This window comes from Zalophus californianus, chromosome 16 (assembly GCF_009762305.2).
Source record: "Zalophus californianus isolate mZalCal1 chromosome 16, mZalCal1.pri.v2, whole genome shotgun sequence".
Taxonomy (NCBI): domain Eukaryota; kingdom Metazoa; phylum Chordata; class Mammalia; order Carnivora; family Otariidae; genus Zalophus; species Zalophus californianus.
This window is the reverse complement of record NC_045610.1, coordinates 6167773-6228789: the sequence shown is the minus strand read 5'-3', so window position 1 is coordinate 6228789 and position 61017 is coordinate 6167773. Positions and strand designations below refer to the sequence as shown.

Genomic DNA, 61017 nt, shown 5'->3' with positions numbered 1-61017 from the left:
TACTGGCAGAGTCGCCAAGGTGTGGGGCTGACGCAGGGTCTGCGACAGACAAGGGGATTATCTTGGTGGACCGTCGCAGCGCTTGGCCCAGTGCCTGGCCCAGCGGAGGGGCTCACTAACAGACCGCTTGGTGACAAGCGAAGGAGCAAATGCACCAATCTGGAATGAATGACCCAAGCTTCCGCTGCGGGCGACCGGGAGCAGCCTCAACGCCTGGAGGACGCGGGAGGGGCGGGGCGACGCGGGCGGCCAATGGGAGCCCGCGCCTCAGCTCCGGCCCCGCCCCCAGCCCGCCGCGCCGACGCCGGCGCGCGCAGTCGCCCGCCTCGAGGAAGTGTGCCCGGAGTCGGCGTCGCGGGCCGAGGTGAGCGCGCGCGGGCTGGGCGGGCCCGGCTGCGGCCGCCCGGGATGGGGCGTGACGCCGCCAGTCTCCGCGCGGGGGCTCGGCTGGGCCCCCGGGAGCAGCGGCGGGGCCGGCGGACGCGCGCCCGACGGTTTCGGAGGGAGCGGGGACGCGGCGGGTGCGGGGGAGGGGTGGCGGGCCGAGGGGGCTCTGGTGCAGCGGAGACGCCGCTGCCGGGAGCTGGCTCTGCGCCCCTGAGCCTGTGGACCCTGGACCGGCACCGAAACCGGGCCGCTTTCTCTGCCTTACCCCGGAGGCTGGAAGAGAGCCTCTCTCCCCGGGGTGCTGTGGGCGTTGGGGAGCGAGAGTGGAGGATCCCTGGGTGGGTGCCCCGGCCTCCGGGACCCAAAATGCCGGTAGTCCCCCAACCTCACGGCGTTTGTGACAGCCCCTAAACCCTCCTCCCCCGAGCCCCCCAACGTTGGCAGCTCTCCTCCCCAAAACACAGGCCTTGCTTGGAGCCTCGTGGGTTCCAATTCGGCCGCCCCTTTTGAGCCTCCGAGGTTCCTAATCAGTCAACTCTGATACTTGTCTTGCAGGGGGATTGTGAGGATTAGAAATGGCATGAACAGGGCCTAATATGGAGCTGCTACGTAGTGTTGGAGAAAAAATTACTCATATGCTCGTTAAAGACGGTAAGGCAGAGTTTATTCAGGGGCGCTACTACAACGCGGTTTTGCAGGAGCAGAGAGCAATTGGGCCACACTCTGCAACGGGGAGGGGTGGAAAATTGTAGCCGAGGAGCCTGGTGGGGAGGTGGGAGGGCTCAGTGGATGGAAAATGACTAAGAGGCAACGTCCGGGGTAAAGGGAACTCTGGCTAAATCGACTTGACTGGAGTTTTGCTGAAGACAGGCCTGGGTGATACGGAATTTGATCAGATATCAGGGCTGGTCAGATACCAGGGTTGATGTAGAATTTGAGCAACTATCAAAGATGAGGGACTTTCCCTAAACCGGACTCAGCAAGAATCTTGCTAAAACGGGACTAAAAGGGTCAAGGACAGACCTGAAAGACCAGGCCTAGTTGAAAAGACTGCGGAGCTTGACTAAAGTTTGCTTAAGGAGAGAGTGTATGTCAATAGTAGGTACACAGCAAAGGGCTCCTATGCATAGGTATAGTAAGTATGCTTACCTAAGTTGTACATTTGAAGTTCACTCTCCTTTGTTACAGTTTTAATAACACCTACACATTTGGGATTACTTGAAATGTTTTTTCATAACAGGAGCAGATACTCATGAAGTCACTGGAATATAAACTACACCCTCTATAAAGTAATTTAATTTGGAATAATTGAGGCATTTTTCTTAGCATTTTTGTTAGGATATAATTACTAAAATCAGATTTAAGTATTTTGTAAGTTTTCTAGTTTTCCCTAAATGTCATTTTCCCTAAATGGTATCTAAACAGCCATGTTCATTCAGGAAGCAAATAAATTTGAATAAATCTACCCGTTAGTCTCTTGCTATCGGAAGTCTTTCTACTTGTTATTTGAAACTCAGGAGCCAGATAGATTTAGATAATGAAGGATGCTTTTATATTTATTCAACATTTATTTAATATTTATTTATAAGATTTTTATTTATCTTAGAGATGAGTGGCAGGGGCAGAGGGAGAGAGAACCCCAAAGGGACCCCGCGCTGAGTGCTTGGAGCCAGAAGCAGGGCCGGATCCCAGGACCCCAAGATCATGACCTGAGCCGAAACCAAGAGTCAGCTGCCCAACCAAGTTCACCACCCAGGCACCCCATTTGTTTATTTAAGTAGATTCCATGCCCAGTGATGTGGGGCTTGAACTCAAAACCCAGAGATCAAAAGTAGGACACTTGACTGACTGAGCCACCCAGGTGTCCCTTATTTAATATTTTAACATATGTATTCAAAACTGTACATTTTTTCTCTGGAACTTTAGTGGTTACCTCTAAATTTTGATACTGTGTTTTCACTATCATTCAATATGAAAACATTTTGATTTCCAGGGCACCTGGGTGGCTCAGTCAGTTAAGTGTCTGCCTTCTGCTCAGGTCGTGATCCCGGGGTCCTGGGATGGAGCTCCAAGTCCGGCTTCTTGCTGGGGGTGGGGAGTGGGGGGGGGCAGCCTGCTTCTCCCCCTCCCCCTGCTGCTCCCCTTGTTTATGCTCTCTCTCTCTGTCAAATAAATAAAATCTTAGAAAAAAAGGAAAAGAAAACATTTTAATGTCCATTGTGATTTTTTCTTTGGCTATAGGTTGTATTAGTTATTCAGTAATTTCCATATATAGGCATTTTCTAGATATCTTTTTGTTACTGGTTTCTAATTTCATTGCACTGTGGTCAGAGGATATATATTTTGAGATTCCAGTCTTTTGAAACTTATTTATGGATATGGTCTGCTTTGGTGAATGTTTCATATGAACTTGAAATGAATATGTATTCTGCAATTGCTGAGTCTGAATGTCCATTAGAATGAGTTTGTTTATAGTGTTCAGATTTTCTGTAGCCTTACCGATTTTTTTTTTTGGTCTTGTTCTATCACCTATGAGGATTTGTCCCTTTAGACCTGATAGTAGGTGCATATACGTTTAGGGTTTTGTGTTCTAAATGATTGGACCCATTTATTATAATGAAATGTTCCTCTTTTTTTTCTTGAAGTCTCTTGGTCAGATACTAATATAGCCATACCAGCTTTTGTATGCTTGCTGTCTGCATAGGATGTCTTTTCCCCATTGTTTTGTTTCCAAACTTTTGTGTCTTTATGTATTAAATATCTCTTGTAGACACCCTGTGATTGGGTCTTACTTTTCCAAATCTGGCAGTCTTATAATTCGAATGTTTAGCCCCTTTACATTTAATGTGATTACTTATGTGGTTGGGTGTTAGCGTACCATATTGTCTTTTTTTTCATTTGATCTTTCTGGTTTTTATTCTCTTACTGCATTCTTGGGATAGTGAGTGTTTTTTAGGATCCTTTATTGGTGTTTTTTAGCTGTACTTCTTTGTATAATATTTTTACAGCTACCAGTATGTATCTTTAAATTATCAGAGTTTACTTTAACTTATTAGAGTCTACTTTAATATTTGTACCACTTTGTACTAAACAATTTACATTTCTCATTCCTGCCTCTCATTTAACACCTTTACACTTCCAATTTGTCACCCGACATGTAGCACCACTCACTTCCCACTTCCTGTTCCTCATTTAGCAATTCATAAATGTAATAACCTAACAACCTATTAATTCCATTTACCCAGTCCTTTGTGCTGTTTTTATATCTTTTACTTTTACTTATCTCTTTACACACTGTGGTTATTTTTGCTTTTAATAGTTGCCTTTTAAGGAAGTTAGGAGAAGTAAAAGCATAGTATTTCTGTATTTATTCGCCATATATTTACTATTTTTGGAGATCTTCATTTCTTTCTGTAGATCTGAGTTTCCCTTCAACTGGAAAGGTGTCCTTTAGCATTTCTTATAGTACAAGTCACTGTTGAGAGGCTCTTGGGTGGCTCAGTCAGTTAAACATCTGCCTTTGGCTCAGGTTGTTCCATGGTTTTGGGATCGAGCCCTGTGTCAGGCTCCCTGCTCAGTGGGGGACCTGCTGCTTCTCTCCCCATGTCCCCCACCCCCTCATGCTCTCTCTCACTATCTCTCTCCGTTTTTCAAATGAATAAATAAAATAAAAAAAAAATCACTGGTGAAAAATTCTCCTAGCTTATTTATCTGAAAAATGTCTTTACTTTTTTATTAAAATGTAATTAACATACAATGTTATATTAGTTTCAGGTTTACAACATACTGATTCAACAGTGCTATACATTACTTGGTGCTTATCACAATAACTGTAGTCACCATGCAACATTATTATAATATTATTGACTATATTCTCTATGCTTTTGATCTCTGTGATTTGTTTGATTATACTGTATAACTTGTGATAACTGGAAGTTTTTTATCTCTTTAATCTCCTTTATTTATTTTGCTCATAACCCCCACCTCCCTCCCCTTTGACAAACATCAGTTCTTTGTATTTAAGAGTCTGGTTTGTTGTTTATTCATTTGTTTGCTTTCTTTTCATATTCTACAAATATGTGAAATCACAAGGTATTTTTCTCTCCCTGTCAGACTTATTTCACTTAGCATAGTGTCCTCTAGGCCCATCCATGTTGTCACAAATGGTAAGATTTCATTCTTTTTTATGCCTAAGTAATACCCCATTGTATGTATGCACCGTATCTTTATCCATTCATCTAGCAATGGACACTTGGTTTGCTTGCGTATCTTGGCTATTGCAAATGCTGCAGTAAACATAGTGGTGCATTTATTTTTTCAAATTAGTGTTTTTGTTTTTTTGTATAAATATCAGTAGTGGAATTACTGGATCATATCGTATTTCTACTACTTTAAAAAATTTTTTTTAAATTTTAATTTTTTAAAAAAGATTTATTCATTTGAGAGAGAGTGAATGAGAGAGAGAGAGAGAGCACAAGAGAACACAAGCCAGGGGGAGGGGTAGAGGGAGAAGCATACTCCCCGCTGGGCAGGGAGCCTGACATGAGGCTCGATCCCAGGACCCCGGGATCGTGCCCCGAGCCAGAGGCCGACTGAACCGACTGAACCACCCAGGTGCCCTGGTATTTCTACTTCTCAATTTTTTTCTGTTTTCCACAATGGCTGCACCAGTTTACATTCCCACCAACAGTGCATGAGAGTTCCCTTTTCTCTCCATCCTTGCCAACACTTGTTACTTCTTATATTTTTGATATTAACCATTCTGAGGTATCATTGTGGTTTTCTTTTGCATTTTCCTGATGATTAATGATGTTGAGCATCTCTTCCTGTGTCTCTTGGCCATCTGTAGGTCTTTGGAAAATTTTCTGTTCAGGTTTTCTGACCATTTTTTAATTGGATTGTTTGTTTTTTTGGTGTTGAGTTGTCGAAGTTCTTTGTATAGTTTGGATATTAACCCCTTATTAGTTATATCATTTGTGCATTTCTTTTTCCATTCACTAAGTTGCCTTTTTGTTTTGTTGTTGGTTTCCTTTGCTGTGCAAAAGCTTTTTATTTTGGTGTAGTCCCAGTGGCTTATTTTTGCTTTTGTTTCCCTTGCCTGAGAAGACCTATCTATAAATATGCTCCTAAGGGCGATGTCCAAGAGATTACTGCCTGTGTTTTCCTTTAGGAGATTTATGGTTTCCGGTCTCACATTTAGGTCTTTAATCTATTTTAAGGTAAATTTTGTGTATGGTGTAAGAAAGTGGTCCAGTTTCATTCTTTTGCACGTAGCTGTCCAGTTTTCCCAGCACCACTTATTGAAAAGACTGTCTTTTCCTTATTGTATATTCTTGCTTCTTGCGTTGTAAATTAATTTGACCATATGGATGTGGGTTTATTCCTAGGCTCTCTCTCATGTTCCATTGATCCGTGTGTCTGTTTTTATGCCAGTACCGTACTGTCCCAATTGTTTTGTAGTCTATCTTGAAATCCTGGAACAGAGACACCTCTAGCTTTGTTGTTTCTCAAGATTGTTTCGCTCTTTGTTGTCTTTTGTGGTTTCATGCAGATTTTAGGATTATTTTAGTTCTGTGGAAAATACTGTTGGCATTTTGATAGGGATTGCATTGAATCTGTAGACTGTTTTGGGTAGTATGGGCTTTTTAAACATATAATTCTTTCAGTCCATGAGCGTGGTATATCTTTCCATTTCTTTGTGTTGTCTTTAGTTTCTTTGAACAATGTCTTACAGTTTTCTGAGTAAGGTCTTTCACCTCCTTGGTGAAATTTATTCCTAGGTGTTTTTTTTTTTAATTTTTTTATTATGTTAATCACCATACATTACATCATTAGTTCTTGATGTAGTGTTCCATGATTCATTGTTTGTGCATAACACCCAGTGCTCCACGCAGAACGTGCCCTCCTCAATACCCATCACCAGGCTAATCCATCCCCCCAAACTCCTCCCCTCTAAAACCCTCAGTTTGTTTTTCAGAGTCCATCGTCTCTCATGGTTCGTCTCCCCCTCTGACTTACTCCCCTTCATTCTTCCCCTCCTGCTATCTTCTTCTTTTTCTTTTTTCTTAGCATATGTTGCATTATTTGTTTCAGAAGTACAGATCTGTGATTCAACAGTCTTGCACAATTCACAGCGCTCACCATAGCACATACCCTCCCCAATGTCTATCACCCAGCCACCCCATCCCTCCCACCCCCCACCACTCCAGCAACCCTAGTTTGTTTCCTGAGATTAAGAATTCCTCATATCAGTGAGGTCATAGGATACATATCTTTCTCTGATTGACTTATTTCACTCAGCATAACACCCTCCAGTTCCATCCACGTCGTTGCAAATGGCAAGATCTCATTCCTTTTGATGGCTGCATAATATTCCATTGTGTATATATACCACAACTTCTTTATCCATTCATCTGTCGATGGACATCTTGGCTCATTCCACAGTTTGGCTATTGTGGATATTGCTGCTATAAACATTGGGGTGCACGTACCCCTTCGGATCCCTACATTTGTATCTTTGGGGTAAATACCCAGTAGTGCAATTGCTGGATCATAGGGTAGCTCTATTTTCAACTGTTTGAGGAACCTCCGTACTGTTTTCCAGAGTAGCTACACCAGCTTGCATTCCCACCAACAGTGTAGGAGGGTTCCCCTTTCTCCACATCCCCGCCAACATCTGTCGTTTCCTGACTTGTTAATTTTAGCCATTCTGACTGGTGTGAGGTGGTATCTCATTGAGGTTTTCATTTGGATTTCCCGGATGCCGAGCGATGTGGAGCACTTTTTCATGTGCCTGTTGGCCATTTGGGTGTCTTCTTTGGAAAAATGTCTGTTCATGTCTTCTGCCCATTTCTTGATTGGATTATTTGTTCTTTGGGTGTTGAGTTTGATAAGTTCTTTATAGATTTTGGATACTAGCCCTTTATCTGATATGTCATTTGCAAATATTTTCTCCCATTTTGTCGGTTGTCTTTTGGTTTTGTGGACTGTTTCTTTTGCTGTGCAGAAGCTTTTTATCTTGATGAAATCCCAATAGTTCATTTTTGCCCTGGCTTCCCGTGCCTTTGGCGATGTTTCTAGGAAGAAGTTGCTGCGGCTAAGGTCGAAAAGGTTGCTACCTGTGTTCTCCTTTAGGATTTGGATGGACTCCTGTCTCACGTTTAGGTCTTTCAACCATTTGGAGTCTATTTTTGTGTGTGGTGTAAGGAAATGGTCCAGTTTCATTCTTCTGCATGTGGCTGTCCAATTTTCCCAACACCATTTGTTGAAGAGACTGTCTTTTTGCCATTGGACATTCTTTCCTGCTTTGTCAAAAATAAGTTGACCATAGAGTTGAGGGTCCATTTCTGGGCTCTCAATTCTGTTCCATTGATCTATGTGTCTGTTTTTGTGCCAGTACCATACTGTCTTCATGATGACAGCTTTGTAATAGAGCTGGAAGTCCGGAATTGTGATGCCACCAGCTTTGCTTTTCTTTTTCAGTATTCCTCTGGCTATTCTGGGTCTCTTCTGGTTCCATACAAATTTTAGGATTATTTGTTCCATTTCTTTGAAAAAAGTGGATGGTATTTTGATGGGGATTGCATTGAATGTGTAGATTGCTCTAGGTAGCATTGACATCTTCACAATGTTGATTCTCCCAATCCATGAGCATGGAACGTTTTTCCATTTCTTTGTGTCTTCTTCAATTTCTTTCCTGAATATTTTATAGTTTTCTGAGTACAGATCCTTTGCCTCTTTGGTTAGATTTATTCTTAGGTATCTAATGGTTTTGGGTGCAATTGTAAATGGGATAGACTCCTTGATTTGTCTCTCTTCTGTCTTGTTGTTGGTGTATAGGAATGCCACTGATTTCTGTGCATTGATTTTATATCCTGCTACTTTACTGAATTCCTGTATGAGTTCTAGCAGTTTTGGGGTGGAGTCTTTTGGGTTTTCCACATACAGTATCATATCATCTGCAAAGAGTGAGAGTTTGACTTCCTCTTTGCCGTTTTGGATGCCTTTGATTTCTTTTTGTTGTCTGATTGCTGTGGCTAGGACTTGTAATACTATGTTGAATAGCAGTGGTGAGAGTGGACATCCCTGCCGCGTTCCTGACCTTAGGGGAAAAGCTCTCAGCCTTTCCCCATTGAGAATGATATTCGCTGTAGGTTTTTCGTAGATGGCTTTTATGATATTGAGGTATGTACCCTCTATCCCTATACTCTGAAGAGTTTTGATGAAGAAAGGATGTTGTACTTTGTCAAATGCTTTTTCTGCATCTATTGAGAGGATCATATGATTCTTGTTCTTTCTTTTGTTAATGTATTGTATCACGTTGATTGATTTGCGGATGTTGAACCAGCCTTGCAGCCCAGGGATAAATCCCACTTGGTCGTGGTGAATAATCCTTTTAATGTACTGTTGGATCCTATTGGCTAGTATTTTGGTGAGAATTTTTGCATCCATGTTCATCAAGGATATTGGTCTGTAATTCTCTTTTTTGATGGGGTCTTTGTCTGGTTTTGGGATCAAGGTAATGCTGGCCTCATAAAATGAGTTTGGAAGTTTCCCTTCCATTTCTATTTTTTGGAACAGTTTCAGGAGAATAGGTGTTAATTCTTCTTGAAATGTCTGATAGAATTCCCCTGGGAAGCCATCTGGCCCTGGGCTTTTGTTTCTTGGGAGATTTTTGATGACTGTTTCAATTTCCTTAGTGGTTATAGGTCTGTTCAGGTTTTCTATTTCTTCCTGGTTCAATTTTGGTAGTTGATACATCTCTAGGAATGCACCCATTTCTTCCAGGTTATCTAATTTGCTGGCATAGAGTTGCTCATAATATGTTCTTATAATTGTTTGTATTTCTTTGGTGTTGGTTGTGATCTCTCCTCTTTCGTTCATGATTTTGTTGATTTGGGTCATTTCTCTTTTCTTTTTGATCAGTCTGGCCAGGGGTTTATCAATCTTGTTAATTCTTTCAAAGAACCAGCTCCTAGTTTCGTTGATCTGTTCTACTGTTCTTTTGGTTTCTAGTTCATTGATTTCTGCTCTGATCTTTATGATTTCTCTTCTCCTGCTGGGTTTAGGCTTTCTTTGCTGTTCTTTCTCCAGCTCCTTTAGGTGTAGGGTTAGGTTGTGTATTTGAGACCTTTCTTGTTTCTTGAGAAAGGCTTGTATTGCTATATACTTTCCTCTCAGGACTGCCTTTGCTGTATCCCAAAGATTTTGAGCAGTTGTGTTTTCATTTTCATTGGTTTCCATGAATTTTTTTAATTCTTCTTTAATTTCTTGGTTGACCCATTCATTCTTCAGTAGGATGCTCTTTAGCCTCCATGTATTTGAGTTCTTTCTGACTTTCCTCTTGTGGTTGAGTTCTAGTTTCAAAGCATTGTGGTCTGAAAATATGCAGGGAATGATCCCAATCTTTTGGTACCGATTGAGACCTGATTTGTGACCTAGGATGTGATCAATTCTGGAGAATGTTCCATGGGCACTAGAGAAGAATGTGTATTCCGTTGCTTTGGGATGGAATGTTCTGAATATGTCTGTGAAGTCCATTTGGTCCAGTGTGTCATTTGAAGTCTTTATTTCCTTGTTGATCTTTTGCTTAGATGATCTGTCCATTTCAATGAGGGGAGTGTTAAAGTCCCCCACTATTATTGTATTGCTGTCAATGTGTTTCTTCGCTTTTGTTATTAATTGCCTTATATAATTGGCCGCTCCCACGTTAGGGGCATAGATATTCATAATTGTTAGATTTTCTTGTTGGATAGCCTCTTTAAGTAGGATATAGTGTCCTTTCTCATCTCTTATTACTGTCTTTGTTTTAAAATCTAATTTGTCTGATATAAGGATTGCCACCCCAGCTTTCTTTTGGTGTCCATTAGCATGCTAAATGGTTTTCCACCCCCTCACTTTCAATCTGGGGGTGTCTTTGGGTCTAAAATGAGTCTCTTGCAGACAGCATATCGATGAGTCTTGTTTTTTAATCCAATCTGATAGCCTGTGTCTTTTGATTGGGGCATTTAGCCCATTTACATTCAGGATAACTATTGAAAGGTATGAATTTAGTGCCATTGTATTTCCTGTAAGGTGAGTGTTACTGTATATTGTGTGTGTTCCTTTCTGATCTGTGCTGCTTTTAGGCTCTCTCTTTGCTTAGAGGACCCCTTTCAATATTTCTTGGAGGGCTGGTTTCGTGTTTGCAAATTCCTTTAGTTTTTGTTTGTCCTGGAAGCTTTCTATCTCTCCTTCAATTTTCAATGAGAGCCTAGCTGGATATAGTATTCTTGGCTGCATATTTTTCTCCTTTAGTGCTCTGAAGATATCATGCCAGTCCTTTCTGGCCTGCCAGGTCTCTGTGGATAGGTGTATGGCCAATCTAATATTTCTACCATTATAGGTTACATATCTCTTCTCCCGAGCTGCTTTCAGGATTTTCTCTTTGTCTCTGAGACTCGTAAATTTTACTATTAGATGTCAGGGTGTTGACCTATTTTTACTGATTTTGAGAGGGTTCTCTGTGCCTCCTGGATTTTGATGCCTGTTTCTTTCCTCACATTAGGGAAGTTCTCTGCCATTATTTGACCCAATATACCTTCTGCCCCCCCCCCCCCTTTCTTCTTCTCGGATCCCAATTATTCTAATGTTGTTTCGTCTTATCGTATCGCTTATCTCTCGAATTCTGCCCTCGTGATCCTGTAGTTGTTTATCTCTCTTTCTCAGCCTTTTTATTTTCCATCATTTGGTCTTCTATATCGCTGATTCTCTCTTCTGCCTCATTTATTCTAGCAGGTAGTGCCCCCATTTTTGATTGCACCTCATGAATAGCCTTTTTGATTTCGACTTGGTTAGATTTTAGTTCTTTTATTTCTCCAGAAAGGGTTTCTCTAATAACTTCCACGGTTTTTTCAAGCCCAGCTAGTATCTTTAAAGTCATAATTCTGAACTCTAGGTCCGACATTGTACTAATGTCCGTATTGAGTAGGTCCCTGGCTGACGGTACTATCTCTTGTTCTTTTTGCTGAGGTGATTTTTTTTCATCTTGTCATTTTGTCCAGAGGAGAATACATGAATGAGAGAACAAAATGCCAACAGGTTAACAACGTCCCCCAGCAAATATACTCTATACAAATCAGAAAAGATCTGAAACCAGGGGAAAAGAAAGGGAAAGAAAGAAAAAAGAGAAAAGAAAGAAAAAAAAAAAGAAAAAGATAAAAACAAAAACAGAACAATACAAAAAAATAAAAAACCAAATAGATCACATATGATCAGTCTAGTGCAAAGATCAGTGCCACACACTAGATTTTGGGTGTGTTTTAGTCTTTTAGAAAAAAGTGCCTGCTAAAATTTTAAAGGAAGAAAGACATATATGTACAAAATAAGGGTTGATACAATGAAGGGATGGAAGATGAGTGTAAAGATGAAAGTTATAAAAGATTTTATAAAAGGAATTGATACGATAAGAAGTTGTTTGAAAAAAGAAAGAAGATTTTAAAAAAATAAAAAGGGAGAGAATGTTATCAGGCAGGAGACTAGAGCAAAGCCATACACTAGTGATTTAGGGTATATTTTGATCTGTTAGAAGAAACTGTATCTCAAAATTTTAAAGAGAGAACAACTTATATATATATGCCAAAAATAAGGGTAACTATTCTGAAGGGGTAAAATATGACTCTAAAAATGAAAAATAAAAAATGTTTTTTTAAAAAAAGGGATTGATAAGATGTTGTTTGAAAAAGGGAAAAAGAAAAATTAAAAAAAAAAACAGTTAAAAAAATTGACTCATGGTAAAAAAAGCCATGAATTCTCTGTGCAGTATTCCCCTAGCGCTGGAGTTCTCCGGTTCTCCTTGATCGGTAAACTTGGTCTTGGCTTGCAGGCTGTTCCTGCTGATCTTCTGGGGGGGGGCCTGTTGCCGTGGTTCCCAAATGTCTTTGCCGGAGGCGGAATTGCCCCGCCCTTGTCGGTCGGGGCTAAGCAAGCTGCTCGGGTTTGCTCTCAGGAGCTTTTGTTCCCTGCAGGCTCTCGGTGCAGCTTTGGAGGACCAGGGTGAAAATGGCGGCCTCCCAATCTCCGCTCGGAGGAGTCGAGAACTCGGGGCCCCGCTCCTCAGTGCGCCCCCAGAGAAAAGCAGTCAGTCACCCCCGGTCTCCGGCCGCACTCCGTGCTCACCCGGCCTGTGACCGAGCATTTCTATCTCTGGCACCCGACCCCGTGTGGAGTCTCCAAACCCAGCAGATCTCTGCGGTGCGCTCCCACGCTGCTCCTCCCGGGGGAGGAAGGGGAGTCTCCCCGGCTCTGCCGCTTGTTGGGTCCCTGCTGGAGGAGCAGTGGCCCGACTGGGCCGCGGATCACAGTTTATGGCAACCCCAAGCTGAGAGCCCGCGCCTCGGCTCCGTCTCTGCAGCCGGCTTCCCCACTCTGATACCTGGGAGCTCTGCCGCCCTCAGGCACCCCCGGTCTTCCTGTGACCCCGAGGGTCCTGAGACCACACTGTCCCGGGAGGGGTGGACCCCCCGCTTAGCCACTGGAGCGACGTCCCTCCGCGGAGCCGACTTCTAAAAGTTCCGATTTTGTGCTTGCAGCTCTAGCACTTGCCAGAAGTGGCCGCTGGAGGCCCCTCCCCCGCCGTCTATCCTCCTGAATATTGCCTCGGATTCACTTCTCCGCACGTCCTACCTTCAGAAAGTGGTTGCTTCTCTGTTCAGAGAGTTGTTGCTACTCTCCTCTTCGATCTCCTGTTGCGTTCATAGGTGTTCAGAATGGTTGGATCCCCATTCAGCTGAATTCCTGAGACCAGATGAAATCCAGGTGTCCTACTCCTCTGCCATCTTGCTCCGCCACCCTGTTCCTAGGTGTTTTATTCTTTTACATGCAGTTATAAATGGGATTGTTTTCTTAATTTCTCTTTCTGCTATTTCATGATTAGTGTATAGAAACACAGCAGTTTTCTGTGTGTTAATTTTGTGTCCTGCAACTTTACTGAATTCATTTATCAGTTCTAATAGTTTTTTTGATGGAGTCTTTAGGTTTTCTATGTATACTCATGTCATCTGCAAATAGTGACAGTTTTACTTCTTCCTTACCAGTTTGAATGCTTTTTATTCCTTTTTCTTGTCTGATTGGTACAGCTAAGATTTATAGTACAATGTTGAATAAAAGGAGTGAGTATTAAGGAGGGCACGTACTGCATGGAGCACTGGGTGTTACATGCAAACAACGAATCATGCAACACTACATCAAAAACTAATGATGTAGGGCCGCCTGGGTGGCTCAGTCGTTAAGCGTCTGCCTTCTGCTGAGGTCATGATCCCAGGGTCCTGGGATCAAGCCCCGCATTGCATTGGGCTGCCTGCTCAGCGGGAGGCCTGCTTCTCCCTCTCCCACTCCCCTTGCTTGTGTTCCCTCTCTTGCTGTCTCTCTCTCCGTCAAATAAGTAAATAAAATCTTAAAAAAAATAAACATCTTTTTTAAAATTAAAAAAATAAAAAGGGTGAATGGACATTCTTGTCTTGTTCCTGACCTTAGAGGAAAAGCTTTCAGTTTTTCTCCACTGAATGTGATGTTAGATGCAGGCTTTTTGTATGTGGCCTTTTTTTTTTTTTTAAGGTATGTTCCCTCTAAGTCCACTTTGTTGAGAGTTTTTATCATAAATGGATGTATTTTGTCAAATGCTTTTTCTACATCTATTGAGATGATAATGTGGGTTTTTTTTCTCTTGTTAATAAATGTGATGTGTTACATTCTTTTATGAATATTGAACTGCTTGATTGAGGTGAATGATCTTTTTAATGTATTGTTGAATTTGGTTTGCGAATATTTTGTTGAGGATTTTTGCATCTGTGTTCATGAGAGATACTGGCCTATAGTTTTCTTTTTTTGTAGTGTGTCTGATTTTCTATTAGGATAATGCTGGCCCTGTAGAATGAATTTGGAAGTTTTCCTTCCTCTTTCATGTTTTGGAATAGTTTGAGAAGAATATTTATCAACTCTTTTTTAAATGTTTGCTAGAATTTACCTGTGAAGCCATTTGGTGCTGGACTTTTGTTTATTGGGAGTGTTTTGATTACTCATTCAATTTCATGCCTAGTTCTTGGTTCATTATAATTTTCTATTTCTGAATCAGTTTTGGAAGGGTGTAGGTTTCTAGGAATCCATTTTTTTCTAGGTTGTCAAGTTTGTTGGTATATACTTTTTCATAATACTCTTTTGTAATCTTTTGTGTTTCTGTGACTTGAGTTATTTTTCTTCTTTCATTTCTGATTTTACTTAACTTGAGTCCTCCCTCTCTTTCTCTCTTGTTTATGAATCTGGCTGAAGGGTTTATCAATTTTTTTTTAAAGATTTTATTTATTTTACAGAGAGATAGAGCACAAATAGGCAGAGCAGCAGGCAGAGGGGGAGGGAGAAGCAGGCTCTCTGCTGAGCAGGGAGCCTGATGCAGGGCTCGATCCCAGGACCCCAGGATCATGACCCGAGCTGAAGGCAGCCACTTAACCGACTGAGCCACCCAGGTGCCCCAAGGTTTATCAATTTTTAAAAAAGATTTATTTAATTCAGAGAGAGTATGCACAAGCGTGAGTTGGGGGGAGGGACAGAGGGAGAGAATCTCCAGTAAACCTCCCGCTGAGTGTGGAGCTCAACACAGGGCTTGATCTCAGGAGCCATGAGTTCATGACCTGAGCCAAAACCAAGAATCAGACATGTAACTCACTGAGCCACCCAGGTACCCCAAGGTTTATCAATTTTGTTGATTTTTTCAAAGCACCAGCTCCTGATTTCATTGATGTGTACTATTGTGTGTTTGTTTGTTTTTAGTTTCTGTTTTGCTTATTTCTGCTCTAATCTTTATTATTTCCTTTCTTCTACTGGTTTTGGGTTTTGTTTGTTCTTTTTCTAACTTCTTTAGATGTAAGGTAGGTTGTTTATTTGAGATTTTTCTTCTTATAGTAGGACTGTATTGCTATAACTTCCTTCTTAAGAACTGCTTTTGCTACATCCCAAAGATTTTGGTCCATTGTGTTCTCATTTTCATTTGTCTCCATGTTTTTTTGGATTTCCTCTTTGATTTCTTGGTTGACCTGTTGGTTGTTTAATATGTTGTTTAGCCTCCATGTGTTTGTGTTCTCTTTGGATATTTTATTGTAATTGATTTCTAGTTTCATACTGTTGTGGTTGGAGAAGATGCAGGATATGATTTCAGTCTTCTTAAATTTATTGAGGCTTGTTTTGTGGCCTAACATGTGATATGTCCTGGAGAATGAATTGAAAAGACTGTATCCTGCTGTTTTTGAAAGGAATGTTCTGTATATATCTCTTAGTTCCATCTGGCCTAGTATGTTGTTCAAAGCCAGTTTCTTTGTTGATTTTCTTTCTGGATGATCTATCCATCAATGTAAATAGAGTGTTAAAGTCCCCTATTATTGTGGTATGACTGTCACTTTCTTCCTTCATATCTGTTAATATTTGCTTTATGTATTGAGGTGCTCCTATGTTGGGTGCATAAATATTTACAATTGTTACATCCTCTTATTGTATTGGTCCCTTTATCATTATATAGTGCCCTTCTTTGTCTCTTGTTACAGTCTTTGTTTTAAAGTCTGTTGTCCAATATAATTACTGCTACCCTGTTTTTTGTTTTTGTTTTTTTTAAAGATTTTATTTGAGAGAGAGTGAGAGAGCACGATCAGCAGGAGGGGCAGAGGGAGAGGGAGAAGCTTAACCGACTGAGCCACCCAGGCACCCTAACCTGGCTTTTTTTTTCTTCAGTTCTATTTGCATGGTATATGTTCTTTCATCCCTTCACTTTCAGTCTATATGTGTCTTTAGTTCTGAAGTGAATCTCTTACAGCAACATATAGATGAGCCTTTTGTTCCCCTATGTCTTTTGATTGGAGCGTTTAGACCATTTAGAGGAATTGTTGATAGTTAATGTATTTGTTGCTATTTTGTTAATTGTTTTTTTGTTATTTTGTAGTTCTCCTCTGTTCCTGTCTTCTCTTGCTCTCTTTCCTTGTGGTTTGATAGCTTTCTTTAGTGTTGTGCTTGGATTCCTGTCTCTTTTTTTGTGTGTGTAACTATTACAGGTTTTTGATTTGTGGTAACTACTAGTTTCATATATAATGTGTATAGCAGTCTCTATTTAGTTGATGGCTGCTTCAGTTTGAACACTTTTTTTTTTTTAAGATTTTATTTATTTGACAGAGACATAATGAGAGAGGGAACACAGCAGGGGGAGTGGAGAGGGAGAAGCAGACCTCCTGCTGAGCAGGGAGCCCGATGCGGGACTGGATCCCAGGACCCTGGGATCATGACCTGAGCGGAAGGCAGATGCTTAACGACTGAGCCACCCAGGCGCACCCCCCCCCCCTTTTAAAGTAGACTCTGCACCCAGCGTGGAACCCAGCACAGGGCTTGAGCTCACAACCCTGAGATCAAGACCTGACCTGAGATCAAGAGTCTGATGCTTAACTGACTGAGCCACCCAGGTGCCTCAATTTTGAACACATTCTAAAAGCAGATGTCTTTATTTTAATTCTGATTTTTGAAAGATGTTTTTACTGGATGTGGAAATCCGGGTTGATGGTTCTTTTTCTAGAATTTGCATTTGGTTCTTTTTATAATTTCTGTTTCTCTGTAGAAAGTCCCTATTTCTTCTCTCATTATGACTATATTTTTCTTGCAGTCCTTGGACCATCTTTGGGTTGGTTTCTCTTGAATGGTTTTTCCATGACTTTAAGTCATATTTTCATGTTTTTAAATTAAATAGTTTGGGGTTACATCTTAGATATTGTGGATGGCACATTGTAGATGCTAAGGATTCTGTTATCTTCCTCTGAAGAGTATTGAGTTTTGTTCTAGCAGGCAGTTGAGTTACTCACTGATCACCTTTGACTTGAATTAGCTTTATTTTTTTATTTTTTAAAGATTTTATTTATTTATTTGACAGAGAGAGACACAGCAAGAGAGGGAACACAAGCAGGGGGAGTGGGAGAGGGAGAAGCAGGCTTCCCGCCGAGCGGGAAGCCCAATGTAGGGCTCGATCCCAGGACCCTGGGATCATTACCTGAGCCAAAGGCAGATGCTTAACGACTGAGCCACCCAGGCGTCCAGCTTTTTTTTTTTTTTTTAAGATTTTATTTATTTGACAGAGAACAAGAGTGCGCAAGGGGGGGAGCAGCAGGCTCCCCACTGAGCAAGGAGCCGGATGTGGGCCCCGATCCCAAGACCCCAGGATCATGACCTGAGCTGAAGGCAGATGCCCAACTGACTGAGCCGCCCAGGCTCCCCGAATTAGCTTGGTTTTATACCTTGTTAGGACAGATCTCTGGAAAGCCCACAGTGGATCCTGAAGCCTTCTAACTTGATCAGACTAGACTAGTAGACTGGGTTTCCTCTGCGGATCTCATTGAGGCTTGTCTTTAGGCTCTTTTAGGGCAGGTTTAGAGTATGTCTTATTCTAGGATATGGTCTTTACTCCCAACATGCAGCCTTTCTGGTATCTCAAGATGCTTTGGGTATTAGTGAGGTCTCTCCATTGTCAGTGGTCAAAAACTCCACTATCTCTCATCACTGACTGGCATTTGTATTTCTTTTGCTCCTAACCTGGTTGCAACTGCTCTCTGTTAAACCTTGCATAGTTTCACCCTGCTCATGTGCAGTCCAACCCTTGGCTCACAGGGAAACCCCACATGGAGTTCTGCCTGACCCCCCCCCCCCACCCCCCCGCCCGGTCACAGCTCCATTCTCTCCACTACGCTGTTCTTGAGAATCCAGATACAAAAGCAGCTCCAAGTTCTGATCTCTACCTCCTCGGTTTGGTGAGACCACTGAACTCTCTGTGAGCTGCAGCTTCCTGCACTGTTGTTGGGGAAATTGTCCCCATGCAGAAAGCCAGGATGATCGTGGGTCTCACCTCATGAGTTTTTCTTCCCTTGGGGATTTCATTCTTGTCTGCCTGTTGTCTAGTGCTTGAAAACAGTTGTTTTATAAGTTTTCTCCAGTTCTGTAGTTGTTTACAGTGGGTGGGCCAGTGTGTACTGCCCGTTACTCTGCCATGGCCAAAAACCGAATTCCCCAAACATGTATTTACTGAGCACATAATATTGTAACACCCTGGTTTCTTATGAATATATGAATGAAACACATGGGTTTCTTTATGAAGAAAAAATACATGCACGGAGGTCTGCATGAGAAACATGTAACATTGGGGCGCCTGGGTGGCTCAGTTGGTTAAGCGACTGCCTTCGGCTCAGGTCATGATCCTAGAGTCCCGGGATTGAGTCCTGCATTGGGCTCCCTGCTCAGCAGGGAGTCTGCTTCTCCCTCTGACCCTCTGCCCTCTCGTGCTATCTCTCATTCTCTCTCTCTCAAATAAATAAATAAATTCTTTAAAAAAAAAAGAGAAACATGTAACATTGGCTTAATCCCTCTTACCTCGCTCTTTCTTTTTTTGCTTGAAACATTTTCTTTTCTTTTTAGTTTTTAAGTGATCTGATATGGGATACATTGTTTGAAGTGCTAGGGATGAAGACATTCCTTATTATACCTCAAGGAAAAAGCAGCTTTTATTTATTTATTTATTTATTTATTTATTTATTTATTTATTTATTTATTTACCATGTATTTATTTATTGTAGAGAGAGAGTATGGGAGCCAGTGGGCTGGGGAGGGGTAGAGGGAGAGAGAATCCTAAACAGATTCCATGCTGAGCACAGAGCCTGACGTGGGGCTCGATCTTATGACCCTGAGATCATGACTTCAGCTGAAACCAAGAGTTGGATGGTTAACCAGTGACCTACCAAGGTACCCTGGAAAAAGCAGTTTTTATTTTTTCTTTGTATTTTTTTTAATTTAAATTCAATTAATTAACATATAGTGTGTTATTAGTTTCAGAGGTAGAGTTCAGTGATTCATCAGGTGTATGTGACTTCCAGTGCTCATTACATCACGTGCTCTCCTTAATACTTGTCACCCAGTCAAACCATGAGAGACGATGGACTCTGAAAAACAAACTGAGGGTTCTAGAGGGGAGGAGGGAGGGGGGGGTTGGGTTAGCATGGTGACGGGTATTAAAGAGGGCACAGTCTACGTGGAGCACTGGGTGTTATGCACAAACAATGAATCATGGAACACTACATCAAGAACTAATGATGTATGGTGATTAACATAACAATAAAAAAATAAAAAAACATACTTGTCACCCAGTTACCCCATCTCCCCACCAACCCCCCCCCCCAAAGCAACTTTTAAAAGCTGGAGTGTTACACTGATCTCTGATTAAGCCAGACAGATTTAGTGATTAGGTGTGTTTGTTTGTTTTGTTTTTATTGTCGCAGTTAGTGTTACAGGGAAATGATGACCTGTAGCTCTTTAATAACATTCAAGGATTGACCTAATGATCCAATATTAGAATCTTATGCAAGAAAGTGAACTCGAAATAGTACATGATTCTTTAAACATTTCTAAATACTAACTTTGTCATTTAATATTTCTCTTTTCACTGTCTTAGTTACTATCTTCTAAATTTTTATACCAGTTGCCATAAAACAGTGCTCACTTAGTTCAAGGCCATAGGAATGTTTTTGAGGTAGTTATTATTTGTTCTAAGTCTTCTTTAAGCCCGGGGTTGAAAATTTCAGTTCCGACAGGTTTTCCTAAGTTCCCAAATAGTCCAGTTTTCCATGTGGCACTCAAAAGAGATCACCTAGAAATTTCATTGCATCTTTTGGGGAAAAATCAATTTGTTCTCTTCAACCTCCTATTTATTACAGAAGCATCAGATTATTTCAACATTAGCCTTTATTTCTAGGGCATTGATGTCTTCATTCAGCTTTACTTTTTGGTCTGCAGACGTACAGATGCAGATAGGAAGTGTCCAGAAGAGCCGTTTGCTAGGAAACCAGTAGTGAAAATGCTTCACGTGGTGCATTTCATTTTTCTATTTGGCTTGCACATTTGGAGACAGAGGGAATGTTGTAAAAAGCTCAGGGTGATGATGCCAGTTTAGATACAATATTAGCGATTTGCTTGGTCAAGGTTATAATCTTTCTCATGTGGGGGGTGTGCATTCGTTCTCACCGATCATGTGTCCCTCTTCTCTGCACAGCCCTGGCTCTCATTCCCTCTCTAGGGCCCCTGTGAGAGCCTCCGTGAAGCCTTGGTCTTCCCCAGCGACAGGTCCACCCCAGAAACACTTCACCTAAAAAAGGACTTGCCAAGCCAGAGGATGCCTGTCGAGCTGGGGCAGGCCCTGGTCCTGCCACCACGGCTGGCGAAGGCCGAGGATGCCCCATTCTCCGAACCAGATGCTGCCCCTCGAGGGGAGCTCTCTAACCCCGAGGCTGCACGCCAGCTTTTCAGGCAGTTTCGTTACCAGGTGATGTCTGGGCCCCAGGAGACGCTGAGACAACTGCGGAAGCTCTGTTTCCAGTGGCTGCGGCCAGAGGTTCACACGAAGGAGCAGATCCTAGAGATTCTCATGTTGGAACAGTTCCTGACCATCCTGCCTGGGGAGATCCAGATGTGGGTGCGGAAACAGTGCCCCGGCAGCGGGGAAGAGGCCGTGACCCTTGTGGAGAGCTTGAAGGGAGACCCCCAGAGACTGTGGCAGTGGGTAAGCAGAGGGTTGAAGGTGGCAGTGGGTAAGCAGAAGGTCGAAGCTGCCAGTGACTCACAGGGCTCCTCTAGGGTCTTTACCAGGTGTGTTTGTCTTTTTCCTGACCCTCAGTGTGTGTGGTTTTCCATACTAACAACCCGTTCTCCAATTCGCTGATACCAGCGAGGTGTCTTACAGTTCAGTTCAAATCTGACACTAATATTCTCGGGTTGGCAGACCCAGTGGGATAAGGGTCAGTCTCATCAGCCTGCTCCCATTTCAGACACCAAGCACAAATCACCTGTGTACATTTGGAGGGTCCCACAACCCCCTCCTCGGGTTAGTTAGTTTACTAGAATGACTCCTAGGAGGAGACTTCCCTGGCGTCTCTGGGCGTGCCATCCTCCCAGCACTTCTTTGTGGCCACCAGCTCAGGAGCTCCCTGAACCCCATTGTTTAGTGGATTTTAGGGAGGTTTCGTTACTTAGGCGCGATAATCATTGGCCATTGGTGACTGAACATCTCCAGCCCATCTCCCTTCCTCAGGGGTTGAGGGTTGGGGCTGCGAGTTCAGTCCTCTGGTCACCTGGTTGGTTCCTGTGGTGACCAGCCTCCATCCTGAAGCTACCTGGGGGCCCACCGAGCGTCACTTTCTTAGCATAAACTCAGATATGGTTGAAAGGAGCTCATGATGGCATATGCTCCTCACTCCTGTCATTTAGGCAGTTCCAAGGGTTTTAGGGACTCTGCCAGGAACCTGGGACAAAGACAAATACATATTTCTTACTATACTACATCAGTATATCCCCATATCTCCCTTAATTCTAAGGCTCTCTGACTCAACACTTTCTCGTCATTACAAATAGAAGATAAAGTCTCTTGTCCCATTCCATCTTTCTACTAAAGTCTTTGAGAAGTTATTCAAAAGATACCTGAGTTTTAATTGGTGGAGACTGTCCGGTAGAAACACATTATTAATGGCGTGTTCAGGGTCTCCCAGGCTTGATTTAGGCCTCAGCTTTTGGCCCCTCTCAGGATGTTTTCCTCACAGGTTCCTGCTGGTCTAGATAGAGAAGCTGGTTTTCCCTACTCCATGTCCCTAAGGACTGACTTATTATCTGTTATAGAGCGTTACCTTTGTGTCTTTCAGAACCCCTCAGTCTGGATCTTTCGGTAATTAGTAATATGTGGTCTCTAGATCAGCATCCAGGTTCTAGGACAGGAAATCTTGTCAGAGAAGATGGAATCTGCAAGTTGCCAAGTGGGGGAAGTAGAACGCCATATTGAAGTGGGGCCTCAGGAACTGGGACTTCAGGACTCACCCTGCGGGCTGCTGGAGCCTCCGAGCCATCCAGTGAAAGAGGAGTCTGACATGGAGCAAGAATTAGGTGAGGGGCAGTTACTTGTGGTGTGTGGTGCTTTCTTGGGGAGTTTTGGGGATTGTGGTTAGAAGGCCTCAGAGTGAGTTGAAAATGATATGCTGCTCAGGTGAGGGTATCTCCAGAAAGTTTGGAAACAGGGTAGACCTACTGAATCCCTCTGATGTGGAGATTCAGTCTGTGAATCTCCTTTATCACTGGGCCAGACCATTTGAATGTTGGTTCTGAGGAAGGGGGAGGGAAGGAGGGGGAAAATACGGGGGAGGCTGTTTGGAAGGTTGTGGGGAGTTGGAGTTTGTTAGGGAGGTAAACATGAGTCTTGACATCATGGACAGTGGGACAGGCATCGGTTCTCATTTGGGACAGTTTTCATCCGTACCCTCCGGGGAGTGGTTTGCGACGACATCTAGAGTCTTCAGACTTTCTGTTCCTCCCTTCAGTGGTGGCTGCTACCCCGCCTCCTGGCCCACCAGAGGAAAGGCTCATCAGAGACCAGGACTTCGGAGCCTCCTTTCTCCAAGCAGCACCTCTGGTGAGCTGGCTTCCCTGCCTCTCTCACCCCAGAGCGGGGCTCGAGGGTGTCAGCTGGCAGTCAGGAGGATGGAAAGGGGACGCGTTCTCAGAAGCGGAGGAGAGAGGACCGCCTAGCAAGGACAACAAGAACAATACACATGGAATGAAACCTGAGTCTCGGCATTTCCCTCGAGGCTGAACGTTTAGTGGATAATGGAATCTGGGTCCTGGAAGAAGTGGCCCTCTTGTTTCTCCCTTTCCTGTTCCTTGGGCTATGCTGAGAAAAGGCTCTGTTTCATTTCCTGGTCTAGGCCTCGCCCGATAGGAGTCAGTCTGAGATTTTGAATGCTTCTAGCTAATGTGGGTCAGGTGGCCTCCCCCAACTTTACAGAGGCATAATGGACAAACAGCGAACTGACCATATTTCGAGTGTACAGTTTGGTAAGTTTTTGATACATACACACGTGTGTGAAACCATGACCACAATCAGGATGATAAACATACTTGTTACGCCCAAGGGTTTCCTTTTGCCCTTTTGTGATCCCTCCCTCCTGCCCCCTGTGCTCCCCCGATCCTGAGATCACGAGGCCCCCACTGAGCTGCCTTCTGTCACCATACGTTAGTTTGCATTTTCTAGAATTGTATATAAAATGGAATCCTGCTATCTGTACTCTTCCCTTTGTTTTTCTGCATGTAATATTGTTTTCTTGCTTCTTTGAATATTTTCTCAGTGGTTTTTAACCGTTGGACTATGATGGACCTGGGAGTCATTTTCTTCATGTTTTTGTGCTTGGGATTCTTTGGGATTCTTGGATCTGTGGGTTTATAGTTTCCAACAAATTCGGAAGAATTTTGGTCAGTATTTCTTCAACTGTTTTCTATCTCCCTTCTTTCTCCACTTCTTTGCAGACTTTGAGAATAAGACCCCCATGGGCTGTATACGATGATAATGTGCGGACATATGTTAGATCTCTTGAGGTTGTCCCAGAGATTATTGATGCTCTTCTCTCTCTTTTTTTAAAAAAAGTCTGTTTCATTTTGGATGGTTTCTGTTTATGTGTCTTCAGGTTCACTGATCTTCTCTTCCACAGTGTCTAATCCACGCTTAATCCCACCCAGTATAGTTTTCATCTCTAGAAATTTGAACTGGGGCTTTGTTATATTTTTCATGTCTACACTTAACATATTGGGTCTTTCCTACACTTTCTTGAACGTACAGGATGTGGCCGTACCATCTGTGTTAATGTCCTTGTCTACTAATCTATCACCTCTGTCATTTCTGAGTCAGTTTGGATGGATCGATCTCATTTCGAGGTGTTTTCCTGCTACTTTGTGTGCCCAGCAACCTTTGTTTGATTGGACGTTGTGAATTTTACCTCAATGTTGGGTGCTGGGTATTTTGACATTCCTCTAAATGTTGTTGAGCTTTGCTCTGGCATGTGGTTGAGCTACTTGGACGTAGTTTGTGTTACGGCACCAGAGAAGTCTTTAGTCTGGGCTTGCTTTTCCCACTACTGAGGCACTACCCTTCCGTGTATTCCACCTGATGCTGCCTGATGTACAAGGTTTCTACTCTGGCTGGTGGAAAATAACTATTTCCAACACCATGTCAGCTCTGTTTCCTCCGCTTCTTTTGGGGGATCTCTCCCAGACTTCGGGGGAACCCCTGTACGTCTCTGGAGCTCTCTCTGTTCGGCTCCCTACTCTGGTCTTCTGCCCTGCTAACTATAACTGCCTTCACCACCCCAAACTCTGAGCTCTTTCTGCCCGCACCTGGGGTGCTCTCTCCCGGGCCAGTGCAGGGCTCACCTAATTTGTTTCCTCACTTTCAGGGATCGCTGCTCTGCTCTGCCTAGCAGGTGATGTCTGTGAACCATTGTGTCATATATTTTGTTCTCTTTTTCAGTTGTTTCAGGTGGGAAGGTAAATCTGGTCTCTGTTACTCCATCTTGGCTGTGAACAAGTTTGGGAACAGGTTTATTTTGAATACGTAGTTAAATTAACAACTCAGAAAAGTTGTGCTTGGCTAAAAATAAAGTTTTTCTGGAACCTGTACGCCTTGATCAAAGCATTGTTTCAGACCTTTGGGGAACCCTTCTTGGGACTTGCCTCCCGAGGTACTTGGAGTGAAGGTCAAGGTAGGGAAGCCAGTAGGTGGTGCTTCCAGGTATGAGCCTCAGCTTCCCAGGCTCAGAGACGGAGAAACCAGAATGCCTCTGTAGTAAGGAAAAGTATCCGTATGAAAGATCTGTACAATTTCTGAACATATTTTAACCAATAGAATTAAGCATTAACTATACATAACATAACAACATTATTCATGACTTGTTTTGGATAGCTCAAAAGACTAAAAATGTTCAGCACCACTGTGTGTGTGTGTGTGTGTTTCCTTATACTGAGCAGGCAACTGATTAATAGCCACTCAGTCCAAACAAAAGTCACTCTTATCCAACCCCAGTATCCCTGCTCCAAACCCTGACAAAAACTATTTGCATCAGAAGGACCTTGATATTTAATGGATGCTTTGTGAAGTGAAGGAGATATTAAAAAAGATGGAATCACTCCCTCTGATCTCTTTTATAGGTTAGGAGCTTCGTGAATAATGCCAGAATAATGAAGTAGCATCCCTACACAGTGGTCCTTCATTGTTAGGAACTGTGACTGAGTTAGAGCCTCACGTAGATAGACTTGGGGATGCGTTTACTCACATTCCTGTTCGCAGCCTTCAGGAAAGGAACAGTGCGAAGCACTCTGCAAGTCAGCTGTGCAGTGTCTCATGGACCCACAAGGTGGTGCTGTCTCCATACAAAATCAAGATTACTTTTTTTTTTTTTTTGGTGTGAAATGACTCATTTATTTCAGTGAATTATTAACCCAGAAGCCTAGCCACAATTATTCTAATCAGACTGTTCAAGCAACTCTGACCATTGAGGAAAGACCTAATCAATGAATTAAAATCACAAAACATGCTGCCCAGTGTCACCTTTATCACAGAATAATAAAACGTTGGGATCAGAAGGGCCTTCAGAAACAAATCACGAGAGACTCATAACTATAGAGCACAAACTGAGGGTTGGTAGAGGGAGTTGGGTGGGGGATGGGCCACGTGGGGGATGAGCACCAAGGAGGGCACTTGTTAGGAAGAGCGCTGGGTGCTGTGCACAAACGACGAACCACTGAACTCTACTCCTGAAACCGACATTGAACTGTATGTCAACTAACTAGAATTTTTTTTAATTTTTTTATTGTTGTTAATCACCATACATCATTAGTTTTTGATGTAGTGTTCCATGATTCACCGTCTGCGCACAACACCCAGTGCTCCACGCAGAACGTGCCCTCCTTAATACCCATCACCAGGCTAACCCATCCCCCCAACCCCCTCCCCTCTAGAAAGCTCAGTTTGTTTTTCAGAGTCCATCATCTCTCAGGGTTCGTCTCCCCCTCCGACTTAACTCCCCTTCATTCTTCCCCTCCTGCTATCTTCTTTTTTTTTCTTAACATAGATTGCATTATTTGTTTCAGAGATACTGATCTGTGATTCAACAGTCTTGCACAATTCACAGCGCTCACCATAGCACATACCCTCCCCAATGTCTGTCACCCAGCCACCCCATCCCTCCCACCCCCCACCACTCCAGCAACCCTCAGCTTGTTTCCTGAGATTAAGAATTCCTCCTATCAGTGAGGTCATATGATACATGTCTTTCTCTGATTGACTTATTTCACTCAGCATAACACCCTCCAGTTCCATCCACGTCGTTGCACATGGCAAGATCTCATTCCTTTTGATGGCTGCATAATATTCCATCGTGTATATATACCGCATCTTCTTTATCCATTCATCTGTTGATGGACATCTTGGCTCTTTCCACAGTTTGGCTATTGTGGACATTGCTGCTATAAACATCGGGGTGCACGTACCCCTTCGGATCCCTCCATTTGTATCTTTGGGGTAAATACCCAGTAGTGCAATTGCTGGATCGTAGGGTAGCTCTATTTTCAACTGTTTGAGGAACCTCCATACCGTTTTCCAGAGTGGTTGCACCAGCTTGCATTCCCACCAACAGTGTAGGAGGGTTCCCCTTTCTCCGCATCCCCGCCAACATCTGTCGTTTCCTGACTTGTTAATTCTAGCCATTCTGACGGGTGTGAGGTGGTATCTCATTGAGGTTTTCATTTGGATTTCCCGGATGCCGAGCGATGTGGAGCACTTTTTCATGTGTCTGTTGGCCATTTGGATGTCTTCCTTGGAAAAATGTCTGTTCATGTCTTCTGCCCATTTCTTGATTGGATTATTTGTTCTTTGGGTGTTGAGTTTGGTAAGTGCTTTATAGATTTTGGATACTAGCCCTTTATCTGATATGTCATTTGCAAATATTTTCTCCCATTCTGTCGGTTGTGTTTTGGTTTTGTGGACTGTTTCTTTTGCTGTGCAAAAGCTTTTTATGTTGATGAAATCCCAATAGTTCATTTTTGCCCTTGCTTCCCTTGCCTTTGGCGATGTTTCTCGGAAGAAGTTGTTGCGGCTGAGGTCGAAGACGTTGCTACCTGTGTTCTCCTTTAGGATTTTGAAGGACTCCTGTCTCACGTTTAGCTCTTTGAACCATTTGCAGTCTATTTCTGTGTGTGGTGTAAGGAAATGGTCCAGTTTCATTCTTCTGCATGTGGCTGTCCAATTTTGCCAACACCATTTGTGGAAGAGACTGTCTTTATTCCATTGGACATTCTTTCCTGCTTTGTCGAAGATGAGTAGACCATAGAGTTGAGGGTCCATTTCTGGGCTCTCGATTCTGTTCCATTGATCTATGTGTCTGTTTTTGTGCCAGTACCATACTGTCTTGATGATGACAGCTTTGTAATAGAGCTGGAAGTCTGGAATTGTGATGCCGCCAGCTTTGCTTTTCTTTTTCAATATTCCTCTGGCTATTCGGGGTCTCTTCTGGTTCCATACAAATTTTAGGATTATTTGTTCCATTTCTTTGAAAAAAGTGGATGGTATTTTGATGGGGATTGCATTGAATGTGTAGATTGCTCTAGGTAGCATTGACATCTTCACAATATTGGTTCTCCAATCCATGAGCATGGAACGTTTTTCCATTTCTTTGTGTCTTCTTCAATTTCTTTCCTGAGTATTTTATAGTTTTCTGAGTACAGATCCTTTGCCTCCTTGGTTAAATTTATTCCTAGGTATCTTATGGTTTTGGGTGCAGTTGTAAATGGGATCGACTCCTTGATTTTTCTCTCTTCTGTCTTGTTGTTGGTGTATAGGAATGCCACTGATTTCTGTGCATTGATTTTATATCCTGCTACTTGCCTGAATTCCTGTATGAGTTCTCGCAGTTTTGGGGTGGAGTCTTTTGGGTTTTCCACATACAGTATCCTATCATCTGCAAAGAGTGAGAGTTTGACTTCCTCTCTGCCGATTTGGATGCCTTTGATTTCTTTTTGTTGTCTGATTGCTGTGGCTAGGACTTCTAATACTGTGTTGAATAGCAGTGGTGAGAGTGGACATCCCTGCCGCGTTCCTGACCTTAGGGGGAAAGCTCTCAGCTTTTCCCCATTGAGAATGATATTCGCTGTAGGTTTTTCATAGATGGCTTTTATGATATTGAGATATGTACCCTCTATCCCTATACTCTGAAGAGTTTTGATCAAGAAAAGATGCTGTACTTTGTCAAATGCTTTTTCTGCATCTATTGAGAGGATCATATGATTCTTGTTCTTTCTTTTGTTAATGTATCACGTTGATTGATTTGCGGATGTTGAACCAGCCTTGCAGCCCAGGGTTAAATCCCACTTGATCATGGTGAATAATCCTTTTAATGTACTGTTGGACCCTATTGGCTAGTATTTTGGTGAGAATTTTTGCATCCATGTTCATCAAGGATATTGGTCTGTAATTCTCCTTTTTGATGGGGTCTTTGGTTTTGGGATCAAGGTAATGGTGACCTCATAAAATGAGTTTGGAAGTTTCCCTTCCATTTCTATTTTTTGGAACAGTTTCAGGGTAATAGGTATTAATTCTTCTTTAAATGTTTGATAGAATTCCCCTGGGAAGCCATCTGGCCCTGGGCTTTTGTTTGTTGGGAGATTTTTGATGACTGCTTCAATTTCCTTAGTGGTTATAGGTCTGTTCAGGTTTTCTGTTTCTTCCTGGTTCAATTTTGGTAGTTGATACATCTCTAGGAATGCCCCCATTTCTTCCAGGTTATCTAATTTGCTGGCATAGAGTTGCTCATAATATGTTCTTATAATTGTTTGTATTTCTTTGGTGTTGGTTGTGATCTCTCCTCTTTCATTCATGATTTTGTTGATTTGGGTCATTTCTCTTTTCTTTTTGATCAGTCTGGCCAGGGGTTTATCAATCTTGTTAATTCTTTCAAAGAACCAGCTCCTAGTTTCGTTGATCTGTTCTACTGTTCTTTTGGTTTCTAGTTCATTGATTTCTGCTCTGATCTTTATGATTTCTCTTCTCCTGCTGGGTTTAGGCTTTATTTGCTGTTCTTTCTCTAGCTCCTTTAGGTGTAGGGTTAGGTTGTGTATTTGAGACCTCTCTTGTTTCTTGAGGAAGGCTTGTATTGCTATATACATTCCTCTCAGGACTGCCTTTGCTGTATCCCAAAGATTTTGAACAGTTGTGTTTTCATTTTCATTGGTTTCCATGAATTTTTTAATTCTTCTTTAATTTCCTGGTTGACCCATTCATTCCTTAGTAGGGTGATCTTTAGCCTCCATGTATTTGAGTTCTTTCCGACCTTCCTCTTGTGATTGAGTTCTAGTTTCAAAGCACTGTGGTCTGAAAATATGCAAGGAATAATCCCAATCTTTTGGTATCGGTTGAGACCTGATTTGTGACCTAGGATGTGATCAATTCTGGAGAATGTTCCATGGGCACTAGAGAAGAATATGTATTCCGTTCAAGTTTACTTTTTTATCAGAGTCCGTAGTTCTGTCCTTCTGGAATAGGAATTGAGATTTTTTTTCTCCTCTTATAAAAATGAGGAGAAGGCAAGATGGGTGCAGTTGTGTCTTGCCTGTAGAGTGAGGGCTTTATTCACATATCCCTAGCTTCTTGGCAGTTCCCTGATTGAGTGTGTGGCTTCATGTGGAGGTATGCTGTTTAGAGCCCTCCTGAAGCGTCTTTTCTGAGTTTAGAATGAGCTGATTATGGACCTTGGGGATTTTGGTGGCCACACTCTCTGTTGACTTATACTGTCTTTTGGCGCTTCCTTTCTGGTGCCCATGGAACCGGCTGTGTGTCCAGCAGGCCGGGCAGCCGAGCAGTCATTCCTGTGCTCGACATGCCCATTACTCTCTCTGGGACTGCTGGAGCAAGGGTTGTGTCTTCTGATTGAAAAGACTGAGGGGTCCCGTATTCAGCAAACTGGTTATTTGCTCAAACTGGTTATTTTCAGGAGGTTGTTAAGGTAGCTTCACTCACAGATTAACAAAATAAGCTTATAACTCTGAATTCCTTTAACAATCAAAAATTCTAAATTAAAATTCAAATTAAAAATATGGTTATAGAAATGCCTGGATGGCTCCGTCGGTTAAGCATCTGCCTTTGGCTCAGGTCATGATCTCGGGGTCTTGGGATCGAGTCCCATGTCGGGCTCCTTGCTGAATGTGGAGCCTGCATCTCCTTCTGCCTGCCGCTCCCCCTGCTTGTGCTTTCTCTCTCTGACAAGTAAATAAAAATCTTTAAAAAATGTCATATTTAATACTTAAGTATATGGTAAAATATATTTAAGTCACTTTTCGCTTTTTTTAAAAGATTTTATTTATTTTAGAGTGGGGGAGCTAGAGCCTGAGCAGGGGGAGGAGAAGAAAGGGAAAGACTCTCAAGCAGAGCCCCACACAGGGCCGATCTGGGACGCTGAGATCATGACCTGAGCTGAAATCAGGTGTCGGACACTTAACTGAGTCACCCAGACACCCCCACTTTTCACATTTTTTCCTAAAAAGAAATCCAGACCGTCTTCTGCTTTTTAAAATTTTTGCTTAGTATCTGCTCGTTGCAGACTTTTGGTGTCTTCATTCTTTTTCAGGTCTTCCGCTTCCCTTTGGTGTGCTGTGGGGCACACTTGATTTAGGACCGAGAATGCCTTCCCTGGGTGTACCTGTGTTGTAGGACAGTCTCGTTTTCTTATTCGTCCTCCTTAGTTTTGCTCCCCGTAGCGAGCTATTCATGATAATAATGGATGGCTCTCGGCTTTGAGGTTCCGGAAGGTGTACAGAACGCCTTAATTCTCTCTGCAAACCCTTGGTGGGGAGTCTGGGAGGCCGAGCATCCCGTAGACCACTTGTAAGATAATAACAGTAATAAATGTATCCCTTCCTGAGGAGTTATTTGCCGAGGGCTTTGTTTCTGCTGGACCGCATATATCGAATGCCTGCTCTGTCCTGGGCATCGTTGTGGGGACTGAGAACGTACAGTGGAGAGTCCTTTTCTCATGTAGCTCACATGCTAGTAGGGGCAGCTCTTAGAGACTTGTGCGTATGTGTGTGTGTACACACGTACGTACACGTAAATGTTTGATAAACTGATGAATGCTATGAATGAAGACTACAACATGCTGTGAAAACAAGTGACGCATTATTTGTTAGCTTTTGAGTTTCGTACTCTAATCAAGTGAGGACAGAGACTCACAGCTTATATAACTTAAGATCACACAGGTAGCAGTGGCAGATCTGGGACTCGAAACCTGTGTGTCGGTCTCCAAGGGCTGTGATATTTATGAGTCGTGCCATTGTACAGACTGAGTCTCTAACAGTCAGCTCCTTGGTGGGAAGATTGGAATTTGAATTCACAGGAGACTCCAGTTAGGTAGCGTTCCCAGTTTTGAGTCTTTAGTCTCCAGTTTCCTAGGAAAAGAAGGGCTTGTTTTGGGGGATAATTGAGGCGCACCTGGCTCCAGAGAATCCATCGATTTTCCACTAAGTGGGAGGAAAACTGGTCTAATGTTAGACCTTAAACTCAGAACTGTTGGGGGCTTTCCAAGTGTGCACGGAAGCAGCCTGTGTCTCTGCTCTGAATCCACTGATCCGTGTCAGGGAGACAACGCAGTTGACTTCCTCTTGGGCTCTTGCCACCTTTTTGCTGATTTGTGCTTGTGTTTCCAACTCCTTCCCTTTTAATTTCTTTTCCCTCTTGAATTTCCAGATTTTAATGAAATATTGGGACTATCAGGCTCCTACCGTTCAAAGACCTCTATTATAAGCACTGAGTTAAAAAAAGAAAAACAGTAATGGACAGTGTAGAAAAGGCCTCTGCCTTCTCTCTGTGTCCTTCACTCTTAAATATGTGCAGCTGGAAAAAAAAAATCCAGAACTTTAAAACCTGAATGTTTTTTAACCAGGGCAGGAGATAGTGAAGTGGAGACTGTGGTTTTCCCCTTTGGCCTCTTCTGGTGAGCCACCTCTCGTGATTCCTTAGATCTTTGGGTGGCCAGGCCGCTAGGGCACGTTCCTGTTTTCCTCTAGGTGGGGAAGGCTGGTTCACAGACCCGCAGTGGTGTCATGGCATTGTGTTTTCCAGGAGCAGTGGAGGCACCTGGATTCCACTCAGAAGGAGCAGTACTGGGATCTCATGCTGGAGACCTACGGGAAAATGGTCTCAGGAGGTGAGGGTGTGCGCTAGTCTGACGGGAGGAGGCATTAAACATTTCCCGTGTCCTGTTAGAGACAGCTGCTCCACATGACGTCCCCTGGGTCAGGGAGGGCATGAGGGGCACGGCTGGGGACTGGAGATAGCATTTTAGTGAGAGCTTCCTTGTACTGGAAGGATTCCGTGTGCCCGGAACTGTCATGGCTGCATTCCATGTAGTCACTCCCTAAATCTACGGGATAGGTGAGGGTCTTCCCGTGTTGGAGATGACCAAGGTGAGTGTCAAATCCAGCCATGTGCTCACTGTTACGTAGGTCGTAAGTGCTGAGTTAGGATAGAACTCAGTGTGGCTGACTGAGTCCACGCTCCGTGTCACTAAACCACAGTGTCCCAACCAGCCGTTGGTGGGCCCCAATCATGAGCTTTGCACCTGCCAGGTGGTATGGAAGCTCCCTTCTGGTCACCCGTCCAGACTCTTCTTTTTTGTGACCTTCACTATGTATCTTAGTCATCTTGTGAGTTACCACGGTCTTGGAAGCTCCCAATAGCCTAAGATAAGTTGCCTTTTTTTTTTTGTTAAAGATTTTATTTATTTATTTGAGAGGGGGAGAGAGAGAGCACACGAGCAAGGGGAGAAGCAGACTCCCCGTTGAGCAGGGAGCCCCATGCGGGGCTGGATCCCAGAACCCCGAGATCGTGACCTGAGCTGAAGCAGACACTTAACTGACTGAGCCGCCCAGGCGCCCCAGATCCTTCATAGTTCCCTTTTACAGTCAGATTGTACCTTTGAAGGACACAGCTTGGTCCCCAGTTCTCCCCATTCATCTAGGCTTCCTGTTATCTCTCTGCGTGCCAGGTATTTCCAGTTCCAAGTCTGATCTGACTAATTCAACAGAATATGGGGAAGAGCTGGTGGGACTGCACCTTCCTGTCGGCGAGAAGATCCCAAGACCCACCTGCATAGGTGAGTGATCTTTCACTGGGCCTGAGCCATTTCTGACCTCCTGTCATTAAATTGGAAGTGGTGGGGGAGGTACTAGGACCTGCTGTCTATGACCTTGTCTGTGAGGGGCCATGATCTGGTCGGTCCAGTGGGAGCGCTGACATGGGGTCTCCCCATCTCTGGTACGGGGCTGTCGATACATACATATGTCCTCAGGGAACAGAGACCACACATTGGACCTGCTGCCTTCAGTCTTGTCTGCTGTGACAGCTTGCTTTCTCAGAGAGAGTGAAGATTAGGGCAGATGGACACCAATACAGATATGAGTCGAATTCCACTACAGAAAGGTGACATAACCGCAATTACTGCCCTTCCTGACTCTTTCGTTTTTCTTCTTTCTTTCTTTATTCTGGTCTAGCGAAATGAGAACTAATTAAGACAAAGAAACGGAAAAACATGTTCGATCTCTGAGCCACCTTTCACTAAACAGCAACGACAAACACTTCCTATAAGTCATGTATTTTAAGGCTGGAGAGGAGGAGCTATGTGACCTTGTTCTGTTGTAATGTAGCAGTCACCCTTTGTTCGCTGCACTCTGTTGAAAACATTGCAGTCACGTAACACCTACCTGTCATGCTTACCTCCACAGCCCCCCCTTCTCTGTAGACAAAAGACCCCAGAGCTGTGAAGGAAGAAAAGGGCCAGGGATGACAGTTGCATGACAAGTCATTCTTTCTCCCCAGTGGGATCGAATGAATTATTTTCCTTTGCTAATATAGTACAGAGACCACAAGCATCGAATGAAACATAGGGTTTTAATTCCAACCGATACATTTATCATAAGACTATTTCACAAGGATTCCTTTGGAGCAGTATTTTTCAAACTGGGTTGCATGACGAGTCAGTGTATTGTGAAATCATCTTCTAGGTTGCAGCCAGCATTTAAAAAATTGCAGTGATAAGACCGAATAGAGAATACCAGAATGCAGGTAGAAAATCTCAAATGTCAGGGTAGGTAGCATTTCAGGAAATTTTTGTTATAAATATGTGTGTGTGTTCTGTATTTCAGTATGAACATACTTCTTACTGTAGGTGGCAGACAAAGAAAAGTTTGAAAACGCTGCTTTACAGGTTGTTGGAGTAGGGTTTTTGTTTTAATAGCTTCAGGTTCCCAGCAAAGTTGAGTGGAAGGGACAGAGATTTCCCATATGCTCCCTGGCAGAGGGATTTTATATGTGATATATATCACATATAAAATGGGATTTTATATGTGACATATATGATGCTAGATTTGTGATACATAGCTCATGTATCCCCACTCATTCTTTTTTTTTTCCTTCTCTCCCTCCTCCTTCAACCCACCTGCTGACATGGTCCCCTTAGATCTTAACCTTGAAAGAGACTGCTGAGCATCTATAAAGCTAGCCTGCCTTAACTGGGCAAAGAAATGCCATTGTCGGTTCCTGAAAGAGAGGCTCTGTAGGAAGAGAGGCCAGGGAGGTAGACATGTGCAGGGTGGACTGGAAGGTATGCTGGAGGAACCCTGTGGAAAGTCGATGCCAGAGCCAGGGGTGCAGGGACGGGCACAGACTAGTGTGGGAACAAGTAATAGGACCAGAAAGGGCTGGTCCCGTCTCAAAGATGCAGCAGTTAGCCAGTCTGCCATGTCTGGACTCACACCAATGGGGCAGAAGTCTCGGAAGAGAGCATGTATGCTGTTTGACCATATGGAAGAATCGTTCCTAGTTAAAGCAGGCCAGCAGGGGAGTAAACCTCAGGAAGCCATGTACTCGCCTCTGATCAAAATCCCAAGGGATTTGCCCCCCCACCCCCCCCAAAAATAAGGAAAATGAATCTTCAGTAGTTATCTGGGAGAATACTGCAAGAATATGAAAGAGTCTTGGAAGAAGAATGTTTCATCAACATTAGATCTATAAATATTAAGAGTCTGTCATTTTAGTCTGGCTGGTTCAGTCAGTGGTGCTTGTGACCCAGTCTTGGGGTCATGAGTTCAAGCCCCACGTTGGGCGTGGAGCCTACTTAAAAAAAAAAAAAAAAAAAGGAATCTGTCATTTTAGAAAGGTGAAGTCATGATGGGATACTGATATAAAAATAGCCTCACAGACTGATGGAACAGAAAAGGGAGCGTCAGAAGAGACACTGGTCTGTATGAGGATTTAGCGTGTGGCGGGGGAAGAGGGAGTGCAGATCCATGGGAGCAGGGGTTCTTCATGAATTGGCTTAAATTTGATGAAAAAGATATAAATATGAAAATAATAAGGAAAGATGTGGGTGAATATTTGACTCACGTCTGGGGTGGGGAAGATTTTATCAGTATAAAAGCTACGGAAGAAAACTGTTAAAGGAAAAGATTGGTAGAGTTGAGTATATTTAAAAATAATAGACCCCCACAACTTACACATATACATAAATAACTCCAAACATGAAGAACCGCAAACAACATTGAGGTAACTAAATTGGTGAAAAACATTGTTCATTAACCTGACAGATTAATGATTATTTTTCTTAATATGGAGAGTTAATGCAGGTTAATAAGAAAAAATGACTTTTCCAATAAAAACATGGACAGCAGTCTTAGGAAAAATAGCTCATAAATGTGAAAAAAGTCATCCTTTATTAACTAAGGAATTAAAATTTATAATAATGAAAAACATTTCACCGCTCTCAGTGGCCAATATTTTAGAAATATTCAGTATTTAAGTATCGAACACTCCCCTTCGCTTAGCCCAGCTAAGCAGGAGGGCGTAGTCTTTCTGGAGATGGATTTGCCAGTCAGTGTCAGGAGCCTCAGAAAGAGCGTCATGTCTGTTGACAGGGTAGTAACACTTCAAGGAACCTAAAGTAGTCAGAAATGTGGGCAAAAATGGAGGAAGAAAAATCGCAGCATTATTTACAGCAGCCAAACTACAACAAACAACTTCGATTTCCACAGTGGAGAATTCAGTAAGTCATGTGCTTAGTATTATGTGATTATGGTGACGTCTCCATGATGGACTATTATTCAGCTTTTAAAATGATATTTATAAAGGCTTCTTTAAAGACAAGAGAAAAGTACCTTTGTCATTTGAGAGGAATATGTTCTAAGACTCTGTGGATTAACGAGTCAGGTCTAAGTTGTTAGCAGATTCCTGGGTCTCTAACAGATAATTTGAAGACACTAATACAGGAAAGAGAAAGGATCTAACCCTAACCCGAATTTATAAAAGTTGGACACAAATTCTGCCACCAAAATAAAAGCTTTTACTCTATGTATCATTTAGTGGTAATAACCAAAAACTTAGGAGAAAAACAAAATCTTTTCAAAGATTTTTATTTATTTGAGAGAGAGAGCGAGAGCATAGAGGGAGAGGGAGAGGGAGAAGCAGACTCCCAGCTGAGCAAAGAGCCCCTTGTGGAGTTCAAACCCAGAACCCCGAAACGCTTACCGACTGAGCCACCCAGGCGCCCGGAGAAAAACAAAATTTTAACTGTTAATCCGAGTTAGTAAAACACAGGGAATGCTGCATTCAGGCACAGACTGAGGGATCCACTTCTGTGCCACAGCTTCACTGTGCATTAAAGCCACGCAGTAAAGTGACACATTAATGCATTTCATGAAGTTTTAGGTGACTCGTGAATGGGAGCATCCATGTAAAATTGGTAAATACCGCCATTTACAATTTAAGTGCCACAAAGCCAGGTATGGAACTGTGTATGCAATATGATATCAATTATGTAAAAAAAGAAAGAAAAGCATGCACATACATACATAACTATATATGTAAACTATGCATATGTCTAGGTTAAACAAACACCGGAAGGAAATGTATAATCATGGTTGCTACCTCTGGGTAGTATGACTGAGGTTGGTTTGGTTTTCTTCTGTTTTTCTCTCCAAATTGTTTTTAATGATCAGACTTATGTTTTATGTAGAACCAGATAAAAACGAATCCTTTTTCAAAGTAACACCCTTATATAATACCCTTGTTTTTCCCGGGCCTTAGGAAATGCATGCTGCTCGGGCGCCTGAGTGGCTCAGTTGGTTAAGCGACTGCCTTCGGCTCAGGTCATGATCCTGGAGTCCTGGGATTGAGTCCCGCATCGGGCTCCCTGCTCAGTGGGGAGTCTGCTTCTCCCTCTGACCCTCTCCCCTCTCATGCTCTCTCTCTATCTCATTCTCTCTCTCAAATAAATAAATAAAATCTTTAAAAAAAAAAAAAAGAAATGCATGCTGCTCGTGGTAGCCTGGCTGGCTCGGTCGGTGGAGTGTGCGACTCTTGATCTCGGAGTTTTAGGTTCAAGTCCCATGTCGGGTGTGGAGATGACTTAAAAATAAAGTCTTAAAAAAAGGAAATGAACGCGGCTCATTTACGGGGGCAGGGGCAGTCGGCAGGGCCCTCTGCGCGCTCCCTCTGCTGTGAGACGTTCTCCTCGGCCCCAGAGCTGGATCACTTAGCCTGGACCCCGGCCGTGAGTGCCAGGCGCTTAGGCTGGATGATATTATCCTTCCTCACTCACTGATGCTCCCTTGACAAGAAGAATTAATGTTTCATGATGACCCTTTTTTCTTCATACCAGTTAGAAAACAGGGCATCCCATTGATTGATTTCAAATCTTTTTCTTCTTCCAGGAGACAGGCAGGAGAATGACAAAGAGAACGTGAATTTGGAAAATTGTAGAGGCCAGGAAGCTTCTGATGTCTCCTGTCAAGCATCAGGTGAGGCTCCTTCTCAGGCTTCCTTGGGTGGCCTCGTCTGTGAGGATGAACCAAGATGCTTTGGAGAAGGGGACAGTCTCCCCGAGGCTCTGGAAAACCTTCAGGGTGAGGGGCCAGCGAGCCAGCTTTCGCCCCACGGAAGGAATTCTGGGAAACAGCACTTGGCTAATCCCCATCCGGAAGAACTGTCCCTGCTGTGGCTGGAGGAGAAGAGAGAGGCCTCTCCAAAAGGGCAGCCGAGAGCCCCCATGGCCCAGAAGCTCCCCACCTGCAGGGAGTGTGGGAAAACCTTTTATAGGAATTCTCAGCTGGTTTTCCACCAAAGAACTCACACCGGAGAGACGTACTTTCAGTGCCCCACCTGCAAAAAAGCCTTTCTACGGAGTTCAGACTTTGTGAAGCATCAGAGGATCCACACGGGAGAGAAGCCTTGTAAATGTGATTACTGTGGGAAAGGCTTTAGCGACTTCTCAGGATTGCGTCACCATGAGAAGATCCACACGGGAGAGAAACCCTATAAATGTCCCATCTGTGAGAAAAGTTTTATTCAGAGATCCAACTTTAATCGACATCAGAGAGTTCACACAGGAGAGAAACCTTACAAGTGTTCCCGCTGCGGGAAGAGTTTCAGCTGGAGCTCGAGCCTTGATAAACATCAAAGATCCCATTTAGGAAAGAAGCCCTTTCAGTAGTCAGGCTCTCTTAGCCCAGTTCTGGCTCTGGTCCTTTTAAAAATACTTCGTTCCATCTGGAGAAACTGCAGCTCTTAAAGACCAGCCCTGTTCTCTCTTCTTTTATCATCATGGATGAGAGAGGAGAGTTACCTGAACACGGCTTTGGACTGGGAGGACATGGTGGCCTCTGGGTTGGATTTTGCCTTGGTTTATTTTCTTGCTTCTGTGTCAGGAGAAGGAATAGTCTTCATCTTTCAGCTCATTTCTTGTTTTGGAGATCCTGTTTTATAAGTGCTGTCTGGGGAGAGTTTAACTGGATGAGCCGCAGTTGCTGCTCGTGGGAAGAACCTCAGGTCAGCTCTTTAGGTTGGGGGTCCTAGAGCAGATCTCCTGTTACAGAAGGGGCAGCGGAGAGGGCCAGGGAGCTCCCGTGTGTTCTCTGTCACACAGGTACAAAAAATTAACTTCAGGTGTCCCTCGTTTTAAATAAACTTCTTAACGTCACTCTCTGCCTTGTGTCTCTAGTGTCGACTGTGTTTTAACTGTAACTCAAAGTGCGTTTTCTCATAGAAGACCCTAAATGGTGGTTGAGCTCCTGATCATCCCGTACAAACTTACCAAGTTTATCAGTCAGCTGAAGAGTAATAGGAAATCACTAACCTGGTGTCCAGGTGTGAGAACTCGGTTAGTGCTGGGCATTCTTTCTCTCAGGTAAGTGTGTCATCCCTGGTGTCCTTCTGAGCTCACCTCCCACTTGCTCAGCTGCCGCAACCTGCCCCTCTTTCTCCTGGCTGTCAGTTTTCCAAAATGTTGTGTGCTTAAAAATGATTTTTTTTCTTTTTTCTTTAAGTGGGCTCCATGCCCAGCGTGGAGCACAGCGTGGGGCTTGAACTCACGGCCCTGAGATCGAGACCTAGGCTGAGATCAAGAGTCGGACGCTTAACCGACTGAGCCACCCAGGCGCCCCTAAAATGATCTTCATTATCTCATTTGGTCAGTAGGTATTAGGAAGAAGTCAGTAGTAGTGATCTACTTTGAGTTCTGTCTGGAGGTGTGACACAAATATCTAACCAGCACACTTGTCCTTTCTTCCAAATCACATGCCCCAAAGTGTCCTGCTCTCAGAGAGTGAGACTTCCGTCTTCCTTCCGTGTTGGTCCTCCTCTTACCTGCTCTTGTTTTATTGTTGCTGAGGACCAGGAAGGATGAGGCTCCTGAGGAGGGCAGAGCTGTCCCTCTGCAAACAGATTAATCTGGAGGCACAAAACTAGGTTGTTGGCAAACCATGGCAACTATGTTACAGGTTGATGAAGAGAGACAAAACTCCAGTTGGAATTCCTGGATTCCAGAGGAATTTATTAACTCCCTTATGGCATGGAGGTGAGGAGTAAGGCCCCTCATTAGGGGGTGCAGGAACCACAGGGCAGAAAGCAGGAAAATCATGGAGGAAGTAGCATTTGGTTTTGTATTCGGTACAGCAGAGATTTGTAGGGTGTTGGGATTTTATTTATTTATTTATTTATTTGACAGAGCACAAGCAGGGGGTGGTGGCAGAGGGAGAGGGAGAAGCAGACTCCCTGCTGAGCAGGGAGCCGGACTTGGGGCTCCATCCCAGGACCCCGGGATCACAACCTGAGCCGATGGCAGACACTTAACTGACTGAGCCACCCAGGCGTCCCGGGATTTTATGTTTTAGATCAGCAGTTCTGCAGGTGTGTTCCCTGGACTGGCAACGTTGGAAGTCTGTTAGATTTACTGAATCATAAATTCTGAAGGGTGGGGCCCAGCAGTCTTTGTTTTAGCCAACCCCCCAGGGGGACTCTGATGCCTGCTCAAGTTTTAGGGCCACTGCTCTAAATCATAATTCATTAAGGGTATGTAGGATTAAGGGTTCTAGAAGGAATACTGGGCCCTCCTGGACTCTTCTTAGCATACAGGCCTCCCTATAAGAGCTCTTTAGAATTCTGGAACTCTTTGGGCTTCCAGTGAAAATCTGTTCCGCAGAGAAAAACCTAGAAAACTGTTAGGTTCAAAAGCTTTAGGTGAAGAGTTTCTCCATAGGTCCCTCTGAAATGATCTGAAGGATGAGAGAGATACAAGGAAACAACCTACCTCATTCACAGTTGTGTTCTCAGCGGACCGAAGGTATTGGACAAATTGAAGGCATGTGTGAATTAACGAAGGATAAATATCATATGTATACTTCCCTTATCCTCTAGAGCAGTGATCAGCAAAATATGGCCCACCATCTGTTTTTGCAAATACAGTTTTATTGGAGCCCAGCCACACCCAGTTACGTATGTGCTGTGGCCACTTTGGGTCACTGCAACAGAGACAAATGCCCTGCAAAGCCTAAACTGTTTACTGTCTGGCCCTTGACAGAAAAAGTTGGGTGATCCCTAATCTAGAGTACTGTTTCTCAAACTGTGATGTGTGTACGTATCACTTGGGGAGCTTGTCAAAATGCAGCCTCGGGGGTGAAGCTGAAGTGTCTAGTCCACAGAGTAGCCGGGAGCTAGAGCACTGATTTCAGTGCCGCACACCAACATCGGGGCTCAAGGCTCTGTGGTTCGTTTCTCTTGGTCACTTCAGGATCATGTATGACTCTGCCGCTCTCAAAGCTGGGGCCAGACACACTTAAAGAATCAATCACTTTATTAGGAAAGGTGCAGTGTTTTGAAATGCTTCTCCCCTAGTTCCTGGGTCTGGACTCCTCCGGCTCGGCCTTCTCTCCAGGTTCCCTACAAGAATTCTACAGAATTGTGAGTACGTGTGATTCCTTATCTCTACGTCTCCGTCTCCCCTCACCCACTTGTCTGGGCAGCCTCCAGCCCCGCCTTGTTTTCTTAGTGGTTGTGCAGGCAGCTAAGTCTGGAGAAGCAAAGCGACTCCAGCTAGAACCCACTTAGATGGCTTCTCCTTAGTCTTCAGGTTGAAAGTCCACACGTAGGTGGGTCCCCGCTGACGAGTCCTGTACACGGGACAAGGACAGATGCTGTGGCGGTCCTGCTTATCTGCAGGAATGGCCCTGATGAACATCACAGGCATGGGGGGTGTCAGATCCTTCAGCGTTGCCTCTGTGATGATCCCAGCCTGAGGACAAGAACAGGAAAAGAGCCAGCTTAGATGAGATCCAGAGCCTGGCCAGCCAGCCTTCTGTCCACAGACCCAGTAGCCGAGAGCCTGGGAAGGCCTGCCTTTCAGGTTCACTCAGCAACCCACGTTGGAATGCATCTGAGATGTGGAAAACATTATTTCTACTGTTTTCCAGCCTAAATCACTTTTTGAAGGAGAGTTCTAGAAGTTGTTACGTGCCATATACAAATTAATCCCTTTGAAACTTGAGTCTCTTTGTATTTTTTCACGCATTCATTTCATAAGCATGTCAGAGGCAACTGTTTGCTGGGTGGTCCTGCTAGGTGCTAGGGATTTAAGGACGGGTAAGACACAGTTCCTGCCAGCAAATGCTTTAGATTTTAAGAGTTTGGTGATGTCCTGTTCAGTTTCATATGGGACCTCATCCACCCTCAAGAGCATTTGGACTTTTTGAGCAGAGCTATGTTCTCTCTGTAGTCACGTGATAGGGAGCTAACTATTCTGTAGCTTTCCAGCCTCTTTGGTTTTCTGAGATGTCCCACTAGACTGATCTAGGACGGTTTTTTTTTTTTTTTTTTAATTACTGAATTTATTTATTTATTACTAGTCCTGAGAAATGTTCTGAGGAACAAAAGGGTTCCTTCATGAAACAAGCTTGGGAAATGGTGCTTACCACTACCCTGGGCTTGAAGCTTTATAGTGCATGCTAGCACACTGAGGACAAGAAATCCTAGCAGTAAAGAAAAGAGATGAACTTCATTTAACCTGGGGTTCCCCAAACTTATTTGACCACAGGACTTTTTTTCTTTGCAACCTATTTGTTTCCCATGGTGCTAGTGTTTTATGGAGCATACTTTGGGAAGTGTTGATATAGACTGATTCACAGATTCCTTGCCTTTGTCCTGGTGATTGGGCTCCTTCTACGGATAGAGCTTGGTTTATTTTCCATGAAATTTATTTAAAGGGGAGAATGTGCCTTTTCAGTTGTATTAGAAGTTGGTATGAGGCATGCAGAATAACAGAACCAAGGTAAATGGTGGGGACCCCCTTAAGCCCAACAACCGAGTGTTTAGGGCAGGGAGGGGGAGCAGGGGTAGAACCTTTCTTTTTTCCCCACCTACCATAAAACCAACCCTTTTAAAATGTGCAAGTCAGTGTTTTTAAATTACAGTCATCACTTTGTAATTCCAGAATATCTTCATCACTCCCAAAAGGAACTAACCATTAGCAATCACCATTAGTAGTAGGGTATTGGTGTCTCCAGTTATGGTGGTTGAACTCTCTATTCGAATGGCATAGTCGTTGCCATCTCTTGATCTTCAACCTATTGTGTCTTTGAATCTAAAGTGTGTCGCTTGTGGACAGCGTACAGCTGAATCAGAAAAATCCATTCTGCCATTCTCTCCTTTTCAACTGTAGTGTTTAATCTGTATACATTTAATGTAATTACTGATAAGGTAAAGTTTATATCTGCCACTTGATTATTTGCTTTCTGTGTCTTCTTTTTTGTTCCTCGGTTTCTCCTTTGCTTCCTTCTTTTCTGTTCAGTAGATATATTTTAGTGTACCATTTTGATTCCCTTATTAATGCTTTTATTGTTTATTTATTTTTATTAGGTTTTTAAATTTTATTATGTTAGTCACCATACAGTACATCATTAGTTTTTGATGTGGTGATCTATGATTCATTGTTTTCGTGTAACACCCAGTGCTCCATGCAGTACGTGCCCTCTTTAATACCCATCACCAGGCTAACCCATCCCCCCACCCCCCTCCCCTCCAAAACCCTCACTTTGTTTCTCAGAGTCCATCGTCTCTCATGGTTCATCTCTCCCTTCGATTTCCATCCCCCCTTCATTTTTCCCTTCCTTCTCCTAATGTCCTCCATGCTGTTCCTTATGTTCCACAAATAAGTGAAACCATATGATAATTGACTTTCTCTGCTTGACTTATTTCACTTAGCATCATCTCCTCCAGTCCCAACCATGTTGATGTAAAAGTTGGGTATTCATCCTTTCCGATGGCTGAGTAATATTCCATTGTATATATGGACCCCATCTTCTTTACCCAGTCATCTGTTGAAGGGCATCTCGGCTCCTTCCGCAGTTTGGCTATTGTGGACATTGCTGCTGTGAACATTGGGGTGCATATGCCTCTTCTTTTCACTACGTCTGTGTCTTTGGGGTAAATACCCAGGAGTGCAATTGCTAGGTCATAGGGTAGCTCTGTTTTTAAATTTTGAGGCATCTCCACACTGTTTTCCAAAGTGGCTGTACCAACTTGCATCCCCACTAACAGTGTAAGAGGGTTCCCCTTTTTCCACAACCTCTCCAACATTTGTTGTTTGTTTCCCTGTCCATTTTTGCCATTCTAACTGGTGTGAGGTGGTATCTCAATGTGGTTTTGATTTGAATTTCCCTGATGGCTGATGATGAACATTTTTTCATGTGTCTGTTAGCCATTGGTATGTCTTCCTTGGAGAAGTGTCTGTTCATGTCTTCTGCCCATTTTTTGACTTGATTATTTATTTGGGTATTGAGTTTGAGAAGTTCTTTATAGATCTTGGATACCAGCCCTTTATCTGTAGTGTCATTTGCAAATATCTTCTCCCATTCTGTGGGTTGCCTCTTTGTTTTGTTGACTGTTTCCTTTGCTGTGCAGAAACTTTTTATCTTGATGAAGTCCCAAAAGTTCATTTTTGCTTTTGTTTCACTAGCCTTTGGAGATGTATCTTGAAAGAAGTTGCTGTGGCCGATGTCAGAGAGGTTACTGCCTACGTTCTCCTCTAGGATTTTGATGGATTCCTGCCTCACATTGAGGTCTTTCATCCATTTTGAGTTTATCTTTGGGTATGGTGTTAGAGAATGGTCGAGTTTCATTCTTCTGCATGTGGCTGTCCAATTTTCCCAGCACCATTTATTGAAGAGACTTTTTTCCATTGCATATTTTTTCCTGCTTTGTCGAAGATTATTTGACCATAGAGTTGAGGGTCCATATCTGGGTTCTCTATTCTGTTCCCTTGGTCTATATGTCTGTTTTTGTGCCAGTACCATGCTGTCTTGGTGATCACTGCTTTGTAATATAGCTTGAAATCGGGCAACGTGATGCCCTCAGCTTTTTCTTTTTCAACATTTCCTTGGCAGATTGGATAAAAAGACAGGACCCATCCATATGCTATCTACAAGAGACTCATTTTGAACCTAAAGATACATCTTTTATTGTTTTAAAAAATTATTTTCTTAGTGGTTTCCCTCGGGATTATAATTAACATCAATGTATAAAAATCTACTTCAGGCTAATAACAACTTAATTTCAGTAGTATATAAAAACTTTATTCCTAGATAAGTTCCATTCCTTACCCTTCCTATGCTGAAGACCTCGTGTTGTTTTCATTATACAAATTACATCTTTTATGCTTATCAGCACAGATTTATAGTTATTGCTTCTTGCAGTTGTCTTTTAAATCAGATAGGAAATCATGGAACACTACATCAAAAACTAATGATGTAATGTGTGGTGATTAACATAACATAATAATAATAAAAAATCAGGAAAGAAATAAAAGTTACAAAAAAATTCATTTATACTTTCTTTTATATTTACATACATAATTACCTTTACTGGTATTCTATTTCTTCATGTGGACTTGAGTTACTGTCTTGTAACTCATTTCATCCTGAAGGACTCCCTTAAGTATTTCTTATAGGTCTGGCCTGCTAGTGGTAAATTCTCTCTCTCTGTCTCTCTCTCATTGTGAACTCATGACCCTGAGATCAAGACCTGAGCTGAGATCAAGAGTCGGATGCTCAACAGCCTGAGCCACCCAAGTGCCCCTCTTTCTTTTTAACCTGGGAATGTCTTAATTTCTCCTTCAGTTTTGAAAGATAGTTTTACTGGATATAGAATTGTTGGCTGACAGTCTTTTTCTTTCAGCAGTTTGGCCTTTCATTCTACTGTCTTCTGGCCTTCCTGGTTTCTTATGAGAAATCAACTGTTCATCCCATTGAGGATGAACAGTTGTAGAGCCCTTGTATGTGATGAATTGCTTTTCTCTTGCTGCTTTCAAGATTCTCTCTTTATCTTATAACATGTCAAGGTATGGATTTCCTTTCCTTTTCCTTTCTCCTTTCCTTTCCTTGTTTCTAAATAGGCTCCACAACCAGCATGGAGCCCAATGCAGGGCTTAAACATATGACCCTGAGATCAAGTCCTGAGCTGATACCAAGAGTCGGAGGCTTAACTGACTGAACCACCCAGGTGCCTCAAGGTATGGATTTCTAAGTTGATCCTATTTGGATTTTGTTGAGATTCTTGCATGTGTGGATTGATGTTTTTATCAAATCTGGAAAGTGGTCATTATTGCCTCAAGTATTCTTTCTGGCTCTGTTTCTCTCTCTTCTTTTGGGACTCCCACTGTGTGGATGTTTGTATGCTTGATGGTATTCCTCAAGTTTTTAAACTGTTCATTTGTTGGGCGCCTGGGTGGCTCAGTTGGTTGGGCGACTGCCTTCGGCTCAGGTCATGGTCCTGGAGTCCCGGGATCGAGTCCCGCATCGGGCTCCCTGCTTGGCGGGGAGTCTGCTTCTCCCTCTGACCCTCTTCCCTCTCGTGCTCTCTATCTCTCATTCTCTCTCTCTTAAATAAATAAATAAAAAATTAAAAAAAAATAAAATAAACTGTTCATTTGTCTTCATTTTATCTTTCTGCTTCTCAGGTTGGATAATTTAATTGATGTATTCCAAGTTTGGTGATTCTCGCCTACTCAAATCTTCTGTTGAATCCCTCTATTGAATTTTCATTTAAGGTATTACAGTTTTCAGCTCTAGAGTTACTACTTGGTTTTTTAAAATGTAATTTCTATCCCATTATTAGTATTCTCTGTTCAGTGAGACATTGTTAACATACTTTCCTTTGGTTCTCTGAACATATTTAAAATGGCTGATTAAAAGGCTTTGTCTGGTATGTCCTGCTTCTGAACTCCCTTAGGGACCATTTCTGTTGACTGCTTTTTCCCCTTTTTGTTTCTTTGCATGTCTCATAATTTTTTGTTGAAAACTTGAACATTTTAAATAATATAATGTGGAAACTCTGGTGATCAGATCTCCCTCCACAGGATTTGTTGTTTGTTTAGCGACTTTTCTGAACTTATTCTGTAAGTCTTTGTCACATAGCACTATGACTACTGAAGTGGCCTGCTCAGTTAGCTTAGTGGTTAGCAAGTAACAGGACAGAGATTCTGGTAAGTCTTACAGATTTTGCTCAGGGGCTCTGTGTATGAGTTGGGCATGCCTTCAGTGCTCAGCAGGGCAGTTTAACACTGTGCCTTAGCCTTCACTTCCTGCTTTCACAGAGCCTCGAGGTCAGCCACAGGTGAGCTTCCAGCCTTCTCACGTGTTTCTTGAGCATGTGCACAGTGCTGCACATGGGCGTGGCCTTCTGGGTTTCCAGTGACATGTTGGAGTTCATCCCATTCTGCAGCTTGTCCTTGTGAGTTTTTGGTTAGCCTATTATTCGCACTGTTATCTACCACCTCAGGCAAGCTGCAAGGTTAAACAGTTGTCTTTGACTGTTTTCAGTCACCAGTTTTGGTAGACACTGTTTCAGTACATGCCCTTGGGGAGACAGGCTGTTGCCTTGGGTGAGCTCCCACTCAGGTCAAGTAGAGACAGACTTTTAAATGGGGTCTTCCGGGAAACCAACAAGTAGGGGAAATTATGACAGTTTTCTAGGAATGGGGCTTTGAAAGTACTCCAACTCCATTTTGCCTCCTCCAGTGGCTGGGAGGCTGCTGTTTCAAGGCCACCACAGAGTTGGTGGGGATGGGTGGGAGCAGAGCAAGTTAAAAGGCTGCAAAGCTTGCTTTTTTTGCTGAGGGTTGGACATTTTTCTTTAATAAGCACTCTTTGGGGGCGCCTGGGCAGCTCAGTCAGTTAAGTGTCTGCCTTCGGCCTAGGTCATGATCCCAGGGTCCTGGGATTGAGCCCTGCATCAGGCTCCCTGCTCATCGGAGAGCCTGCTTCTCCCTCTGCCTCTGACCCTCCTCCCTGCTTGTGTGCGCACTCTCTCTCCCTGTCTCAAATAAATAAATAAATCTTAAAAAACCAAAACAAAACACTGTTTGGATTCCTGAAAGCCTTTGGTTGATTTCTAGAGTTCTTTTTTTCTTCTTTTTAAAAAGATTTTATTTACCTATTTGAGAGAGAGAGAGAGTGAGAGAGCACAAGCAGGGGGAGCAGCAGAGGGAGAGGGAGAAGCAGGCTCCCTGCTCGGCGTTGAGCAGGGAGCCTGATGCGGGGCTCGATCCCGGGACCCTGGGATCATGACCTGAGCCAAAGGCAGATGCTTAACTGACTGAGCCACCCAGGCACCCCGATTTCTAGAGTTCTGTGAAAAAGTCGGTTCTGACAATTTTGGGGCAGTGTTATGATTTTATGGGGGAGAGGATTTTTGGATGTTCTTACTCTTAATTTTGCTAAAATCTTTCTGGAGGCAGAAACAGAACCAGAGTTCTTGGTGGGTGGGTATTGCTTTTTGGGAAGTTATTATTATGAAGAAACAAGGTAATAAAATATTGGAGGTAGATGATTGGAATCCGTGTTCTTTCTCCATCCCTCACAGTGCCAGTGCTCGTCTGAACTTCTTCCCTAATGGTTCAGTTTGGTGTTTTTTGGTATTCTAGTTCTGGCCACCCTAGGCCACCCTATACCTACAATCCATGTGTGATCCCCACTGACGGAATCTTGGACAAATGTTCAGGTGGAGGGGGGGATGTCAGCTTCCTTCTCAAGGTTCAGGCTGTATAAACACTGTCCTGCTTCATTGTCCTCTCTGTTTGTTAACAGGCCCTCGATTGGTTTCATTGGGCTGCTGTAACAAGTTACTACAAATTTGATAGCTTAAAACAGAAATGTCTTCTTTCACAGTGCTGAAGGCCAGAGTCTTAAATCAAGGTGTAGGCAGGGTCTGTTCCTTCTGGAGGCTCAGAGGCAGAAACTAGCCCATGCCTCTCTCCTAGCTTCTGGGGGTGCTGGCAGTCCTTGGCGTTCCTTGGCTCGTAGATGTATCACTCCAGTCTCTGCCTCTGTCCTCACAGGACATCTGTTTCTGTGCTTCCAACATGGCCTTATAAGGATACCAGTCCTTAGATGTAGGGCCTGCTCTGCTCTAGTATAGCCTCATCTTAACTCCTTATCTCTGCAAAGACCCTATTTCTAGACAGGGGCACATTCTGAGGTTCTGGTAGAATTTTGGTAGACACTGTTTAATCCAGGACAGCTCTGTATGTATATTTATAGGACCTTCTACGATACTGTAGATCTTCTAACAGTTTTTCCCCATTAACTTTGTACCGATTGCTGGGAACAGTTAAGTGTCACTTACCAAGCAGGGTATTTGACTAAGCACTTCTTCCGGGTCGTGTGTATAACAAACGTAAACTTGTTCTCGAGTTACCCATCCTTGCTCGTGTCATTTATCCGAGCCAGTCTCATAGTGGCTCAAATTTTTATTAGGCTTCAGTGAGAAATCCTTTCAGAATGTCCTGTGAAATAGTATCCACTGGGCTCCCTTTGCAGATGGGGACAAAGTAAAAGGCAGAAGGGACGCCTGCCCTCCTAGGGCTCATGAATGAGGAAAGTGACTGTGGTGGCGGCGGGGGGGGGGGGTCAGCCAGTAGCATGGATAGCCGACTCCCAACACTTTTGGAGCACTCTCTATGTGCCAGGCAGGCCCTATTCCAAGGGTCCTCCATAGAAACTAATTTAATCTTGGCAGCAACTCTCTTTTCCCATTTAACACTTGAGGAAACAGATTTGGAGAGCCAGAACCACATCCCAGGGTCACAGCGGCAATAGATGGTGGTGCTGTGATTCAGATCCAGCCAGTCGGGGTCCAGAGCCCTTGCTTTTAATCACTGCACTCTACCCATGCTGAAGGTCTGTGCTCTTTGCACCATCCCTGGCTGCATGAAAGTGGCTTGACAGCCTCAAGGGAAGGGTACCTCGGTCAGAAGATTCCAGGGCATCCCTTTTCAGGATCACACTCTATGGAGGCAGTATTTTTAAGTTAATCAGCCCACAGAGGATGCCCTGAGGCTCCCCCCAAGACTTACCTGTGCATCCCAGCGAGCGCCTTCCATGAAGAGGCCATGGATGTAAGCCCCTTCCCGAGGGGGGCTCCTGAAGTCTTCCCTGTTCTTCTTTGTCACGTCACACTGCAGGGCCATCTGGTCCAGTGGCCACTCATTCTTGCGGGCTGTGGACTGCATGATGGCGGTCAGGAAGGACTGGGGGTTGAAGAAGCCTGTCAGCCACACTGTGGAGGGCATTGCCAAGTCTCCTAGCCAGGCCTCCAACTCTTTGATTCGGTTTAGAAGGTCCAAAAACCAGGCTCCCAGGCCTGCCGTGGAAGGGTAGGCTCGCCTGGCCCAGGGCTCTGGCACTGTGTCCAGGTACAGAGCGTTCTGTAACATCTCCATGTCGCTGGTCATGGTCAGCTCCCCCTGTAGACAAAGAGCAGGAGGGCGAAGAGTGAGGGGGCAGGAAGTCCCTGGAAATAACCTGCCTTAGGGACCTCTGGCTAGTGGCACACAGCTAGACAGACAGGAGATGGTGACATACAGACTGTCCCTGTCTAATACTTGATTTGTAGACTTTAAAACCCTCCCTGCTCCACGATATCAGAGTCTACACCCATCTACTGACAGTAGTTAATGTCCACTGCAGACCTCAGACCCCCTGTGGGTTCCCTGCTCCTTCCACCCACCCTGAAGCTTGGGTTCTCCTCCCACCTCTGCAACAGCCCTGCAGGCTTCTGTGCGCAGCTCAGAAGCACAAGAGGCCCAAGCCTGGAAGATCTGTGTGGCCCCAAGTCAAGGATTTCCTCCGGAATCAAGGTATTAGATACATAGTCCACTTGAAGGAACCCTCTTCCAACCACTACGTGAAATTTGTAAAGAAAGGTTCCATTGAAAACCATTGTTAAATTTGATTCTGTAACTTTGGTTATGACAAGGATCTCCAGCAATTTCTTGAAGACCCCATCTCTAGCACAGCAATTTCTGCACCGGGGTTAGAGTATGCGACAAGGCTTGTGTTAGGGACCGAATGTTTGTGTCCCTCCCCCACCCACCCGAATTTCTATGTTGAAATCCTAACCCCCCGTGTGATGGTATTAGGAGGTGATTGGGTCACGAGGTGGGGACCTCATGAATGGGATTAGTGCTCTTGTTATACGAGAGCCCCCAGACAGCCCACCCCCTCGCGCCTTCTGTCTTGTGAGGACAGGGTAGAAAGATGACTGGCTGTGAATCAGGAAGTGGGCCCGCCCCAGACACCAGATCTGCCTGTGCCTCTGGGACTGTGAGAAGTACATTTCTATTGTTGATAAGCCACCCAGGCTGGTATTCAATTATAGCAGCCTATGTGGACTGAGGCCGCTTGGCTTGCCCCAAGTGCAGACTGCTAAAATGTCGGAGAGGCCTCTGTGTGGCCTGGAATCACCTTGCTTGTGGGATAGGAGACCTGGACCATGTAATTCTAGGCTCAACTCTTTCTCCTAACTGTCGCATACTCTAAGTTAAAAAAAAAAAAAGTTAAACACACCTTTTTTTTTTTTAAAGATTTATTTATTTATTTTGAGAGTGAAAATGAGAGAGAGAGAGAGAGAGCACATGAGAGGGGGGAGGGTTAGAGGGAGAAGCAGGCTCCTCGCTGAGCAGGGAGCCCGATGCGGGACTCGATCCTGGGACTCCAGGATCATGACCTGAGCCGAAGACTGAGCCACCCAGGCGCCCCATAAACACACCTTTCTTAAAGAGGAACGTATTTCGGGTCCCAAGTGACAGCTAGAGACTAACCCTCTAACCCCTGATTTATAGGAAATAGATGAGTAACTTCTTTGTGAACTTCACAGAGAGACTGTAGCTATTTCATATATACTTTCTATACATGGAGTCGAGTGGCTGGGCTATTTTCAGATATAAATACCTTAATATTTTAAAGAAAAGGCAAACATCCCAGTCAGACCAGTGCCAGGTCAGCCAGCCTGAACTACAGCCTGAGTTACAGATGTTTTCCCCTCAAGTAAATGGACTCTATTACAGCGACAGAAAACATTTCCTTCCTTGTGTGTGCTCAGCTGCATGGAGGTGGCTGACCAGAGCATGGGGAAGGGTTCCGAGGCCACCTCAGGGTGTCCTGTGTGGGTAGGTTTCCCCAAGGGTCTTCTGACATGGACAGTATTATCGGATTGAAACAAAAAATTGTTCTCTTTACTGGACTCTCTACTTCAGAGGACCCTTCTGAAAAGATGCTTTAAAAAAATACTCAAGCTCGTGAGACAGAGTCTTTGTCATGCCTGCAGTGAGTGTGGTAATTCATTATTGATTTTTATTTACTATTTTTTAGAGTGTGTGTGTGTAAATGGGGTTTGGTGGGGAGAGGGAGAGAGAATCTCAAGCAGACTCCCCACTGTGTGTGGAGCCTGAGGCTGGCCTCGATCCCACGACCCTGAGATCATGACCTGAGCTGGAACCAAGGGTCAGACATTTAACCAACTGCGCCACCCCACTAATTCATTATTATGTGCAGTTTATAACTTAGGTATTAATAAAGTTTCCCTAAAAACTGTTGATTAATAAAATAACATTAAGTATCAAAATTAAATTTAGTGCAAAGGGAAAAAAAGGAGTTCAAACCCTCTCTTTTATGAGACCCTGTCTGTGTAACTTTTTCTTGCCTTATTACACTATCTAGGACCACCTTTACTATGATGAATGAGAGTCATAAGGGTGGACATCCTTGCTTGTTTCCAAACTCAGAGGGAAAAAATTGTCTTTCATCATTAAATGTGGTCAGCTTTTCTTAGATGTCCTTTATTTAGTTGAGTAAAGTCCTTTTTCTTATTTTTCTGATATTTAAAATCAAGATTTGGTGTTAAATTTTTATAAAACCCTTTTTTTTTTCATCTTTAAAGATGATCATACGGTTTTCTTATGTAGTACATTCATACAGTGAACTCCATAGATTGATTTTTGAATGTTAAAGCCAACCTTGTAGTTCTGGGATGAACCCCATGTAACCATGATGTATTATCCTTTTCTTGTCTTGTATGATTTCATTTACCAACATCTTGCCAAGGATTTCTGTATTTGGGTTTATGAGGAATATTTGTCCCTTATTTTCTTTTCTCATAATATCTTTGGTTTTGGTATCAAGTCAATTCTGGCCTTATAAAATTTATTGGGAAGTATTTCCATTGCTTTCTATTTAAGCTATTTGAGGGGCGCCTGGGTGGTTCAGTTGGTTAAGCATCTGACTCTTGGTTTCGGCTCAGGTCGTGATCTCTGGGTCCTAGGATCAAACCCCACATCAGGCTCTAGACTCAGTGGCGAGTCTGCTTGGGATTCTCTCTCTGCCTCTGCCCACCCCCACCACGCTCTCTAAGATAAATAAATAAATCTTAAAAAAAAATTAAGCTATTTGAGATAATTGTAGACACACTTGCAGTTGCAAGACATAATGCAGACAGGTTTTGTGTACCCTTTGCCCAAGTGTCTGCAGTGCTAATATTTTGCAAAACTACAGTACAATATCACAGACAGGATGCTGACATTGGTACGGTCAAAATATAAACATTTCCATCACCACAGCATCCCTCATGTTGCCCCCTTCTAGGCACACTGACTTTCCTCCTGGCCTCACCCTTTCCATAACCCCTAGTAATGACTGATCAGTTCTCCACTTCTATAAATGTGTCATTTCAGCCGTATTATATAAATGGAATAATTTATAAAACCTTTCACATTCTGGGATTGGCTTTTCACTCAGCATAATCCCCTGGTCGTTCACCCAGGCTTTTCATTGTACCAAACAGTCGGTTCCTTTTCATTGCTAAGAAGTATTCCACGATATGCATGGTAGGCAGAGTAATGACCCCTCCAAATATGTTCACGTCCCAATCCCTAGAACCTGTGAAGATGTGACCTCATGTGGCAGAAGGGATTTTGCAGATGTGATTAAGTTAGGAGTTTAAAATGGGGATGGGAGCTTATCCTGGATTATTGGGGTTGGAGGCAGGCAGGAGGGTCAGAGTCAGAGATAGATTGGAAGATGCTTTGCTGCTGGCTTTAAAGATGGAGAAAGGATCCATGGGTCAAGGAAGGGAGAACCTGGGCAAGGCAAGTGAGTGGATTCTTCGCTGGAGCCTGCAGAATAAATATAGCTCTGCCCAAATCTTGACTTTAGCTAAGTGAGACCCATTTCAGACTTCTGAGCTCTGAAACTGTAAGATAAAGTCTTGAAAGCCACTAAGCTGGGGTAACTTATTATAGCAGCAAGAGGAAACTTATACAGGATAAGTATACTCTTAACCCCCATCACTTATTCCCCGCCCCCAACTCTTCTCTCCTCTGGTGACCATCAGCGTGTTCTGTATAGTTAAGGATCTCTTCTTGGTTGGTCTCTTTTTTCCCTTTGCTCATTTGTTTTGTTTCTTAAATTCCACATATGAGTGAAATTATACGGCATTTGTCTTTCTCTGACTTGTTTTGCTTAGCATTATACTCTCTAGATCTATCCATGTTGTTGCAAATGGCAAGATTTCATTTTTTAAGGCTGAGTAATATTCCATTGTGTGTGTGTTCAATTACATATTACATATTATATTTATATATATATATATTTACGTATATATAATCACATGTTCTTTATCCATTCAACTATGGATCAATACTTGGGCTGCTTCTATCTCTTGGCTATTGTAAATAATGCTGCAGTAAACATAGGGGTGCCTATGTCTTTTCGAATTAGTGTTTTTATATTCTTTGGGTAAATACCCAGTAGTGGAACTACTGGATCATATGGTTGTTCTATTTTTAACTTTCTGAGGAACCTCCATACTGTTTTTCCACAGTGGCTGCCCCAGTCTGCATTCCCACCAACAGTGCAAGAGGGTTCCTTTTTCTCTGCATCCTTGCCAACACGTGATGTTTCTTGTTCTTGTGTTGTTGATTTTAGCCAATCTGACAAATGTGAGGTGATTTCTCATTGTGGTTTTAATTTGCATTTCCCTGATGATGAGAGATGTTCGATTACTTCTTTTTTTTTGGTGTTAGGTTGTATCAGCTCTTTGTATTTTTGGGTACTAACCCTTTATCGGACATGTCATTTGTAAATATCGTCTCCCATTCTGGAGTTGTCATTATTTTTTGTTTTAGCCATTCTGATAGGTGTGTAGTGATATCTTGTGATTTTAATTTGCATTTTCATAATGGCTAATGATGATGAGTGTCTTTTCATGTATTTATTTCTCACCTGTATACTCTCTTTGGTGAAATGTCTTAATATCTTTTGCTTATTTTCGAATTTTTTTTTTTTTACCATTGACAATGTAAAATTATATATTCTTGATATTAGTCCTTTTTCAGATATGGGGATGCAAATACTTTTACCCAGTCTATGGCTTAGCTTTTCATTTTCTTAAAAGGGTCTTTTTTAGAGCAAAGATTTTTAATTTTGATGAAGTTCAGTTTATCAGTTTTTTATTTTATGGCTTGTGTTTTTTGGTGTCATATCTAAGAACTATTTTCCTGCCCCTGCCCCCCAGCTTGAAGATTTCTGGTTTTTTTTCCCCCCTAGGAGTTTTATAGTTTTAAGTTTTACACTTAAGTCCTTGATGCATTTTGAGTTAATTTTTTACAAGGTGTGAAACTTAGCTTGAGGTCAGTATTTTTGCCTATTATGTCAAATTACTCCAGCACTGTTTGTTGAAAGGCTTTCTTTCCCCCATTGACTTGCTTTTGCACCTTTGTCAAAAATCCGTTGGGAAGAATGAAGGGGGGAAATCAGAGGGGGAGACGAACCATGGGAGATAATGGACTCTGAAAAACAAACAGAGTTCTAGAGGGGAGGGGGGTGGGGGAATGGTTTAGCCTGGTGATGGGTATTAAAGAGGGCACGTTCTGCGTGGAGCACTGGGTGTTGTGCACAAACAATGAATCATGGAACACTACATCAAAAACTAATGATGTATAGTGATTAACATAACATTACAAATAAAAAAAACTAATGATGTATGGTGATTAACATAACACAATAAAACAAAACAAACAAAACAAAAAAATCAGTTGGGATATTTGGGAAAATCTATATCCAGTTTCTTTATTCTGTTTTGTGTGTCTGTCCCTCTACCAATACCACACAGTATTGATTACAATAACTATATAATAAGTTCTGAAATTAGGGAAACTGCTTCCTCCTACTTTAGTCTTTTTCAAAATTGTCTTCACTATTTTAGTTCCTTTGCTTTTCCACATAAACTTTAGAATGATCTTCCCTGTATCTACAAACGGTTCTTGCTGGGATTTTGGTAGGAATTGCATTAAACCTGTGTATCAATTTGAGTAAAATTGACATCTTTACTATGTAGTCTTCTAATCCGTGAACACAGTATGTCCCTCCATTTATTTATATATTCTTTAATTTCTCTTATCACTGTTTTATAGTTTTCAGCACACAAGTCCTATACATGTTTTGTTAGATTTGCATGTAGGTATTTCAGTTTTGTTTTTTTTTTTAATCTAGAAAAATGTTTCTATGGCTGATGTCAAAGAAATTACTGCCTGTGTTCTCTTCTAGGATTTTTATGGTTTCAGGTCTCACATTTAGGTCTTTAATCCATTTTTGAGTTAATTTTTGTATGGTATTAGAAAGTGGTCCATTTTCATTTTTTGGCATGTGTCTGTCCAGTTTTCCCAACACTATTGAAGAGACTGTCTTTTCCCCATTGTATATTCTTGCCTCCTTAGTCGTAGATTAATTGACCATATAATTATGGGTTTATTTTGGGCTCTCTGTTCTGTTCGATTGATCTATGTATCTTTTTTTGTTCTAGTACCATACTGTTTTCATTCCTACAGTTTTGTAGTATACCTTGAAATCTGGGATGGTAATACCTCCAGTTTTGTTCTTTCTCAGGATTGCTTTATTTGGGGTCTTTTGTGGCTCCATATAAATTTTAGGGTAATTTGTTCTAGTTCTGTGAAAAATGCTGTTGGTAATTTGATAGGGATTGCATTGAATCTGTAGATTGCTTTGGGTTGTGTGGACATTTTAACAATATTGGTTCTCCCAGTCCATGAGCATGGAATATCTTTCCATTTGTATATGTGATCTCCACTTTCTTTCATCAGTGTCCTATAGTTTTCAGAGTCTAGGTCTTTCACCTCCTTGGCTAAGTTTATTCCTAGTTTTTTTTTTTTTTTTTGTTGCAATTGTAAATAGAATTGTTTTCTTCACTTAATCCTAGCCAAAAGGCCAAGAAGCAATTAGAATTGTTTTCTTATTTCTTTCTGCTCCTTCATTATTAGTGTATTGAAACAGTATGAACAGGCTTTTGTATCCTGCAACTTTACTGAATTCATTTTTTACTTCTAATAGTTTTTTTGGTGGAGTCTCTAGGGCTTTCTGTGTATAATATGTTTTTTTGCAAATAGTGACAGTTTAACTTCCTTACCAATTTGGATGCGTTCTATTTCTTTTTTTTTTTTTTTTTTTTGTCTCATTGCTGTGTTTAGGCCTTACAGAATTAAGTTGAATAAGAGTGGTGAGAGTGAGCCTACAGTCTTGTTCCTGATCTTAAGAGGAAAAGCTTTTCAGTGTTTCACCGTTGAGTATGATTGTTAGTTGTGAGTTTTTAATATATGGTCTTTATTATATTGAAGTATGTTCCCTCTAAACCCACCTGTTGAGAGTTTTTATCATAAATGGATATTGAATTTTGTCATGCTTTTCTGTATCTATTTAAATGATCATGTTTTTAATCCTTTCTCTTGTTAAAATGGTGTTTCACATTGATTGATTTGTGAATATTGAACCACCCTTGCATCCCCGGAATAAATCGTGGTGAATGATTTATATAATGTATTGTTGAATTAGATTTGCTAATATTTTGCTCAGGATTTTTGAATCTATGTTCATCAGAGATACTGACCTGTTGTTTTCTTTTTGTGTGTGTGTCTCTGCCTGGTTTTGGTATCAGGGTAATGCCATACTAGCTTTATAAATGATTGATCTACTACTTTTATGTTTGCTTTGACTCATGAAATTTAAAAAATAATTTTCTTATTTCTAATTATGGCCTTTTCTGCTTAAAAAGTCTCTTTACCATTTCTTGTATGGCTGGTTTAATGGTGATGAACTCCTTTAACTTTTGTTTGAGAACTCTCTTTAAATTCTGAATGGTAACATTATTAGGTAGAGTATGCTTGGTGTAGGTTTTTTACTTTCAGTACTTTGACTATATCATGCCAGTCCCTTCTGGCTTGTAAAATTTTCTTTTCTCTTTTAAGAGAGAGAGTGCGGGGTATGAGAGGGAGAGGGAAAGATCCTTAAGGAGGCTCCATGCTCAGTGCAGAGCCTGATGTGGGCCTTGATCCCACGACCCTGAGATCATGACCTGAGCCAAAATCAAGAGTCAGACACTTAACTGACTGAGCCACCCAGGTGCACCCTGGCTTGTAAAATTTCTGCTAAAAACTCAGCTGATAGCCTCATGGGGTTTCCCTTGTATATAACGTTGCTTCTCTTTTGACACTTTTTAGATGCTCCCTTTATTTTTAATCTTTGACATTATTATATGTCTTGGTTTGGACCATTCTTGAGTTCATCTTGTTTGGGACTTTTTGTGGTTCCTGGACCTGGATGTCTGTTTTCTTCCACAGGTTAGGGGAGTTTTCAGCTATTATTTCTTCAAATAAATTTCCTGCCCCTTCTCTCTCTTCTTCTGGTGGATTAATCTGCTCCCGGTCCCTCACTATTATCCCTCCCCACTGTATGTAGGCCCTCTATCCTTTGTTGTGCAGAAGCTGTTTACTCAGCCCTCACTTTTCAGGAGGAACTGTTCTATATATAGGTGTAGACTCGGTGTGACCGTGGAGGGGTTGAGTTCAGGGTCTACTTACATCACCATCTCAGACTCTCCCCTCCTCCTCCCATATTTTGGGGTTGGTTTGTTGGTGACAAATTCCGTTACGATTTTCCTTCATCAAAAAATGTCTTGATTTCCCCTTCATTCCTAAAATATTTTCTCTGGATATAGGATCATACTCTGTGTGATACCTCACAGGAGGGCTATAGCATAAGGAAGTCTGCATATGGATTTCTCCTGACTCTGCCTGTGACTTTTTCCTTCATGATCCAGCTGTGTGTGTATTCTTACTGTCCCATTATAACAATCTCAGTCATATGTATAACTGTATGCTAAGATCCAGCCTTCAATTGAGGGAGTGATCTGGGGACAGGCTCCCAACACAACAGCATATTATTACATCTTGTTTATCTGTTCTGACAGTTCTAATCAGTACTTTGGACACCTGGACTATTTATATTTAATGTAATTATCAATATGACAGAGTTTAAATCTACCAATTTTTTTTTTAATTTATTTTAGTGGTTGCCCTAGGGCAGGGGTTGGCAAATTTTCTGTAGTGTCACATAATAAATACTGCAGGCTTTGCAAGCCACACGATATCTGTTGCAGCTGCTCACCTCGTCAGTTGTAGCACAAAAGCAGCTATAAACAACGTGTAAATTAATGGCTGGCCATGTTCCAGTAAATGTTTCCTTACAGAAACAGGTTGTGGGCTGGATTTGGCCTGCAGGCCAGTAGTTTGCTGACCCCGCCTCTAGGATTTACAGTATATGTCTTTAAGTTACCACAGTTTACCGTCAAATAATATGCCACATCGCGTACAGCATATTAATTGTGTTTTCCCCTCTTATCTTTTATGCTATTGTTGACATTCATTTGGTTCTACATATGTTATAAAGCCCATAGTAATTACTATTTTTGTTTTAAAAAGTTAATTATTTTTTACGATTTTTAAGTGATAAAAAATGTCTTTAATACAACTCACATATTTACCATCTATGGAGACAGTTGTTACTTTGTGTAGATCCTGATTTCTTTATAGTATCATTTTCCTTCTGTCTGAAGAATTTCTTTTAACATTCTTATATTTTAGGCCTACTGGACATGAGTTCTCTCAGTTGTCTGAGAACATGCTTATAGGCATACCTCAGAGATACTGTGGGTTCCGTTCTAGACCACTGCAAGAAACTGTATATTGCAATAAGGCGAGTCAAATGAATGTTCTGGTTTTCTAGTGCATGTGGAAGTTATGTTTACATTATACTGTAATCTACTAAGTGTGTAATAGCATTATGTCTAAAAAAACAATGTACAGGGGCGCCTGGGTGGCTCAGTCGTTAAGCAGGTTGGAATCAAGTTCTTCCAAACTCCTCCTGTTCATGTTGGTATTTTGACCTCTTCCCATGAATCACACATGTTCTTGATGGCATCTAGGATGGTGAATCCTCTCCAAAGGTTATCAATTTACTTTGTCCACATGCATCAGAGGAATCACACAATCTACGGCAGCAAGAGCCTTACGAAATGTATTTCTTAAATAGTAAGATTCGAAAGTTGAAATGACTCCTTGATCCATGTGCTACAGAATGGATGTTGTGTTAGCTGGAGTGAAAACAACATAAATCTCACTGTCCATCTCCATCAGAGCTCTTGGGTGACCAGGTGCATTGCCAACAAGCAGTAATATTTTGAAAGGCGTCTTTCTGAGCAGTGGGCTTAAAATATTCAGTAAACCATGTTGTAAACAGATGTGCTGTCATCCAGGCTTTGTTGTTCCAATGATAGAGCAAAGGCAGAGTAGATTTAGCATCATGCCAAAGGGCCCTAAGTTTCTCAGAATGGTAAATGAGCATCGGCTTTAACTTAAAGTCACCAGCTGCATGAGCCCCTAACAAGAGAGTCAGCCTGTCCTTTGAAGCTTTGAAGCCAGGCATTGACTTCTCTGCAGCTATGAAAGTTCTAGATGGCATCTTCTTCCAATAGAAAGCTGTTTCATCTACATTGAAAATCTGTTGCTGAGTGTAGCCACCTTCATTAGTTATCTTAGCTCCATCTTCTGGAGAACTTACTGCAGCTTCTACATCAGCACTTTCTGCTTGACCTTGCACTTTTATGTCATGGAGACGGCTTCTTTCCTTAAACCTCCTGAACCAACCTTTGCTAGCTTCAGACTTTTCTTCTGCGGCTTC

The 61017-nt window shown here is 42.7% G+C and overlaps 2 protein-coding genes across 12 annotated transcripts in view; one reads left to right on the top strand and one right to left on the bottom strand.

Annotated features, from left to right (window-relative positions):
• Positions 1–314: 314 nt before the first annotated feature.
• On the top strand, positions 315–39313 carry ZNF18 (zinc finger protein 18). 9 transcript variants are annotated; one of them, XM_027568241.2, is made up of 8 exons: positions 315–364; positions 943–1038; positions 20480–20986; positions 22167–22356; positions 22788–22879; positions 32402–32486; positions 33327–33434; positions 38044–39313. In XM_027568241.2, exons 3-8 carry the CDS (start codon positions 20600–20602, stop codon positions 38820–38822), a joined length of 1641 nt encoding a protein of 546 aa, XP_027424042.1. In that variant the 5' UTR covers positions 315–364; positions 943–1038; positions 20480–20599; the 3' UTR covers positions 38823–39313. The 9 variants fall into 9 exon arrangements, with proteins under 9 accessions (XP_027424042.1, XP_027424047.1, XP_027424046.1 ...); XM_027568246.2 differs by having other exon boundaries at positions 336–364; positions 20504–20986; XM_027568245.1 differs by lacking the exon at positions 315–364 and adding an exon at positions 450–494 and having other exon boundaries at positions 20504–20986.
• A 2128-nt stretch (positions 39314–41441) lies between these two features.
• Positions 41442–61017, bottom strand: part of LOC113907915 (dynein heavy chain 9, axonemal) — a 231140-nt gene continuing 211564 nt past the window's right edge. For all 3 annotated transcript variants that reach the window (XM_035724711.1, XM_035724712.1, XM_027567675.2), the window contains 2 exons: positions 50010–50399; positions 41442–41897 (listed from right to left, as the gene is read on the bottom strand). In XM_035724711.1, coding sequence (XP_035580604.1) covers positions 41670–41897; positions 50010–50399 — 618 coding nt within the window. In that variant the 3' untranslated portion in view covers positions 41442–41669. The remainder of the gene's footprint in view (positions 41898–50009; positions 50400–61017) is intronic.

Coding starts and splice junctions, on each gene's coding strand:
- ZNF18 (XM_027568241.2), top strand. CDS start 20,600: ATGCCTGTCGAGCTGGGGCAGGCCCTGGTCCTGCCACCACGGCTGGCG. Junction 20,987..22,166: donor CCCAGAGACTGTGGCAGTGG/GTAAGCAGAGGG, acceptor TGTGGTCTCTAG/ATCAGCATCCAGGTTCTAGG. Junction 33,435..38,043: donor CCCAAGACCCACCTGCATAG/GTGAGTGATCTT, acceptor TTCTTCTTCCAG/GAGACAGGCAGGAGAATGAC.